Raw genomic sequence first — 70,087 nt, forward strand, 5'->3', positions numbered from 1 at the left:
GGTTCAAATATCGCGTTGATGCACACGTGATGACCCGTGTGATATCGTGTCACTTCCATCCCTATTCTCCTGTTACCAAAAGTGAAACGGTATACGTAGCTAGGGGTTTCACACAATATCATGGCCAGCATTTAGTGTCCCATTTTCTGGCTGTTTTGCTAAAAAGGGTAAGCAAATGGCACACTTGACATGCACGCTACCATTTATAGGAATGTCAATGAGCTTCAATGATAGGGCTTCACTTATAATTTCATTTGTTTTAATCTTCAATATTTAACTTAATTTCGTACCAATTTCACCTTGAATTTCACAAGCAGGCCAACCAAACAAATCTTTATCCAAAAACAGTAAAAATGGTACACTTTTCAAGATTTCAAGAATTGTCTTGTGACATCTCGCCAGAAGAATCGCAAATTAATTCAAGTCCAATACTTTGTCTACTTTCTTTAACTCCCAAAATACAGACCAGACAGGTCAACTACACCACTTTTAACGTGAGTTTACTTTTCGGCATGGTTGTAAAAGCCTAACATTTCCCACTTATTACACGCTGATCAAAGTATATACCTGCTAAGCAGTGTTGGAAATTTGAATTCCCGTTCAAACCGAGGAAGTGTGAAAGGAATACGCATACAAACCAAGGAAAAAATGACAATGGGAGGAATTTCTTCAGTATTAGATGGGGTGTATGAAAAACACAATTAAGATTTCCTCCCTTTTTATGGGTGTAGTGTGGATGTCTCGGTATGTGTGTGAAGTAGGACGCTCTCGCTTTCAATGGGCTTTCATGTACACGTGTGTATGGGGTACTGCTTCACAATTAAGAGAACTGAACAAAAATGCAGGATTCCCAACTTTATAGGAACATTTTGGGAGGGGAAGAGAATTCTCGAACTCTTGCAGATCATATTTTCCTGGCTGATAGCACAGCACATTGAACCACTCAAGTCATTTCACCTTTGTGACCAGCTATTGCAGACAGGGCATTCTATCTGGCAGTAACCCCTTCATTGGGCTTACCCATTTAAAATCCACACTACCACTGTGGAAGATTTTGAAAATATCTTCCACAGGGGAGCATGAATTTCAAATGGAATGAAGACATGCAGTGCCATTTGAAATTCACCTGTGGAAGATTCAGGTTAAATCTTTCTCAAAGGGTGTATGATATACAAATGGAGCAGACTGATGTGTTAATTCCATTTGAAATTCATACTCCCCTGTGACAGATATTTCCAAAATCTTCCACAGGGGTAATGTGGATTTGAAATGGAGTAGCCCATTCAATCTTTTGTTTAGGACATCTTGGGCACAACAGATCAGAGAAAAAGAACAAAAACAACAAGCAATTTGTGAAAATATTACATGAGGCAGCCATAATTTTAATTGCAACCCTTTTACAGAATGCATTCTTTGACTAGTACAGCTTACAATGTATATTCAAGAAATACCTAGCAAGCAGCGACTGTATAGGTCACATACTACTCAAACAATTTCTCAACTTTGAAGCTATATCTTAATGAGTTCTGTACATACACAATATCCGCACATACTTCAAAATATATATCTCCATACCAACAATGATCATTAAAAAGAAAACTAGTTTCACACCATAAATTGAAGATTAAAACAAATGAAATTGAATTCCATTTACACTGTGATTTGATGAGCTGGAGACCAATTTAACCAAGACACTATGTTTTAATGGTTTTATTGCAAATATCACGAAAGAAAATGTTTTGATATCCTAAGACCTATCATGTTTCTCCATTACCTAAATCTGGGAGCCATCTGATTCTTAAACACAACAACTGGTTATTGCCAGACGACGGTGGCCGACATTATTCAATGTGGCAACAGCCAATAGCGTAAACAAAACGGACAATATGACGGCAACACTGCCTGGACGTGACGCCCCAATCCGAGGTGCGTTTTTAGCTCTATTGGCCCCGTTACAGAAAAAAAATGCACAAATATATTTCCCAGTGCAATGTATACATTTTCACATGAAAATAAATAATTTTGGATTCAAAATTAATGTAAAGAAAAAATTTATTATCGCCGGGGGTGGGAATCGATCTGCGTGGCAGGCGAGATACTTACCGTTACACCACGTAATCGTATTGGTTTACATATTATTGATAATTTGCTTAAAAATTGCTAATTCTTTATATAACCAGTTGGCTTTTTGGCTAGTAAAAGGACACAACTTTTCTTTTCTTTCATGATAATATCTTAAACTTGTATGTAATCACAATTTCAAATAATCAATTAAAACTTTGTGTCTTTAGTTACTTGAACACATAGTCGAATTGGAATCCTTTTGATTCATTTGAAGCCCATCTATAGCCTGATTACATAAATTGCACAACTAAAATAGTTAATTTACCGTATTCATTCCAATAAGTGCCCATGCCCCAATAAGTGCCCACCCAGGGTATTTTCAATTTGCTAAAGGGTATCATTAATGTTTAAGTGACAGATAGACTTTGATACAGTGAAATAGCTGGAGGACTGCACATCCTGTGTAAACTTGCAATGCATTTTCAACATCAGAAAAGCTACTAGAATGCGTCATGACCCTTTTATAACATACGTAAATTCGTCTCTAATAAATGCCCCTGTCGAAAAATTAGGTAAACCAGGTAAAAATTTAGCGCCCACCCAAAATGACTTTGTTAAGCGCCCTGGGCGCTTATTGGAATGAATACGGTAGTTGATTTCCAAATATTGGCAAACACCAGATTAACCCATCCCTATGTAACTACGGACTCCCGAAAAATGCAGCACAAATTTTTTGGAACAAAAAAATATCCTGTTTTGCAAAATGAAACAGCTAAATCCTAATCCTTCATTTAGTTCTAACTGGCAATGCAAGTCAAATTGTAGTGTTGGGTAATTTTTTGGAAATAAGGGCCAAAAACATGCATTTTTACTATTTTGGTGTGTTTTTGTATGCTGTGAACAGACTTGTACAAAGACCAATTTCAGGTTATATTTTTGTGTGGAAAATACAGTTTCTAATCTCTTTTATAAGCAATTATCAATATTAACATAGTAATATAAAATTATGAGCAAACTCTTGATTGAGTCTTTTTATTTTTATGATGGCAATTGTAAGAAACTATGAAAAATTGCATATGTTTTTTTGCAATTGCAACAATGTTAAAATCGAACCTTTATTGCCAGTTAGAACTAACTCAAGGATTAAGATTTAGCCATGTTCATAGTTAATAAGTTGTGCAATTTTCTGGAACGAGGACACATTACCCTCGGAAACATACCCACGATATGCTGTGTAGCAGGTGATTTTATTTGGTTTTGATTTGTACTCTTTTTGCAGTTACGCAACTACCGTAGAATTCAGTCTACAAAGAAGCATATATGATATGCCTCATAATTAGTGGGTTTTTTATGATGAAAGGCAGACACTCCTATAAAAGAACAACAACAATAGATTGGGCTTTTAATAATACATATTTGTACAGCCACCTGTATCAGTAATATAGAATTAGAAGCTCAAATGCCAAATGCTTTTGTGGGGGTGCCTTTCATTTTCTTTCAAACCCACCAAAACTCATTTAGAGGCATTATGGTTGTACATGAAATTCTATGGTATAGCAGCGGTGAAAACCAAAGAGATTCGACTCAACTCCTTGATGGTGAAAACTAAGTGGCAAGTTTTCCGTATTACAAAAAAAATCCCATATTTTAATGTTCTTAATTCCTTTCTTTAATTGCCTATTAGTGGTCACAATGTTGCCGTTTTATTCCGTTCTACACCACAATCTCCAAAAAGTAATGACAGTTGCCATATTGGATGTTTAAATCTAGTGTTTCTAAAACCTAAATAGAAGATTCAATCAGATTTCCCTAGAATGAAGTTGTAGAAAATGGAGGAAAAAACCCCACAGAATTTGACATTTAAGAAAACAGAAAACTTGCTACTCTGGTGAAAATGTTTTGGGCCCAGTCTTCCATTTAAGTAACTCCCAGAAGCTGCAAAATGACACAAACTTCAAAACGGTTCAGAACAGTAAAAATCATGAAAACATAATACTGCTAAAATATCCCACTTTACAGCATGACAATTACAAAAACAAAATACATTTGAAATTAAGTGCACACTAAAAATTTAAAAGAAAATACCAGACAAAAATATGGTACTGAGTTAATGTACATTTGTTTGAAATTTACAAATATTTTATAATACAAGTGTTCAATTGACAATGTTTAGCATAAATTTGTATACACACATACATCAAATATTCTTAATTGGGTACCATATTCAGTAATAGTGTTAACTGTGTACAAGTGACATAAAAATATAATTGTTATCTTTAAAGTATCCCCAATTTCTTAAACATGAGTGTGTTGAATAGAATGCGCTACATGTATAATGCTTCAAGCTCCGTGTTGAGGTGTTATTTACAAAAAATTCACTCTCCCAAAACCTTATTGACATAATAATAAAAACTAGTGTCATTGGTTGCATCTTACAAACTTTTAATTTAGGTGGAAAAACATCTGGCTTCTTCACAAGCCCGACTCACTGTAACATCTTTTAAGCTGACCTACAAGAAGGCGTTTCTCAAACACAAGTCTCGCCTTGATAAGACAAAATTAAGGGTCCCGAAAAGGTTGTCTGAAGATATGGGTAGTGAACACCATGCATAGTAAATATTCATGCGAGAAAATTTTATTTTCAGACTCAGCCTGTTTTACAACTTGACCTCAAATGACCTTTGACCTCAGTGTGACCTTGAATACCAACATTACATAGGAATAACCTGATCATATGAGACCATATTTTAACCAAAACTTGTACATACTTGTTGACACGTGGACGGACTAACTGACGAACACCTACTCATGATGCCACAAGGTCTTTTCCTTTGGACGACCTAGAAATGACTTTATTAGGAAAAAAGCATGCCAATTTGATTTTACTCTGATCGGGCCCATAATCAAGTTTAATTTTTGTGTTAAATGGGACAAAAACAGGTACACCCTGCAATTTTGATTGAATTTATGCCTGTTAAATATACAGAGAGGTCATGAGGCCTTTGATTTCAAAATACACAGCAGAAAAATGGCATGCCCTTCTTCAAACAATTACCAACTTAATTCCTAATGCCATAAATGACGAAACCTTCTTGATTACGGGGGGTGGGGGCACAGTGAAGGGGGATTTTGTAAGCTACCATTGAGAATCTTATCATTCATGCTAATATACATATAATTTAAATCAATCAGATGAGGTGGGATCTTTAAATCAATTAATCGGTAACTTGCAGGGGAAATCAAAATCAACAACATGTTGTAAAATAGTGCACTTATGACAAATTATTGGCCAAGCTTTAATAGGTTTCTACAAAACAGCATTCAAAAGTTCACTTATTGACCATACAGGAATCCAACCCAATTAACCAGTATCACAGAGCAGGCACAGACAATGTAAATTATCAACTGGAAGAATTTGTTTTATGGCGATATCATGATTTGGTGTCGGCCCTTGGCTTATGATAACGGAAGCTAAAAGACAATTTTACACATAGTCTTGAGCAAAAGTGAATGTTTTGATATATGTGAAAGTGAACAAATTAACATACACTGTGCATCCTTACAATTCAAGTACATTAAAAATTAAGCAAATAAAAAATATCTTCCACTCTTATGAATGTTAGATGTTTACAACTTTGGTGCATTGCCCAAGATATCAAGTGCATCAACCCATCTTACACAAGTTTTCAGTTGATAGTAATAGTACAGCACTGTGTGCACTCGCAATCTTCTTTCATTCAAGTGTCAAGTAATTCATGTGCTGAGCATACAAATGTCTAATATGCAAATTAGCAACACAGAATTGACCAATCAGCACATGCATATGAATCACAGAATTAAAAACAGAGGACCCAGACTCCCTATACCGCCACATACGGTAGCGTCGTCAGCTATAGGGGGTTTGGGGTATTTGTGTCCTTGCCACGCAGTGCGCAGAAACAAAAACAATTCTACGTCTCATCTGAAGCGTAATAGGTATAATTGTGTGCCGGTTGCATCAAGTGCTTCTTTCAAATACACCCCAAGCAAAACCAAATACTTTTCTCCATGCAGTATGCAGGTATCAAGATGACAGTTGAGTGCGGGTTCTCTGGTCTTAATTCTGTGATATGAATACATAATTAAACCTTTAAGGTACCAGAATATGCCTTCTAATGAGGAACTTTCTGAAAAACACTGAGCATGTACGCTCATCAAAAACACTCAACCAATCAATTTCTTGGCGATTTGAGCTACCATTGGACATTGCGCTGCATCAAGTAAGAGTAACGCAGAGTTACATGATTGGTGTGAACAATGATAACATGTCACATGCTCAACAAACGCATTGTCACCAGTATGTGATTGGTTGCGGTGTTGTTAACAGCACACATCTTTCTGAAATAATGTGATGAGCTGCTGAAAGGTCTCTAGATAACATGAAAGTCCTGGTGTGTATTTGGCAAAGTTTGTTGCATCATAAGTAGCCCTTTCTAAAGTTACAAGTAATCTTAACTCGTTTAAACTTAATGATGTGTCAAAGTTATTATTCCTGTTTATTTACGATACAATTTTGCCTGAAAATACCTTTCCACGCAGAGACTCAACCCCCGCTGATTACGCAATTGATTTATGATTATTCAACTTTTTTGAAATTATATTAAGCAGCTGACTAGGAATAGAAAATAAATACAATCGTTTCCATGCTGGACAGTTGCACAGCCAGTAGCTGCCTTGTAGCATTTTGACCTCTGCATCATTGTTTAAAAGATGTCAAGTATGGAATAGTGGTTCTTGAATCACCCTACAATTAATCTCAAAACAACTAGCCATATTAACGGTAAAACTTAAGTTTTGGATTCTTTGCATATTTGCTCATTCCGAAACCAATATGAGACAGTCGTCATTTTTCACGATTTTCATACATAGCACACGCACAAATCCCAGGCAACTATAAATCAGACCATGCAGTTGGGACCCCACTTTTTTTTTTTTTTTTTATAGTAAATTTTCATGTTTAGAATGATTATCCATAGTATGCAAAATAACCATGCAACAATGTTATTTTGTTAAAATACCAATGGTAACTAGAAACCTCCCACAAATCTCATGCAATGATGGGTCTAATGATACTAAGATTATAATTTAGTTTATGAAACACAATGCACCATTATGATATAATTAAGGACAGTAAGGAAACAGGACCTTAATAGCTTGGTCTTTGCATAGATTAGGAGCTGAGTCAGTCTTAGGGTCAAATTAGTTGACAAATTTCAGACACCTGGGGGGATCTATCCAGGTATTGGAGAAAGGACCGACTGCCAAATACCAAATAACACTGCCAACTATCGTGTATTCTCTAATGAACGCTCCTCCATTCTTTTTGTCAAATTGAGTTGAAAAAAAACCCTCCATCAACTTCCCCTGGGAGCAATTTTCGTGCTATCTTATGAAAGCTAGCTTACCACGGTCCGCACAAGATTGGTGATGGCGTTCGTATCCATTGGCGAAAATTACATCATAAACCCAGAAGTGAACCGGAAGTCATTGATCCTATTTCATAGTTTGTCTTTACAGCATGATTTTTAAGCTTACCTGACAATTTTTTCTGGGAATTACTGCTGTAAAAATGATCTCCAATAAATGCGCCCCTCTTCAGGGGTGTTTATTAGAGGATATACGATAAACTAATTTAGCTTAATTCAGGGATAAGTGGGATAACTTTTTTCACACCCAAGCAGTCGGAGAAAATCTAACACTACTAAGGCAAACAATTTAGTACATCTAGAGTGAAAGCTCATATATGTTGGTAGACATCATGGTTCAGAGTTTTAAACCTTTAATCTCAACACAATTATAGAAAGTACCGGTACCTCAAATATTTGGGTCACAACTTTAACTTCATCAGGAGACTGGCAGCCAAAGTTTGAGATCAGAGAAAAATTTTTGTACCACATATTCTCTGCATGTCCCTGTACACAAATCATCCTAATAAGGTGGGTTCAACTATTAATTCTACTGTTGTTTCTATCAGTACAAAAATATGTTTGGATCATCCTATATTGTACAGAGTCTGGATGCATTTGAATCACAACTGAGAATTATGAAGCTGATAATCACAGCAAATAATACATAGAAATATTCAATAATAGCATTTACTTCATATTTAGACAATTCATGCCTGGAAAAATTCATTAAGAACTTTATCAAGCCCATGCATAATGCTATGGGGAAACCCGACACATGTATGTACTCCTAGTGGTATTCCGGTTGAAATCCATACAACCCCTATGGAAGACATGACCTTAATCTCCCGCACAGGGAGTGTTCAAGTGAATGTCAAATAGGGTTACCTGAATGGGCGACTCCATTTGAAATCTACACCCCCTGTGTGAGCGATCAAGGTCATGTCTTCCATAGAGAGTGTATGCCGAAGCCCATTGGAACTAAAATGCTGTATCTCTGGCATATTTGGCAAAAGCTCAAATTCCAGGATAGACCAATCTTAAATTTGAGCTTTACGGTATTGGTACGTTATCATGCTGAATTATGTGATTTATTTTACCAACCCCCTCAGTCCCTGCCCCAGATCTTACAGTTAAAACACTGCATTATACTCAAGTGATACTCAAAAGCTTTTACAGATGACACTCATATATGAATACTGTACATCTTAGTCCAGCATGCTGACATTTATAAAGCTATGTTAGTACACCAGCATGGTCTTATCACGGCTTAAGCACGTTTCCACAAGTCACACCTAGAGTACACCCTACACTTCAAATCAGCGTTCCTCGCACATTTTTGCTGATGTAGCGCTTGTACTGCGTAAATACATTTATAAGCAGGGTCCTGACTGGCAATTCAACTGGCTTATGAAATATTGGTACTTCGTTCCTTGAAAACGTTGTGTAACATTTTTTCATGTGATAAACGAAATGCGCGTCGTCGATGGCAAGTGCAATGGAACCTTGCTGAGAACTACAGTCCAACTCAACCACGATATATCATCAGGATTTAAGAAATAATTATCTATTGACATCAAACAATGTGACACACAGTTAAAAACCTGATCCTGATAGACCAGCTGCACACAGCAAAAATATCAGGGTCAGAATGTTAAAAAAATACATATGTTAAAAAAAAATACATATGAAATACCCATGTGAGTCGAACCATCTTTGGGCTGTTCAATTTGCTAAATTTTGTAAGCCATAAAGTTGAGAGGAATCCATTATTTAGAAAATGCTGGTAGAATTACTAACTGTGTCTCATAACATATGAATAATAATGATCCAATTCAATTTTGCCAGCAAAATTTTGGATATAAAAATATTATATCTAACACAGTATTATCCATTAAAGCTCACCAGAATTTTGAAATTTACTCTCTTCAAATTAGTAACAGGTAGTATACTATTAGCAAGAATCATATTATGAAAACAACACTCTCTGGTACATATTTTCCCGACAAAGTTGGAAATATATACCGTCATTGGGCGGGAAAACCTCATATGTACTTTTTGCCCTTGACCATGGATGAGCAAACCATTCAATATAAAGTCTACACCTACAAGGCTTTATCCATTTTCAAGGGTCAAAAGTAAATATCCATTTTCAAGGGCCAAAAGTAAATATGAGGTATTTCCTGCATGTACTTTTGGCCCTTGAACATGGATGAAGCAACCTCTTCAATATAACGTCTACACCTACGAGGCTTTATCCATTTTCAAGGGTCAAAAGTAAATATCCATTTTCAAGGGCCAAAAGTAAATATGAGGTGTTTCCTGCATGTACTTTTGGCCCCTGAACATGGATGAAGCAACCTCTTCAATATAAAGTCTACACTAGAGTGGCAAGTTTTTTGTGATTTTCCGTGCGTGGTTTTAAATAATAAATTCTGTGATTTAATTTCAATTCCGGGGTAAGAAGTTACTTGCATTATCTTTTTAGTTGTTTTAAGCCTGATATCTTTGAAGACGGACTTCATTTTCATTATTTCAACCTCACATCTCATTATTTTTCTCAGGTTTTTTTCTTAAATTCTGTGAATTTGTCCGTTTTTCCGTGACACGGAAAACTTGCCACTCTAGTCTACACCTACACGACTTTATCCATGTTCAAGGGCAAAAAGTGCACATGAGGTTTTCTCCCGCCCAGTGACGATACAATTTGCTGTTCATTTTCATACAAATGTGTCAAAATGGAAAACACCAATTTCGTTTCTGTCAGACTGCACCTTATACCAGTACTACATGTATTTAAAACAGCATTGAATATAGTCCACTTTCGTCTGCAATCCTATCCTTTATGTTCTCCTCTCTCTGTAATCCTTCTGTGACCAGCCTTCGTGTATCGGTAATTCATCCTTGGTAAGATAATGAGCAATTGTACGGTTGTCCTTGATGTCGCCGCTGACCAGCACCGATACCATCTGTTTCCATTTCTTGAAGCTTATGCAGGAACTCTGAAATGTTTGGATAAAGAAATATGCAGCAATTCAATGAACATGTACTGATTCGGGTGATAATGTGCTATTCCAGTTAAAATCCATAAACCCTATATGGACGACATGACCTTAAACGCAAACACTGGAGCTACCCATTCCAAGAAACCCATATGAAATTCGAACCCCCTGGAATCCAACTGGAATGGCCCAATTAGCAAGTGACAAAAGTTGTTTCAACTGAACCATGACTAAATATAGGGTACAGATACCACAAATTGGGTACAACTTGCTAGACTTGAGTCTAGTCCTTATTTACTGAGTTTAGGGTTAGGATTTAGGGAAGTCTTGCACCCTTATTTGGTAATCACTCCAAATATAGTCCAGTAGCACAGTGGTAGGCATGATCACATTTTTAACATGTGAGGTCGGGCTTCATTAAGCTTCTTGTGATCCAAGATTCTGTCTTAACTGTGTAATCCAATAGGAAAATGAAGAAAATTTGGATTTTTACCCTCAAAACTCCAACCTGCATGAATTTTAGTAAAACTGCATTTGAATAATATTTGATACTATCATTCAAGTAATGAAAGCCACATTTCATGAAATATTAGCGCATTTTCGTAAAATGGCCCTTCGTGCTCAAAAATTTAGCCATAAAATACATACACACATGTTAAGACATAGGAAGCCATTGATAATAATTTAGATGAATTTATTAAATTTCAAAATTTTATGAACATGCCTAACAGTGGTACAAATAATGATTTATTTCCCAGGAGGATAAGCAAAATTTCCCACAATCTCTTAAGTATTTCTTACATGGGGAAGCAGAATTTTCATTCCAAATCCAACAATTTCCCTGGAATAAGCTTCTTGGATTGCACATTTCCCCATGCCTCAAAGTCTTGATAAAAGATAATGATAATACTATGCCACTTACCTTCTCCAATGTTGAGCAGTCTTTGTCTTTGTGAAGATAATGCTCCTGCCAGAAGAATAGAAGCTCCCTGAAATATATTAAAACGGTAACAGATTATGAAAGGAACAGATCATGAACACTGTGCTATTCCAGATGAAATCCATACACCCCCTATTAGGCCAATCAACCCCCCCCACGAATTGCAACAGAATCCATTTCACATCCGTCCACCTCCCAAAAGCTCACACAAAAACATATCAAAAGTCCTTGAAAATCCAACTAGCGGAACAGTCAACAGTACCTAATTTGCATATCCGTATAACATGATTTCCAACAAATCTGCATCATTTTCACTTTAGTTTGATCCATAGAGGAAAGAGATAAACAGAGAAAGTACCACCAGTCAAAGTCCCCGTGTATTGTATGGTGTAAGTTCTCGCATATTCATGAGGGCCGATTGTTCGATCGTGCCGTGTCTAACAATCACGCCAGCGCTGCGTGCCTTCGCGTATATGCGATAGAGCGTTGCGTGCTTTCGCGATTACGCGATAGACCATGTAAATACGCGGTAATTGCGTAGCAGTCTCGCCTATCGCATTTCACGGAACAATCGGCCCTCATTATCGGATGAGGCGGAGCCTTTGACTGGTGGTACGCGCTCTGTAGTACTCTGTGGTTTGATCAGATCGTAATCAGCGGGAATTGTTAGGCTTGTACCACTACGCCGAAAAGTAGACCCACTTTAAGAGTGCTACAGTTGACCTGCCTGGTCTATATTTTGTGTGTTAAAGAAAGTAAACAAAGTATAGGACTTGATTTAATAATTCACAATGCTTCAGGCCAGATGTCACAAGAAAATTATCAAAATTAAATATATTGATATTAATCCGCGATGTTATAGGCCTGCCAATTACGAGCTGATCAAAGCAATGACATATTAGGGAAGCAAATCTTCCAGCAGCTTACCTAAAGTTGAGCAATAGATATCCAGGCCTGAGTTGCCTCTGTTCTTCCTCCCTCAACTCACTGAGATACTCTGGTAATTCTAGTTTGCTATCAGCAAACATAAGGAAGATGATACTGGTGTTTAGACAACTCACATTCTCCTGTAATGAAAACAAACCACAGAGATTAGACATAAGATGCAGGATACAGAATGGCCTGGTGTATTAAAAACTGGCCAATCAATCTGTCATATTGGATTCTTAATCATGGGGACCAAATTAGCGCCACTCACATTATTACCCGTAACCAATATACAGTAACACGTATGCACCGACTAAACTGCGCCATACACTGAGAGCGTATATTGACCCTTAATGATGACCTTTGCTCATAGACTAATTTCGAGTTGTTTTATAATTGTTTCCAGCCGGGATTGAGCAGGATTTTTTTTTTTTTGAGTTTTCAAAAAATCGGATTGTTCCGATTTTGTGTGACTTTAAACTCAAAAATCGGAACGAATCCGATTAAATCTGAACAGTTGGCAGGCATGAACTCATGGGGGCCAAATTAGCGTAACCCATGTGGGCCAAATTAGTGTAACTCATGGGAGCCAAATTAGTTTAACTCGTGGGGGCCAAATTAGTGTAACTTATGGGGGTCTCATTTATTGGCCTAAGCTCAAACATTAATTAGCATCTTTGAGCTAGAGCGGTATAAACGTTTGGGGATGTAAAGCTTAGTGTGTGTTGTCGTCAAATTAAATTCAAATTCAAAAATTCCCTCCAAGATTACAAAATGGGTCAGTCCATGTCAAAACAGACTGAGTGTACACCCACCCTCTTGGATTATGCTCTCCTTTGGCTCAGGGGTACCTTTCATGGACCCCTAGGTGAGGTCACAAGAAAAAAATTCAAATTCAATTCAGTTTCCGAATGGCGGGCCATCTAAGTTTGGCGACCTTGACCAAAATTGGGAATTTAAGGTGTCCAAATGACAAAGCGCTCTCTTTGAGAGGCATTTTCTTCTTAATTAAATCAGTTGTGACCCTCTTTTTGAATGTGGTCACTCACTGGCTGTGTCTGAAATGCCTAATGCCAAAAAGATTGATTTGAATTTCGTTTGGGATTTCAGAGGGGTCAAAATCAGCACTTCATACTGTTCAATCAAATTATCTTTGATTTTGAAGGACCCATGATAATGCCACAGTGCACTTATAGGTCCTAATTATGTTCAGAATGGATTAACCATGTGCCAATGTCTATGAGCAATTCAAAAAGAGAAATTTCTAGACCCCCTACAGAATTTTAGGCCCCCTAAAGTGGTTCAGCCACAAATGGCGCAAAATCGGCAAATTTTGACACCTAATAACTTTAGGTGTACACCAGATATGAATTTCTAGTCTTTTGCATCTGAAAGAATGTAGTATAATGTTACTAGGAACATAAGATTTGTTTTGTATTTTTGTGTTTTGATACTTTCAAAAGGTCGTTGACCTATGAACATTTTTCGTCATAGCGCCTCCTGAAAGGTCTGACACATAACAAACTATACATTTTTGGAATCCTCATGACCATACGAGTAATTTGATATATTACTTGACATAATTGGGAGCATTCTGAAAATTTGACCCCATAACCTGTACTTTGCATGTGCATCGTTGCCAGGAAGTGCATTTTGACCCCTTAAAAATCCATACAGAGGATTAGAAAGTAGTTTTTTCTTATTACTTGACTCAAGAGCAACTTGAAATATCAGGATAAATAATACAAATGGCTATAAAGTGATCAAAATATAAAAAATATCATACTAAAATTGGCATTTTGTACCGTATCCTGTATGCATGGTATGTTAGGCAAAAATGACTATTTTTGAAAGCGTCAACTTAATACTAAAACACAAAAATACAAAACAAATCTTATGTTCCTAGTAACATTAAACTACATTCTTTCAGATGCAAAAGACTAGAAATTCATATCTGGTGTACACCTAAAGTTATTAGGGGTCAAAATTTGCCGACTTTAAGTGCCATTTGTGGCTGAACCACTTTAGGGGTGGCCTAAAATTCTGTAGGGGTCTAGAAATTTCTCTTTTTTTTTAATTGCTCATAGACATTGGCATATGGTTAATCCATTCTGAACATAATTAGGACCTATAAGTGCACTGTGACATTATCATGGGTCCTTCAAAATCAAGATAATTTGATTGAACAGTACGAAGTGTTGATTTTGACCCCTCTGAAATCCCAACGAAATTCAAATCTATCTTTTTGGCATTAGGTATTTCAGACACAGCCAGTGAGTGACCACATTCAAAAGAGGATCACAACTGATTCAATTAAGAAGAAAGTGCCCCTCAAAGAGAGCACTTTGTCATTTGGACCCCTTAAATTCACAATTTTGGTCGAGGTCGCCAAACTTTGATTGCCCGCCATTCAAAACGAAATGGAATTTGAATTTTTTCTTGTGACCTCACCTAGGGATCCATGAAAGGTACCCCTGAGCCAAAGGAGAGCAAAATCCAAGAGGGTGGGTGTACACTCAATCTGTTTCGACATGGACTGACCCAAATGTCTTACATCAGAGATGCTACTCAGTTTCACTCAAAAAACCTGAATCTGGTGAGAAAAACCTGAAAAAGCACACACAATAACACACATACAGGCCCAATAGCTCCAAAACAGGATGAAAATAAATAAAAACTTGGGGATTTAGACTCACAAAAAACCTGAATTCAGGCTAAAACTTGAAAATTGGCATATCTGTTACATGAAGGAAATAGCAGACACTGTAACAAGAATGATGTTTAATTGAAGAGATTTCATATTTCTAGTCCAATGAAACAGTACTCACTGTGGACGTTTCAAAGTCTATCATCAGCGGTAAACAGAAGATCGTCACAACAACATCAGTGTTGAGAAAGAAGTCTGCTAGACTTCGAAACGTCCACTGTGAGTACTGTTTTATTGGACTAGAAATATGAAATCTCTTCAATTATTTATCAACAACAGTCCTGAGGAAAATGTTCAGTAAAGAATGATGTTGTTTTACCTGTGTGAGGATCTCCACTTGGATAATGCTAATCAGTTTGATGAGGAACTTGAGTCTTTTCTCCTTGTTACTGATGAATTGTAATAGTCTATATACGTTCACTGTATTTGCTGTTAATGCAAGAAAAAATAGAAAATTGAACATTGTTAGAACAGAAGAATACATCTTCTTATGTTTTACCATTTTTTTAACACTTGCTTGAAAGAGGCAGGCTAGAGTCTGAAAACCATGGCCAGGTATACCTGCTACCTGGCTTGATTTGCATCAACATTTTGTAACGATGTGCCCATGCGCAAAGACTTGAAGGTGTCAAGTATTATCAAGCCCAGGTTATACTGTTGTCCATTCACTCAGTCTACTGCAAAAATGTGACGTGCCATGTCAAAATCAGACACTTTTGGGCAGGTTATCAATTTTGAGGTTTTTACATATCTTAAATATAGAGATATTTTGCTCCACAATGTCGTTTTCCCAAATGAAATCAGACATTCCTAAGCGAAGATATTGAGTTCGTAATTTATGGTATTATAAAATTGGAAATTGAGATATCGGCCTTTAAAATATTATTGACAATATTGAGAGTAGGAATTACCAAGAAAAATGTCTCAAAAAATACAAGATGCCAGTTATATTCTGGTTTGAAACTATCAGACAATAGTATAAACATTAATAACATCACAAATTCGTAACAAACCCAAATTGTGAAAAAAATCCCCCCCGGGCAGATTTTTGGCTATTTCTCCATTTGCGATCCTGCCCAAAAGTGTCTGCTTTTGACATGACACGTCACAAATGTCAATTTAATGCCATTCAAGAGTGGGGATTGATTACAGTGGCATCACTCCTTTACGTACCATGTTCACCTTGTGCCATCTAGCTATTTTCAGAACCCAATCCCCATCACTAACAATTGAATACTAGCTATACCGTGGTTCACATCAAGTTCCATAGTGATGTTGATGCTTTTTCGCTGTTGGGCCTCAAGCGTGCGGGCAAACTACCCTTGTACACCCCTACCCGGTCCCCCATACGAAGCGAGATTTACAAAAAATTACACACATTGCAAAGCGAGGATAAAAAAGAAACATGCATAAAGACCGAGGAAATTTGCATTGCACATTAGAACTGAGGAGTATGCTTATATACCCCCCTCGCTACGTCAGAAGCATTATAGCATCCTCGCTTTTGTGCCTCGCTTTGTACCCTCGCTTTTATGCAAATCCTCGATTTGTATGTGTTTTGCTAAATACACAGCCTCACTTTGATGGTGCATTCGAACTTGTGTGTGTGTACGCTCTGTGTGATTAACTTAACGTGTGGTACCTGTGTGTATATGCTCTCCGCGATTAACTTTATGCGCGTAGTTCGCTACCGTTCACAGAGAAATACTTCACTACCGAACTTGAAGCGAACCACAGTATATCCACTCCATACTATATCATTTGGCTATTTCAGTTGAAATTCATACACCCCCAATGGAAGACATGACCTTAATCTTCCACACTGGGAGTGTAAATTTGATTTCAAATGGAATCACCCATTCAGGTAACCCCATTTGAAATTCACTCTTACTGTGTGGAAGATTAATGTCATGTCTTTATGGATTTTACCTGGAATAGCCGACTGACTAAGAATGAGAATAAACGATGAATTTTTGCTTAAATTATCTTCTTCTGAATGACAGACGATAAGCAGGTCCAACATTTTACCTGGATACCAGCTCATATCATATATTCTATATTATGAAGAGCTTGTTTCTAAACCATGTTAAGTCCACAAACACATCGTTTCTGATTTACCTGTGCGATATTGCATGGGGTTGTGATGCTATACGCCGTAGAAGTGACGTCATAATCGGATTAACTACCATAGCAATAGATGAATACAATTTTTGAATAGATCGCTCCGCACTACAAGCAGATTACACTAATCACCTATGTAGGTCAGCACACATAGATTGAATACAATACCGCTATTTTTAAAGATAATAATCTTACAGGTGCAAGTGATCAGTCTTTCTTTGATATCTATGGTTCAATGCATCGGTACCGCGTTAACGTTGTAGTGCAGGGCGGTAGTCAAAATTGTATTCATCTATTGCTATGGTAGTTAATCTGATTAACTACGTCACTTCTACGGCGTATAGGTATAGTAATTTCACTTGGATGCACCATTACAAAGCAAACAGTGGATGGATGCACATTAACAATACTGTGTGAGGCCTTTAGTTCCCAAATGAGAATAATAGTCTGCATATTGTTAAGCAGCATTGTTATGGTAAATAATGGCTTGTTGATGGTACAACTCATTGTTTCTAATGTCAAAATTGTCAAAGTAATTGTGACTGTATCACACAAGTAAATGAGAAACATGTGGTTGTGGACTTAACATGGTTTGGAAACAAGCTCTTCATATATATTTATCAAATGTCCTTATTATTTACATTATCAAACCACAACTGTTGATTTAAACTCACCATATGTTTCTGGTTCATTGTGCTCAAAGTGGTTGAGTGTCAGTATTAAGCACCGCACAAACATGTTGGAGTCTACCATGTTGTCGTTGATCAGATTCAGGAATTTCTCAAACTGGAAAAAAAATGTATAAATACATATAACTGCAATAAAACAACCAAGTTGATTTAGTGCTTTGATAGAAAATCCAACACACCATGTGAAACCATTTAGCGTCATGGATACAGCTCTATTTAGAGGCAGAGCCCCAGTCATGGAATCATTGTCTCGTGATTTAACTACCCATTTCACAAGTAAGTCATGTACTTATCATCCGGGGGGGGGGGGACCCATGCTAGATCCAAGGTTCCTGGAGGTAACCCCTTCTGGGACTAGGATTAAGTAAAAATATACTCCTATCGGAACCATATTTGTATAAAAACATACATTTAGCTCCATGTAGGTACTTTGTCCTCAGAGGGTCTTAGGCTACATGCACAGAGAGAAAAATAACTCATCACACAGCCAATTTATGATACCACCCAATTAACATTTATTTTTTGCGGAATTAGCTGAAACGGTCAAAGCACCACACTGATGCACGAGGACTATCTACAGAGATTACCCATTGATAGGGAACAAAAAGGTGGGAACGGATTCTGCACATATTATTTGATGATTTGGATGGTGGATCCCACTTGGGGCAACACACCTCCAAATATTTTCCGGACACGACCATTGAAACTACCAAAAAAAGACACGGTCCAGACCCTGATCCCCCTGAAAAACATGCCATACCCGGCTGAGCACACGGCTGCAAGATATCTTGCCAGCCCACCCCACATCCGAACGGGACTGCGCACAGACCTGGCCAGCTACCCCCAAACACCACAGGTCTGGGACACGACCCACCAAACCCTCCCCCAGCTACAAAACTGGGTGGGTTGGGCGGGATTTTCAAACGAACCTGACCGCTCCAGCCGAAAAAGTGAATGAGATGGAAAAAAACCGCGAAGTACCAGACGCTCACTAACAAGAGATCTGATTGGTCCGAGCCTGGCAAGGTCGTAAGGCAGCCAATCAAGAAGGGGAATAGCCCCGCCGCAGTTACTACCTCACAAGGGTGACGTTACTGATATGGCTTGAGCTGGGGCAATTACTACAACCTGCCTTACTCCCCCCGAACATCGAGAAAAAACCCAGCCAAAACAAAACCAACAGGAAGACCCCATGGTGACAAAAACGCTTTTGAATAGACAAGCTATTAAAAACCGCACGTATTTGGGCGTTACATTTTCCCAAAGGGGGGCGTTTATTCAAGGTCAATTTTAGAATGATAATTCCCGTTAAAATCATTAGGTAAACTTAAAACTCACGCTAAAATGACAAACTATGAACTAGAAACACTGACTTCTGGTTCACTTCCGGGTTTCCAATCCAGATTTTCGCCAATTATTGACGCTATTACCGACCATGTGGACAACTTGGTAAGCTTACTACACAAGATAGCATGGAAATATCGGCATTTTTGAAACATCTTGATTGAAAAAAGTGGTGGGGGCGTTTATTTGAGGGGGGCGACTATTTGACGAAATACGGTATACAATACTATACAGAGTAGGGTAATCAACCTTCCTGGTGCACATAATACATCACTGAACTCATTGTGTACAATTTATCACGCTGGACATAGTCCGTTTTGGCTTCAAACGATAAGTATGGACATAGACGCCATTGACTTTTCCTTGGATGCCCTCTATTTCCAATATTAAACAAACGCACTTGTGGCAGAGCAAGTATATCCATTGGCATACAAACGTGGATTTCACTAATTTGAGCAAAAATTGATATTATATAGCCAGGTCTCAATATCATCTCGATCAAATAACTGTCCATTTTCTGCCTCTGCTGCATATATCTTACCAATTCATCTGTCTTGACAACGTCTTCAAATCGCTTGTATGCCGTCCGGTTGAATTTCATCAGCTCAGCTAGAAGATCAAAGTTACTCTGTAAGACTTCTTTGGATTTGGTTTCTTCCTGTAATGTGTGCTGTACAATGTGCTGTCAAGTAGAAAGTAAACACCATCAGTCATATAGCAAAAATTACACAAATTTATAGTGCAGTCAAGTTAGCTCAACTGAAAAGACCTTGGACTATGCTGCGAGACGGTGCAGGTTAGAACCACGAGGGCTTAGGGATCAACATCTAGACATTGTGCTTGTGTGTAGCGCACTGTAAATCACTGAGTATATTTGTGTACATCCATATCAAAACGATGCACTTGTCGGCTGCTACATGTGTCTCATTTCACATAATAGCTAGGATTAAATACCAGACTCATCTCCGAAGTGTAGGTCACTTCAAATCATCCAAAGTCACATGGGTTAGGAATACAGAGAACATTCCTTATACTATTTGACTTTGGGATGATTTGAAGTGACCTACACTTGATATGAGTCTGATATATTCCTAGCTATTATGTGAAATGAGACACATGTAGCAGCCGACAAGTGCATCGTTTTGATATGCATGTACACATTTGTTTGTTTTGTTTTACAATAAGTGCCCCTATGGAATTTTTCAAGTGACTAAGGCCAAAAAAAAAGAGAGGTTTGTCTCAAAGCTTGAGCGTGCGTTTGTAAAATCGCGTGAGTTGAAAAAAAAAAAGAAATAAGGAATTTTTTTTTATTTCAAATTTTTTTTTTTTTTTTTCCAGAAAAATTTGGCGAAAAATCAGATCAAAAAAAAAAAAAAATTGCATTTCGCATTTGTTTTCAATTAACTTGTGAGCTTTGAGACGAACCTTTTTTTTTTTGCCTAATCTTTACGTATCCCCTTTTTGATGCACCTGTACAACTAAATTCTGTTAGATGTCCGCATCAAATTATCATTTTACCCCTTCCAATGTAAGCGTAAGATTTTGATATTTGTTGTTTATGTGTGTACATTCCAATATTGATTTTGATTTCATTGTTTTAATAATATCCCTCAAAGTGACTGATGCAGTTTATTTAAGGGGGTACTACACCCCTGCCCAATTTTGTGCCTATTTTTGCATTTTTCTCAAAAATTATAGTGCATTGGGGACAAGTAAGATATGTATATTATAGGGGCAAGGACTACAACTACTGCACTGGAAATTTTATTTCAGCACAGACAACATTTGTGGAGTTAGTCAAAAATGAGGGAAAACCAATATTTGATCAATAAATCAATAACTACTTGCTTTGAGTTGCTGAATTTTGAGTACAGTAGTTGCAGTCCTTGCCCCTATAATATAAATATCTTACTTGTCACCAATGTGCTATAATTTTTGAGAAAAATTCAAAAATAGGCACAAAATTGGCCAGGGGTGTAGTACCCACTTAATAGTGTCCCTCAAAAGTGAATGATGCATTTTAATCAAGTTCGGATAAAAACTGTGTATTATTTGTTGCACAAGAAATTAGACAATGCAGGCCAATGTTGATGATCATCCAATGAACTCACCCCACGTACATTACACGCATAAACATCTCAACAAGGGAAAACATTGTGTAATATTACCTTCCAACACATGTTTAAGTGGCACATGTCCAGCAAGACGGGGTACAGTGTGTTACTATTGGTTCTATTCCAGTTGAAAACACCCCCTATGGAGGACACAACCTTAATCTATCACAAAGGTGGATGTAAATTTCAAATGAAGTCACCCATTCTGTTTGATATTCACACTCCCTGTGGTATTAGATTAAGGCCATATCTTCCTAAGAGGGGTTGCATGGATATGAATTTCAACTTGAAAAGCCCAATTATGAAGAAAATATCTGTTTGCTTAAATACTGACCTCCAGCAGACCTTTCCGTAACAGAAACGTCTGGTCAGCAAACGACGTCTTGCCACGGAGGAAGCTTTCTACTGCTCTTGACAACCAGAACCTGAATGGTGAATCGGAGGGTTCCTTCTTTGTAACTTCTACCAGCTTGGTCAAGATGCCTTTCTGTCCCGTACATAGTAAGGATCTGAAACAATAAGGAAATAATGAAACCCTTCATACAAATTCTTTTAACTTCTGTATACAGATGATTAGCTACTTTGTTGGCAGAATACAACTATAGTTTGTCTCGTCTCAAGTTGAGAGTAATGCTATGTTGGATTTTGCAATGGCAGATTCGAATCTACACACTTATGCGGTTGTGTCGCCGACCTATGCGTGTGTATATGAGATTAGGTTAGTGTGCATAATTCGAATCTACCGCTGTCGCTGTGAAATCCAACATGGTGTTACTCTCAACTTGAGAAGAGACAGACTGTAGTTGGCAGAATGCAACTATCGCTAAGTGCTTTTGTATTTCTCACAATTATTATATATTCTTGCTAAGATCAGAGATGCCAGTCAGTTTCACTCAAAAAACGTGAAAGTGGTGAGAAAAACCTGAAAAAGCGTGTGTATACAGGCCAAAAGCACCAAAACGGGCTGAAAATAAATAAAAACACAGGAATTTGGACTCACAAAAAACCTGAATTCAGGTTAAAACCTGAAAACTGGCATCTCTGTAAGATCCATCTTGGGAATACAAGACGTTCCTTGAAACTTATTTTTAGTATTTCTTTACTAGATATGGCATGAGTGCTACAGGAGTCATAAAAATGTCAAAATTAATTAATATGTAGCGGGAAACTTTGAGAAATGTTTACTTTTGCGGTTCCTTGAAACTTATTTTTAGTATTTCTTTACTAGACATGGCGTGAGTGCTACAGGAGTCATAAAAATGTCAAAATTAATTAATATATAGCGGGAAACTTTGACAAATGTTTACTTTTGCGCTTTAAACAGTTCATTTCAGAACTGTGAATTTAAAAGCCTGCAGCTTTAACCCACAGGCTTTATGAAACCGTTCATGAAACAGCTCAAATATCGGGAGTAGTGGCCTATGCTTTACCTGTCTAGATTCTGGATAGCTTCTGGTATGTCATTACCATTTTGCCGTGCTATTCTGTTCAGATCATTGATTTCATTCCTTGTCATTATCAGATACTTGTTTCTGCAAAAAAAATATATATATATTCCATATTCATAAATCATCACATCTTACTTAAATACAAACCTTAACCCTAACAGAACCAAACATCAAAAAATCTCAATTCACAAAGCATCTGCAAGCGCGGGTATCCCATGTAATAGACCTCTTCAAACAGATTCTTCCCGATTAAATCCCAAGCATGAAATAATTGCATAAAAAGCATAAAAATGTACCTCTTCAGCATCATGTACACATCAGGCATCATAAACACGATGAACTTTCGTACTGTCAATTATGGATGAGAGAGGTACTTTTGTTTATGTTGTTAATACGAAATTTTAAGTGCCAAAAAAATGACGAACATTTTCTCTTTTCTTTCCATTACTGTCATATTGTGAAGTACCAAATAGCTCAAGTGTTAGTAAAATACCTTTGGAAAATATTTCTCGCGATGACCCATGTTGATTTTGTTAAGTTGTATTTTCACTCAAAAGGGTACCGTGATTCATCACATTTGTGATCTTGATTCGAAATGGTCTATTCAATTATGTCATCATGCAAACAGTCATATGGGCATGGAAAGCTTGACCGGCATGGGTAGACCATGCAAGGCAAGGTATGACCATGCGCATGTCTGGCACCCAAAGAGTCCATGGTTCAAACCTGCACCAGAGAAAAGAAGTTTTCTCCTCTTCTTTTTTCTTCCTCCCTTCTTTCCTTCCCCTTGCCAAAATAGGACTGGGGCATTAGGGATAATTGTGCGATTCCATAAAGCCACACTTCATGGGACGGACTGACTGACTGATGTACAACAGGGAAACATGTCTCCAGTGAGTGGAAACATAATAAAAATGGAAAAAGAACAAAGCTGGTGCTGGAAAGTTACATTGGCCTGACAACAACTTAACCTGGAATAAGTGCAAAAGTGCATTTCCTTCATCCGTGTACTGTAAAGGAACAGTCGCCACATCCATTTAACAAATTATCAGCGATACTTATTTTGTACACCCCAATTCATACTTACTCATGATGATCACAGAAGCTGTGCAGCAACTGTAGAAATTGTACTTTGAGTGCTACCTCTGGACTACAATCACAATTCTCATTACGACTGTGCAGGTGTTGTGTGCGTAGATTACATCTCCAGATCACCTTGTCAAATAGGGTGTTGAGACCAGCCATCAACTTAAAGTTGGCTAACAAGCCATGGACCTGAAGGATAACACAAAAATACGACCACATACATTACGGGATAGAACTAAATTAGTTAAATCTTTTTTGATTGACCATCAATGCTTTGACACTCCTTATTATTTATGAAATCAATAAATTAACTATTGCTCCAACACACAGCCCTCGAATTAAGGATCTGAAGGGGCACGGCAACTTTTTTAGGGCAAGTTGATAATTGCCTTGGATTTTCACTGAAAAGGCAAGGCACCACGGCAGTTTGTAATATTTCAAGAGGGCATCATGGCAACTGTTGAAAATTTGAGAAGGGCACCAAGGCAATTTCTCAAAAGTGAAGAAAACACACACAAACATAGATAGATGATTTTATAATGAAGGGGCAGGGCTGGGGCACCTACGGCAACTTCATTAGAGGGCACGGCAAGTGACTGCCTTGGGTAAAGGACATATTTTGAGGGCATTACGGCAGTCGGGATGGGCACCCACAGCAAAATGCATTGGGTGCCGTGGGTTAATTCGAGGGCTGCCAACACACCAGGATTTCCCACCATTTCTTATGTATTTCTTTATCACAAAAAAAAAGCATAATTTCCTTCCAGATTACCAAATTTCTTTGGAATGAGGTTCCTGAATTTGCCAATTTTTCCAGGCCTGATCAAAAATGGTGTTAGGAATCAGAAGTTGGTTAAAGGAGGATGGTAGTAACAAATATCTCCTAATATCTGACATCATTAATGACCATTAGCCACTCACCTTTTGTCTGTGCTTGCCTCCCAATAGTAAACAGAGCACATACAAAACTTCTACTTTATACACTAGTTCATGCATTGTTTTGATTGACTGTGGTATTGGTGACATGGGATCATTCATGGGTAAATGTAAGAAGACGCCATCATCGTTGGCGACCTCTGCTAGTGCGTCAAACGCCATGGAGCTATCCAGCCATGTGACCCAGCCTTCAATTTCATTAAATAAATCCGATAGGTTACTTCCTGTGGCATTTTCTGCAACAAACAAAAATGTACAACTTAATTAATCAGAAAACAAACAAATATTTCCAGTAAAAATCTATATAGAACTAAATTCAATTGACGGAAAAAACTTCTGCAAATTACACTCAATAGAATTCACAAAATAGAATTCACAATTACACTCAATAGAATTCACAAAATAATTATGTCCAAGTTGCTGACAAGAGCATTGATTTAATGTTTGCACACAGTTATTCACCTTTACACACCAGAAAGTGATATAATGGGTTATTCCATGTAAAATCCACACTACCCCTGTGGAAGATCCCTGTGGAAGATTTGGGAACTATCTTCCACAGGGGGAGTGTGAATTTCAAATGGAATTAGCATATTAGTCAACTCTTTTTTTTTTCTTGCCCTCCCCTCTGCAAAGATTCAAGTTGAATCTTTCTCAGAGAGTGTATGAAATCAAAATAGAGCTGCTTAACATGTTCATTTCATTTGAAATTCATACTCCCCTGTGGAAAATATTTCTAACATCTTGCACAGTGGGTGTATGGATTTTAATTGGAATAACCAATGATGGTACTCACCTATTTTTCGGCATGCTATTAATACTAATTTGTTGACAAAGCCTGGTAATTCTACTAAGTATTCTGTAAATATGAATAGAAACAAGAGCAAAAAAAAATTGGTCAGAAGATCATTCCATGTGTCAACATGTGCGATCAAACAAAATGAGTAATTTGTCTGGCAAAATTAAAATTCAATTTTCATTTATTTTGTCACATTCTGAGCTTCATTTGATTGAAAGCCCGTCACAATTGGACTTACGGTTCTTCTTCTTCTCCTCCCTTGGTAAGTGTAACATCAAATGCATAATGACTGGCACACTTGAATAGATGTGGCCATGTTAGCATGAAGTCAAACACTTTATTGGCTATATCTCGAAACCAAATATAAGCGACATATTTGAAACTGCCAATACGACATCTAAAATGATGTTACACTCCACTTGAGATGAGACATATTATAGCAGAGTTACTTGTCCAGGGGCTAGTTCAAGTTTTCCATGAGACCATAAATTGGCACTGTAGGGGCTGGGGCTTATGTCATCACACACCCAAGTCAAGCTCCTGACTGGTCGAGGTGACTCGACTGATAATGAGCCTTGAAATATCAAGTTTAAATCAATTTTGTCCAAAAATTAAGGCTCTCATCACCTTATGGGTAATTATGAACTAAGGTACCCGCTTGAATTTTTGGGACGGAATCAGGGTACCTGTATCATATGGGTGCAGAATTTACCACCGCAAGTCTACATTTATGGTCGGGACAAAATCCGAATTGATAATACTCAATGTCAAAGTTTTTCCAACTTACTGTGGTCAATTCCTGGTAAACAGATTTATTATTTGAATCATAGTCGGACATCTGTGTTAGTCGGGGACCAGGTGGCAGAAACAACTCAAAACCAGTGCATACTTCTAATGCACTACTAAGGACGGGTGGGAACTCAGGTACCAAGGGAAAAAGCCTGACCAAGATTTAGTTTTTAAACTCAGCTACAAGGACACATGCTTACCTTGATTGACCTCACATACAGGTACACCTGACCTCTCTCTACTAGCTTTGTCTTGTGCTGCTAATGTACATGTAGCATGGTCCTCTTTACAGTCTGTGTCTGATACAGCTATGGACAAGACGCGGCAGAAGTTGGCTAGTTGCTCCTCATCAAAGGATGCTACAAGCTCTTTGAGTTTTGCTGTAAGGTATCAATCATAGTTAAATCATGTTAGTTTATTACTTTTATTGTACTTAGTCTCAAGGTACAAACAGGACATCCCAAGCAGGCACATGCAGCCCAAAGAATCTGGGGGCCTAATTTTGCCTAGATGACAGTTGTGAGCCAGGACAGATTGATACAATCGGGGCTAATCTCAATCCGTCCAGAACACCATACATTTTTTAACTGGCTGCAAGCTCCATGTACAGGTATGGCTCACTGTACACAGGACCGATAGCTTCCACAATGAAGTACCGAGCACTTTCATGTTCATTTACCAAATTCTAAATGTACCATGGAGAGAGTAGAAGTTTGAATTTAACCCAAATATAAGTAGACTGATTTTGTCTTCATGGGTTAAGTAAAGACGTGATGGAAGTATAAGAGTTTGAAAGAGCAATTTTTTTTTTTTTAAATGTCTAAACTATGCAAGGCATTAACAGCTGCTATCGGTATGATAGCGCTGATGGGTTGGCGCCAAGATAGTTGTTAAGGGTTGTTTTACAATCAGGGTACACAGATTGTCTCACTGGGGGTGAAAAATGTGGATGGGTCAAAGAGGAAATCTGTAAAATTTTTAGGCGTCAATTATTCAGAGTTTCAAGTTATGCCAGAAACATGTTTTTGATGTACATGATTTTGTATACCCAATTTTTCGGAGAGGACACATTTTGACGGAAACCTGACTTCCAACTTTCAAACATCTGATACATGGAAACTAAGTGTAAGTGGCCTTAGTGTTTATTATGAGTTTGTAGGATATATATTAGTGTTTTTCAAGAAAATATAATTTTAGTCTTGGGTCAATTTTAACTATGGATTACGAGCTTGTATTCGGAGAGGACATTTTTTGACGGAATTTTCAACATAAATTTGAAGAAATGGTACAATTAATGAAACAGTCGCAATCTTACATGGTTCTCAATTTTGAACAATCATGTTTCAAACATTACTTCTGAACAGTCAAAATGTGTTCTTATGTTATTGCTGGCAGTGATATATCATTTGCAAAGTTCACAAAAGTCAAATGAGACGGCTATTTTGTCCCAAAACCATACAGAAATGTATATTTTCATCATTTGCTAAGCATTTCAAACAGTTTCTTTGTGGCTGTAGGTGGAACTAATAGGGGCCAATAATTAGGCATGGCAACTTTTAATCATAAGTTAATCTCATATTTGAAATGGGGCACAATATGGTGCTCAGCCCAAATGTACCCTGATTGTAAAACAACCCTTAACCTCCCGTTTGAAGCTCAGCCGATTCTGGTTAGAGATAATTGGACCAGGTAGAGCATTCCAAAGGTGAGCTGAGGATGGAAGGAATGACCTCTGGTGGCTGACCAGGTTGGATCTTGAGATTTTGACAGCTTGGTCGTGGGATCTTTAGTAGGTGGAATAGAGATGGTTGAACTTGGGACCTCGGAATTCATTGACTGTGTTTATATTGAAGGAGTAGATAACATCATGAAATGAAATATGATATCTGTACTACAAATAGCATTGGGAATTACATCTAATACCTCCCTTCTTGATTTTGACAATATGGTTTACAGTTGTATTATCTGAAATAAATTGATGTATTACACTGTTTCAACAAAACATCTGCTGTCAAGCCTTAAACAGGGCCTAAATTTTGATGAGAATCACAGAATCGATTCTCGTAAGATTAGGTTGCGAGAATCAACTTCTCTCATTGTATCATACACTAAGTGCAGCGACTATGATGAATTTTGATTCTTGCAAACCAAGATGAAACCAAGGCCCTGTTAAAGTTTATGACAGTGTTTGATTCTGCCATTCATGTACTTACGTATAGATTCTAATTTGATCATATTTTTCTTGACTCCTAGGATATCTTCTAACACGGTGGCTGCTTTGAGGAAGCATGACTTCTCTCCCATTAATGTGAACAGGTGCGGGACAAGATCCTCTCTGTCCGATAACGGTAAAGCTACATCGCTTCCAATCTAATGTAAGCAGGAAAAATACAATAATGCATATTATAATCAGGCTATTGAGAGTCCACTCTCCCAGAAAATGATGTTTTGATAGTGCACTGTCGTAATCGGCTTAATTCGTATCATAAGTGTAAACAGGTACAGTCGTAATTAATCGTAATTCAAAAGTCGTAAGTCCAATGACGACTTGTATCATCATTCATTTCAAGTGAATTCGAATAAGTCGTCATTAATTACGACTTTTCGATAATGTAAACGAAACGAATTCGATAATCATGAATGCGAATTTCGAATCAAATTCAGCCGATGTAGTGTAAACACCCACCTAACAAATTAATCTCCTGTCGTAATTCAAAATACAGCTTTTGCCCAATGTAAACGGGGTATTTAATACAGCAAGAAAGAAAGGATGATGATGAAAATACAGTGGTTCTGCATGTTTTGTATATGAAGAGCTTTGTTTCAAAACCCCTTACATCCACTTGCCCAATTTTGAGAACACATCAAAAAATCATCAAAATAATCACTGATATAAGGTGTTTTTCAACAAAAGCAGTTTTTGATGGGATCCTTATCCTACCCAAGCATCCCGCCAAAAACTGCTTTTGTTGCAAACCCCCATATATCAGTGATGATTTTGATGATTTTTTGATGTGTTCTCAAAAATGGGCAAGTGGATGTAAGGTGTTTTGAAACAAAGCTCTTCATATATAGTGAGTGCAGTTTTAAGGCGTTTTATATTGAAGAATCCGCTTATCCAAAGCACACCCAAGTTGTGCGGATTGATGAGGCAGCTCTAACACTACCTTAAAGTTTATGTGAAAGATGCAAAAGCAGAAAAACTCCATTTTAAAACTTTTTGAGCAAAGGCCACCAACATCTGCCCTATAATGCCAGGTAATATTTTGGCATTATATATGCCTATATCTTAAATTGAGAAAAATGGATCTAGGTTTTTGCATCTTAATTTTTCATGTATACTTAATACTTACGCATAAACACATGTTATGTAAAAGTTCTAATATGTGATATGTTACTCTCTTCCTCCATACAGTTTCTGAAAAAAAGGATATAAAGACAAAAAGTAAATACTAAATAAATATCATTAAAAAATATGGAAAAATGTCCAATGTCAAGGAATGGATAATTTATCAGCCAAAGCCTCACCTATATGGCTCTGGTTTTTTTAACATGTATCAAAAGTGTGAACTGAGAGGGTAAAAATGAAATTGACAGAAGACACTTAAAATATGTCATTTCTCAAAGCAGATGACTTGAATTTTATGAAAATACAAAACTTGGAGCTTAATTCTGTTCATTTGGTCTGTAAACTTTGTAGACCCTTTGGCCAAATGAGATTTTTTCATAAAAAAGCAACTTGTTGCCAAAGCTAGATATTGCTTAATGTAATGCCCATTAGTTACAAAATTAGTTGTCATAGGAAAATAATGAGTCCAAGTTACTATTGACCAAATATGGCCATTCTGTGATCTATTTTAGGTAACTTTTCAGGCATATGAAACTGAAAAATGGGCAAAATAGCAGGTTTGGTGGTCAAAAATATGCTCTAAATGTAATCAATTTCATCCACATATATTGCTAATCCATATGTGAACAAGGTAATGATAACCAAGTACTGACATATCAAAATAAGTTTGATAATGCCTTTATAGTAAAAATGTAACTCTAGATACTCGTGGGTTTAGGATGTTACATTATTTTGTTAACATGCATTATTTGCAGGTATCTGGCCCTATTTCTAAGCACATATTAATTCAAAAATGTAAATGATAATCACTGTCAGATGATTAAACCTATCACTTGAAAATCTAATCATCATTAAATGATATTTTCATCTTACTGAAGAAATTTTTTAATTTAGATGTATATACATGTACTGATATGGCATTTATTCATATACATTGTTACCCACATCCTTATTGTAAATGTGCACTGGACATCATAATAAACCAAATTAATTAGCTCCCTGAAGCATTAAGTTGATAATACAAAGGGCTACACCTTTCTTACAATCATAATCAGGCTTTCTTTTACATCTTCCCAACTTAAGAGTGTTTCGGATGTTACATTACGTTAACATGCAATTGCAATCTAATTGAACTTATTGAGGGAAACATTTGGGACATTTCAGTATTTTAGCATAATATCAATCACTTTGAATCAGAAAACCTGTTGAAATTATTCAAATGATTCAAAATATGTACAAATACATGTATAATTAAAGGCAGTGATTCGGATGTTACATGATGTTAACATTTTTACAAAGTTTGATGGTTGGAAGTTGAATTAACAAACATGAGATCATTGCATATACAACAGGTATGTTGCCATGATGGACACTCAGAAATTATTTAATGCAAGGCACAATCATTTATCATTTGCACACATATTAATATGCAAAAACTGATCGTATTAAAACAGCTCATAAGTCTGTGTTAACAAATAATTCCCATGAAACTTGTTCTGTTGTAAGAGTATTTTTCTTAGTGGTTAATTTGTTTCCATTGATAATTTATTGTTTTATCGGACATAATGAAGCTGTATGAAGCATAGTAAGTATTTCTCCTGCTTCGTTTCTGGTATATGTGCATAGTGATTCCAATATAGGCCTAACACATGTACATACTTATATATTTTATGTTAAAATGATCACTTTTTTATGAAAATGCAGCTTTTTTCAATTTTGAAATAAATGATTATGACAAAATTGCTACTTAATTATTTTCAATAAGTTTTAGATATCATCTAATGCTAAAATATTATAAAGTTTATTGAAATTACAACTTCATTTTGGACTTGTTAACAAAAATGGGTAACATCCAAAACACATTTTAAATCAAAGTATTTTGCTAGTGTAATGGAGAAATATTCAGTGTAAGTTGCTTTTCAAATTTAAAATAAATTTCTTAGGACATGTGTATATGTCAGTAATGAAATTAATTTGAAAGGAGTGAACCAAATTAATTCTGTTGCTTTTTATCTTATGTGTTATGCATAGAGACAATAGATATTGTAGAGTTAACAACTTGTAATTTTTTCCACTAGCAAGGTTTACAAAGGTGAAATGGAGTCAGCAATATTAGGAAAATGAGGATGTACACCATATTTACTAGAAATTCACATTCATTTAAGTGTATATTCTAAAATCTTCTTACAATGCCCTGTTATTGGCCTCACTTTCCGTTAACATTTTGCCTTGTAACATCCGAAACAAACTTGACATGTTAACGGTTTGCACACTCAAAGAACAAACCTGGGTATGGTAAAAAATATTTCTACTATGGCCTTCCCATGATTTCCAATCCATTTGACCTTTTTATTTCCCCTCTAATTAAATTTCTTCAACAAAATGTCACTCTTTCTGTCTCGGATGTTACATTTGATTCGGATGTTACCATTGTTAACGGAAATGTTGTGTGGCCAACATTTTACATAAAGTCAAGAGGAAGTGAAATCATTTTTCATTTAGATACTTGTTGTCATGTCTACTTCAACTTAATAATGAAAATTCAGAGCTAGTATTTTTCTTCACATAATTATAAGACAGTAAGTATTCTTTCGGATGTTACAAAACTGTTAACGGAAAATGAGACCCATTTAAGTAATGCTTCACCATAATTTGAAAACATTCAACTGATACAAAATTTGCACTTGCAATTATTTATGTTGCCCTGAGGCAAACATTTAAAGTATTTGTGTATGTTTTACATGATAAAACAATCACTAAGACCATGTTAAAAATAGAGCAAGACTGTTAACGGAAAATGTAACGTCCGAAACATAATTTTCAAGTGCTCAAAATGTTTTCATGTTAGAAATTATTTAGGTAAATCTTGGATTTCTTGGATCTTGTACTAACATGTGTTCATAAAATATTGAACAGAATACTCAGAGCTGATCTGCTTTTATTTTGTAAACAAAACAAATTAGTCACTTTTGTTAGGCTGACAAATTTCCGTTAACAATTGGACATTTGGTCTTGTCACAAGTAAAGAAAGAAAACTGTGACAAATTTTGTTAAGCTATGGGAGATTAGCCTAGGTCTACACTACATAAAAATATAAAAAGTTATCCGGAAATAGGTCATGTGTTTCTGCTGGGGTCTCCCAAAGTGTCATTTAGCCTTTTGATACATGTTAAAAAAACCAGAGCCATATACTTCTCACTGACCATGGAATTTGTGCTCAAACTTGTTTCATTTGAATGATTACAGGTAAAATGAATCCAGTTGATAGTTATGCAAAGTACCTCCTCCCAATCCTTGGAAATGTGGGTACAGTTGTAAGCTGGGATTGCATTGATATTAACTGGTTGGTGCACCCCAGGGTGGGGGACATGTAGCATTTTGTAACATTGCATAATTTCCTGAACTTGCAAACCTGGGGTATTGACACCATCAACAACATGATAGTGGGGCATGTAATGTTTACAGCGGTCCCAAGGGGTCGGGGAATATACTTAAATGTAACTAATCAGAAAATTACAAGCCCCCATCTATTGAGCGCTTTTTAAAACATGAAATTGCACCCAAGTCTGGCGCTTAATCAACTGAACTAATGGGGTTGAGACACAAAGGATACAGGTTTACTTGTTCGTATATAACTATGTGTATCAATGATTTGCTCAAATCCTTTATGGGGCACTTCATGTTTGCATGTTTCAAAAGCGCTTGATAGTAAGCGCTTGATAGTAAGCGCATTAAAAAACAAGTATTCCCCTGGATAGGGGGCGAGGGAGGTACTTGAATATATTTGCTTTTTCTTAAATTCAGTGATATCAATTGTAAATCTTATTAATCCTAACTAGTGTTGATCTTAGATCCTGAACTTCCTGAATCTCTTGAATTTGAAAGGTGTGCTCTTAGTATTGGAGTGGTCTTATTTTCAATCTAGGTCTTGGATGGTCAGTGATGTCTTTGTTTACAGGTGTGAGGCAGAGTCTCCATCACTGGTTACAATGATAATCAAAATAACACATGATAAGGTGACAAGTGATATCATACCAAACAGTTGGATGGCAGCTGTCCTTGTTCTTTGCCCAGCAGTATGTGCATGCAGCATGTTTTGTCAAGGGCCTGTGCAGTTAAAAACTTGCACCAAATACAGTTACTGCCAGCATTGTTTCAAAAGAAATTGATCGCATGCTTTACAAAATGACATATAAACAAGAATATTTTGCAGAGAATTGGGCTATTACAGCTGGTATCCATATACACCCATATATGGAAGACAGGACCCACACAGGGGGTGTAGATTTCAAATGGAGTCACCCATTCAGGTAACCCCATTTGAAATTCACACTCCCTGTGTGGAAGATGTATCATGTCTACCATAGGGGGTGTATGGATTTCAACTGGAATAGCCCATTGACGTTACTAACCTGTTTTGATTTTGTCATTTGACTGGCCAGACGAATCCGATGTCTTGTTTAACGGATGATAGATGGGTAATAACAGAAAATCTACTAAAATCTGAAAAAAAAAAAAATAACAAATAAATTTTTTTAGAATATAGACCTTTTCACCAGTGGCATAGATTTCTTTTGAAAGTGGGAGATGGGGTCGAAATCTTTGTGAAGTACCGGTATAGTGAATCCAGCACCTATTGGCGACAGAATAAGTTTGATATAAATGCGGACGAAACATGGAAAAATTGTGAAATATGGTGCAAAAGTGGAACAAATTCACATGAATGGTGCAAAAATGGGCACTTCGTAGGCTGAAATGGCCAAATATGAGGTTAGTTTGGTCAGAAACCCACATATGCCAAATATGAGGTTAGTTTGGTCAGAAACCCACATACAGGTGTCAACATTGCGGGGATGATGGACCATCCCTCCTTATCAAAATATTTTGGGATTCATACCTCCATCCCCCTGGGATCTACGCCTATGCTTCCCATAACAGAAATATTTGGAACTTAGTTCACACAGATGTCTGGTGTGGTAAACCATACACTGGTGAGAGCATGTTTGATGAGTGTGTGGTGTGATATGATTTTTTGCACCAATCATATAACTGTGTTGCTCATTACCTAGGCCCCGGCAAAAAACACAATTTTTTTGAAGCAAAAAACAAGATCCAAAATTTTGAAACGCGAGATTTTCCCCGAAAAATGGCACAAGAAGCTTTAAAAACGCCTGGCCCTCTATTGATCAGATTAGGTCAGTTTAGATTGTCATGTAATTTGTAAACAACTCACTGAACTGCCGGCCCGGCGTGAGTCGAAGAAAAAGTGACAACAATTTGACAATGAATTACGTTTTATAGTCAAAATATTCCACTAATTCGATAAACATAATGATATTTGACCTAAACTTGAACTCATTTGAAATCAAAGGTCAGTTTTTATTGAGTAAAGGATGGCTTTTACACTCATCCATGTGCTTGCAATGCTGTTGAATTCTGCACTTTCGCGAAGTTGGAACTGCATTTTATTGAATTCGGCGAACTTTTATGGCATAAAGCAACATTTTTATAGCAAGTGCACTGCTTGGAAACTTTTTGAAAAAGCGAGGTAGTTGTTAGTAGCGAGAATCGCGGCGTGAAAAGCGAGATTGCGTTTTTTTTTTTTCTTTATCATTACCTGATGTAGCCTATTGGATGTGGTGTCTACTCTGTGGTCAAAAACACGTTCAAATTGCCAGAAATTGATCGGTTGTATACGTTTCTTATGGTCGGCATTGGTCGCACATGAATGAGTTTTGTTTTTTGTAAAAGTCATCAACATAAAAAGATATTAACTCACCTCAACACCATCAAAAAGATAGAAGACTTCAGCATGAATGATTCTACTTTCCCTTTCTCTGCCGCTGCCATCAGGATATTCTTGTTGACTGTCTGAATTTAGCAAATCTATCATCTCCTGGATAAACAGCAATTTAAGGAATACAGAAATTGTAAAAATAATGGGTACATATCAGTATCATATCTGTAGCATTCCCTTGGCTATTTCCCCTTCCAAGAAAATAATGATTTTAATTGAAACCAGGGAATGCTTTACAGGGAAGAGTTGGGGTCAGTAATTCTTCGCTGCCTGGGCAAGAGTGACTAGAGGTCATACTATAGGTAATGCATACAAAGATCAAGGGAGCTGGTTTCCATTTTTACATGATTTATACAAAATCATTTTTCTTTTCAGTTGGGACACCAAATTATCTAGGGAAGCAATTGGGGATTCTAAGAAAGAATCTATGAAAATATACTTGTCCAAGTATGTCTTCCAAATCATTGATTATATCCTTCCCCAGATGTAATAGTTCAGTGGCAATGTCCAAACAGTGCCATGAGCCTTTAAACTTTAATTCTAAGGCTGACTTTATACCAGCTTCATAAATCAGGGGGCACTGAGTCTGAGTCCAGGGTTATAGCTAGCTAAATCTTAGTGCCGGGTGAAATTTATATGAAATGGTAAAAAAATTGAAATTTTGATAAGAATTGCAAATTTTTGTACTGATTGTTCATTCATTTGAAACATTTGAGACTGGAGTGCCAGGTAATTGGGCTCAAAATTAACTTGAGTGCCGGGTGGAAATTAAGAGTGCCGGGCGGGTCTGCCCGCCACCGCTACAACCCTGTCTCAGTCTCAACTCAAAAGGACTGAAAACAGCTAGCAAAAAGCTGTTATTTGGGAAGATCATATACTTTTTACAGCTCTAGCAACTGCACGAGCGTACAGAAAGAAGCTGAAAATTAAAACCAGAAAACCTGAACCCCCTGATAAATAAATGAGAGCCTAGAAGTGTTTGACAGTCCGAGTCTGGGTCAGTCCATCTCAAATCACCTAATGGGTTGGCTGGTCACCCTCTCAGATTTTGTTTAAAATCATTTATATCATAGCCCTATGTGCCAAATGAAAACATTTCAAACGGTAGGTCTCTACTCCTTATCCTTTCCGAGAACCGGCCTATTGAAAATTGGGTCAGACCCCCCCTTTTGGGGCACGATTGTCGCGACATTAATTTTCTTCCGAGTTTAGACATCCATATCTTCCCCTAGGGGTAAGCTACAGGGCTACAAATTGGTATCTAGGGTGTCTTTGAACCAAATAACCAGATTCTGGACTCATAAACAATGTATTTCACCCGCATTTGCTGATATAGACATATAAAAATGCATGTTCGTGTTGACGCACATGACAAATTCCTGTTTTTGACTCCCCCTCCTCTTCATCCTAGATGTCAGACATCATCTATTTTGCCTTTATTAGGCAATATAGGTTCAGATGTGACCCCCTATAGCAGGGTAGACCACTCATTGGCTTAATAAAAATTTCACAGGGGCTCAAATATGACTCCTCAGCCAAAAGACCCCCCGTTCGCGACCCCATTTGACCGTGTGGGAAATAATCCACCATAACCAAACTCACACAAATTTAAAATACTTGCATGATGTTCCTCTGTACCAAAAATCTTAGTGGTGTCAAGCCATCTTCATGGTTAAATTAGTGTTTGAATCTCTCATTGAAATACACAGTAAATTGATGAACTTTGCATTCTGGGAATTAGAACATTACTGTGTATTTCAATGCGATCTCCAAACAGTCATTTAACCATGAAGATGGCTTGACACCACTAAGATTTTTGGTACAGAGGAACATCATGCAAGTATTTTGAATTTGTGTGAGTTTGATTATGGTGGCTCATTTCCCACATAATAAAATTTGGGTTGGTATTTAGGACAATTTTGTGTGTATTTCAATGGGAAGTGGACAAATTGCGTCAAAAAACATCAAATATTCAACGAGCCATAACTCCGAAACGACAAGGAGTTGAGACCTACCGTTTGAAATGTGTTCATTTGACCCATCAGGTCTATGATATAAGTGATTTTAAAGAAAATCTGAGAGGGTGACCAGCCAACCTTTTCTGAAAATTAGGTGATTTGATATGGAATGACTCGTCTGTCTTCCTTATGAACCGTTCTAGATGAAATGGTTCTGTGGCCAGATTGTACTATCTTAGGAAGAATTTGAGGTTTGTAGAGAAGACAGAATAGAACAACTCGCAATTTATTAGTTTACACTTATCTATGTTTGCTTTGCTGTTATCTTACATGTTACTAAATTATGGCATTAACTCCTGGGTTGCATTTGGAATGCACGCTTACCTTAACATCTTTCATGCATAAGTTATAATCGGCAGGTGTCATTTTGCCAGACTTGATGGCTTCTAACCTGCTACTTAGTCTCTTCACTAACACGGGCACTTGTTTGCCATTGAATTGTAGACCGAGTCGATTGTCACAGTCCTGTAGCAGTTCATCAGGAAGCTACGAAGAAAACATCAATGATTTATCATGTTAACAACTGTTATAACAAAAACAATTACAAGGCACTGAAAAGCATGATTAGTGATCCCCAAAAAGGAGTAATTTTAAATATTAAATTTGTTTAGGAATGGCTTAAAAATGCAAAAGTCAACAAATTTGTCATAAGGCACCCCCCCCCCAATGGCAGCAGCTCTGATTGCATGTTTTATTCCCTAGGTGGCAGCTGAATACAAAAAGCAGGCACCAAGCACCTAAATCCTTAATGCATTTGACTATGGCCATGTGTTTTGAACTCGCCACCCTTAGCGTTACATCACAAATATTATGAATTTTTACACCAATCAAGTTTCAAATTAGAATATCTCCACAACTATCAACCCTAAACTAGCAAAAGTATACATTTTTTTTTTTTGAATAGGCAAAAGCAATTTAAATATACACATTTCAACTCATTGTACAGGGTGACCTTGAAGTTATACAGGGGTGGAATAAAAAAAAATCCAAATAAAAAATGGGTCACTTAATGCATTGCTTATTACTAACTTGCAGTTATAAACTGAAAGTAAAAAACATTGATTTGGTTAGATGTTAGGGGGAGCCTGCTGACTTTGGAAGAAAAAAATCACAGCTGTTTGGTAATCTCGGAATACAGGGTGTCCCAAAATATGTTCAAATTTTTTACAATTCAACATATTTTGAACTGAAACATTTTACCCTAACCCATACAAAAAAGGAAGTCCATATTTAGATTCCTCATCAAATTTCCTCTCAGAAAATGTAAACTTTGACTATGATAGGATAAGTAATTAAACATTTAGGGCAACTTTTAGATTTTGAAGACATCCGCATTGCTTACTACAGTGTTTACTATGAAAACAGGTAGTTTTGCACATAAAAGTTTGCATTTCATAGACTAAACCAATCATAAAGAGTTCAAAATGATTAAAAACAATTAGCAGAATAAATAATCTTTCAAAAGAGCTCTTAACCATGTCTGTAGCCCATATGGATGCAAAGATATGATCAGTTGATTCAACGCGCACACACAAAATCTTTATTTCCCATAGACTTTGCACATACCGCCACGGTGCCACCGCCTCATCCGCCACCGCCTCATCCCCCACCTCGGTCATTCTGAACTCAAACAACTCTAACTCCACTATCTTAGCTGATAAACAATTCTCCTTTGGAGGTCTGTTAGGGCACACATTTAGCTACAACATGACACCAAACACACTTCAATACCTTTTGTTTAAGCAGAGATATAACAATTTGAACGAGTCTCGATTTGGAAAAGCGTAACAAAACCACCATTTTTGGGTGGCGAGTTCAAAACGCGTGGCCCTATATAGCCTACATCATACACATGTATTTTAAAACTACCCCATTATACATGTGTAGAGATAGTCATTGTGACGTCAACACGTAGAGATAGTCATTGTGACGTCAACACCACCATCTTGTGGGTACAGAGTGCCTTGCTGCTAAGATCGCCGCGTTGACGCTTGACTGAAGAGGTGCGTCACGTGCTGTGACTTCCACGTAATCGGGGCGTAATGTCAAACGCATGACATGCACTGATGCAGAACAGCAGGCTGACGGCCTCTATTTGACTCCTAACGCATCACAAAAACAAATTTCAGCAATTTGCATGCTCTTTTTTGGTCACGCATGACCCTAGTCCGAATAATCAGACCCAGAACAAAATATTAATTTCTGACATGATCGTGTTCTAGGTCTGAACTGTTTCCATTTGAAATCTTGATGCCAAATTGGACAAAAGAAGCACATGGTCCTACTTCACAGTTTTTTAATCCCCTATTCATGTTGCGTGAATCACTCTATTGTGGACCATCCTTTTGGACAAGCGGAACAGTTTTGACAGGCCTTTTGTCTACCTCTCTGTTTGTAAACAAACGTGGAGGTCGAAATTGTCCTCCTCGGCGAATACAAAAGGCAGCGTAATTCGCGTAATAGTACGGCACTAGCATGACCCCACACTCTGGCAAAGTTAATTCATCTGGTGCCTTCACTTGAGAAAATGAATCACAGAAAGTGGCGAAAAACTTTCAAAAGGCGAAAACAGGGGTCGAAATATAAAATTCAACACTCTATCATATGATATTGCCATTGGCACAGTGTCGACAGGGTCTAAATAAATACTTTTTCCCTGAAATGAATCATGTCCTAATATTCTGTTGGTGAGCGACTGGCGATTGGTATTTCACAAATAAGAGACCTCGCCTTTCCGAATGCAAGAAAAGGAGTCCTATCTGATTGGCTAGAAACCTACTGCTAGATCGCTCAATGACGAGTGTACAAACTCATGTATTCAATTCCATTTCAATCAATATTAGGCCCCGGCAAAAAACACAATTTTTTGAAGTAAAAAAACGAGATCCAAAATTTTGAAAAGCAAGATTTTCCCTGAAAAATGGCACAAGAAGCTTTAAAAACGCTCGAAAATACAAAATGCAAAAACAAAACAAAAAATCCAAAATGCCCTCTGTTGTTCAGATTAGGTCAGTTTAGATTGCCATGAATGTAAACAAGACTCACTGAACTGCCGGCGTGAGTCGAAGAAAAAGTGACGAAAATTTGACCTTGAATTATGTTTTATAGCCAAAATATTCCAGTAATTCGATAAAAAATATAATGATATTTGAACTCATTTGAAATGAAATTGAGTAAAGCATGACTTTTCCACTCGTCCATGTGCTTGCAATGCTGCTGAATTCTGCACTTTGGCGAAGTTGGACGAACTTTTATGGCATAAAGCAACATTTTTACAGTAAGTGCACTGCTTGGAAACTTTCTTAAAAAGCGAGATAGTTGGTTAATAGCGAGAATCGCGGCAAATCGCGTGAAAATCGAGATCATGTTTTTTGCGGGCCTTAAGGGGTACTACACCTTGGCCAATTTTGTGTTTATTTTTGCATTTTTTCAAACATAGCGTATTGGTGACAAGTAAGATATGTATATTATAGGGGCAAGGACTACAACTACTGCACTGAAAATTCAGCATTTCAAGGCAAATAGTTATTGATTTATTGATCAAATACTGGTTTTCCCTCATTTTTTGACTGTAACTCCACAACTGTTGTCTGTTCTGAAGTAAAATTTCTAGTGCAGTAGTTGTAGTCCTTGCCCCTATAATATAGATATCTTACTTGCCACCAATGCGCTATAATTTTTTTGAGAAAAATGCAAAAACAGGCACAAAATTTGGCAGGGGTGTAGTACTCCCTTATTCAATATTCTATTATTGACGCAGATAAAGAAAGTTTTATAGCTATTCACTGTGCTGTATTGTAGGCCTATAGATTTGTGATCATATTCTATTATATAGCCAGTGTACAGCACCGTGGTCTTAGCTGAATGGGCTTTCATTTCGTTCTTTTCATAAATAATATTCTCAAACAGTTTAATATCACAATTTTTACGGTCGATTTAAAATCTTTTACGCTGGAAATGCAGTAAAATATGTCTACACCAAACAGCTATCCCCGCTTATTAGTGTATTGCATTTCAGTTAGTGTATTGGAAACAAATCCTGCGTTTTACCTGACAACAAATCAAATTTTCTTGTAATAGCAACACCAGTCACCATATGAGGCACTGAGCATGCACAGATTGCATGTAAACGTGTATGAGTGGAAATGCTGCGGTATCTCATATTAGGGATGACCAATGAACCATCAACCTGATTAGAACGCTCCCATAGACATGCAGGGAGCTCAACTGTGCACTGCTTGCACAGACATTTCTAAATTGATCTCATTCTTTTATTTTTCAATATTTTTCTGTAAAAATTGAGAAAGTGAATGCCAATTATATTTTGTAACTATCTTGCAAATTACAGCAACACAACTGATTTCATTTTCCTGTAAGTGCGAGTCAAAATTGGTCCATCGCCACAGTGCGTTTAATCGCCAGTGGCTGAGTTCAGCACTGCTCAAGAATGGCACAAAATATTCATGTCAATAATTTCAGGTGAAAAACGTGGCCTAATGAGCTGTAATTTGGCAGAGTTGCCAGTAATACCTCTATCATACCCTCTGTAAAACGGAACAAAAATTGAACAATTAGATCTCCAGCTTCCTTTGGAATTTCCATACTCCTTTGAATCATGCTAAGAAGACACCTTTCTGAACATAAATGTGAAGTTTCGTGCTCATTCGATGTATTTTTCACCTGATTTCAACCCTAAACGCTTTTCTTATATTTAGGCCTATACCACGTACACCTTGCTGCTGGCTATACCTTGTTTAGAACTTTCAAAAGAAGTACCTGAATGTGCAACCATAACTGTTTCAAAATAGCCCGCGAAAGTCATGCAGGTGACTCCGAGGTCATGCATTGAATTGGTTTGAATGAAGAATACTACGGGAACCAGCACCTTTTGTTAGAAGTCACACATGAGCATGATGAGTAAAGTGTATAACGTCTATTGTTGTGAATGAGTCAATGACCTTCACTGACACTTAAGATTGTGTTTGCATACACCTACTAATTGGTCATATTAAACCCAATAACATTGAAATTTTTGGTTGTGAAAAAAAAAGTTCACCTGAACTTAGTGCAATTTTGATTTTGTGCCATATCGGCCATCTTGGATGATTTTTGGCAAATGTTCTCTAAATGCATGATTTCAATGCCTCGGTTTGAAAAAAAAAATAATTTATGCCATTGACTAAGTGCCATTTCATAAGAAACACCTTTGATACTTTCACAATATGCTTGTTTCACGTTTGCATATATGTTAAAATAAAGAAATATATAAAGGTAAATATATGCTTATGCCAATTTTGCTCCCAATTGCTATTTTTGGACCTTGTCATTTTATTTTGTTCCAATGACCGGTCAGAATGGGAAACTTTGAAAATTCATAATTCGAAAAGTTTTTGACCGATTTTGACCATTTAACCACCAAAATACTTCTGTTGATGAGTTCTATCCAGAAAAAATCTTTTGTAGCAATAGGGGCAACATGAAATTTTGATGGTTATCCCTACTCATATTCTGTCGGTCGGACATCCGGGCTATCTCTAGTCTCGGGCCCAAACTGCATGTGGCTCACGGTTTGTTGCGTACAACAGAAACCGGCTGTGAAGGAGGCTACATAGCGATGTTGCTGGAGTGGCATTCAATTTCGGAAAAAACGACACTCGACCATGTCCATGGAATTTAATTTTAAGTTTGTCAGTATATAAACAGTAAATCAAGTAAGTTTCTTTCACTCTGAAGACTTAGAGACGGTTGTTTGATTCCACTGACTATTTGCGATCTAAATTTACATAACACCAATGACAGAAATCATCAACAAAAATCGAATCACGGACTTGTTTTCACTCGAACATCATCAACCGGAAGTGACGTGAAATGGACCGACAGAATAGTGTAATTGATATGCTTAGCCTGAGTCGCTTGGCCTATCTCGAACAAAATCGCCATGCGTAGCTTTTGAAGAAAGAGTGGACTCGCCGTACTATCACGGCAATTTTTGACACAAAGATATTGGATGATGACGCTGTGCATGCTGTGTGGCATTTGCAGATTCATGAATGATGACCATGAATGGCAATGATGTCACATGATTCAGCATTTAATTTACAACTTACATAATATTTCTACATCATTAAAAAAGCTTATTCAGGCGACCTTATGTCGAATAACCGTCGAGGACTCGCGAAGGCCTACGTGTATTTTGAAAGGTAAGCTTATTACTCAATCATGCAATAGCATACTCATCTACTTACCTGTGTTGACCTATTGAATGGCCTTAGAATTCCTAATTGGGCGTTTCGCACTCGATTGAAAACATTCTTTCCTTGAGTGGCTGCCATAATCGTGATGTAAATTTTGTTCAAACTGATGGTTAGGAACTAAACAAAGTTTTGATTACAGCTAAATTTAGAAGTTAAATTTCTCTCAGTGCTGATAATTTTAACATCTTTTACGTGATTCTTTCCGTGTTTTCCGAGAATACTATGACGATGAAACAAAGATGGAGGAATATGGTGGCGCGCCATACAGGTCAAGATTGACCAATCAGAGTGTGTTTATCTCGCTAATCGGTCAAAGGTCGTAAAAACAATTTGACCTATCCTCAACGAAGAGGGCAAATGACTATAATGACAAGTGCATGGCAGAGTGTTGACTTGACGAACTTCAACCCACGTAAACAAGTACCGACAAGTTTTCTTTTGTCTGAAAGTTTGGACATTAAAATTAACACCTCTATGAAAAGTGTATTGTGTTTTATCCACCGGAAATAATGGATGACAGTCGATAAAATAAAGTCATAAAATGAAGATGTTTGCAAATCTAGCATTAAAAATAAACATCTTTGTTTCCTGATCCTATCACGGATCCTTTTGTAGTAAAATATTTAGTAAAAGCGACCGGCCACCCCGGGCCGGCCACATAAAACGTTTAAAGGCCCATTCAGTGATTTGCTCATCCGGACGATCGTAAAAATCATCAAAATTCAGATTTTGGTACCTTTGTAATTGGCATAGATGTGCTAACATAGCCTGCTAGTGGTTCGGTCGAAAGCCGTGTATTTTAGACAAAATAAAGCATTTGCATGATTCTGGACTTTTGATACTGACAGTACAAAAAGTCCGACTCGAGATCGAAAGAAGCTCACTCTCCACGTACCAACACGCGTTGCGTATTGTTTCTACTACTTATTACATCAGTAGCTACTATTTTAAACAAAATACACAATTTTAACTGTTTTTCATATTTGAATTGACCGTTAGTTTGCCTCGGTGACCTTTAACATGTTTAATTGCTTATTTTGTTTTCTACTACAAAAATTAAGCGTCTGTTTTAAATCAATTTAGACTCTACTTCCCCGTGTTAGAAACACTGGACTAGGAAGTTTTTCCAGTCGATTGGTGGGGAGTATATAAAAACGGGGACCCCGAAAACGGGGACCCCAAAACGGGGACCCCGAAAACGGGGACCCCTAAAATCACCCCATAAAGCTACTGACAAATTTCAAGGGGGACCCCGTTTTTCAACTTTGAGGTCCCCGTTTTACAGATTGACCCAGGGTAATCTGTAAAACAGGGACCCCAAAACGGGGACCCCTATTTTTCACTCTATTTTAGGACTGATGAGTCTCCAAATCTCGACAAAATATTCACCATGGATATACTAATATTACAAATGTAATTTATGAAAGTAGTAAGCACTTCTTATATAATTGTCCAATATACACAATTTTGGGGTCCCCGTTTTTAGGGTCCCCGTTTTACAGATTGACCTAGGGTAATCTGTAAAACGGGGTCCCCCAAAACGGGGACCCCTTAAATCACCCCATAAAGCTTCTGACAAATTTTAGGGGTCCCCGTTTTTTGGGGTCCCCGTTTTACAGATTGACCCAGGGTAATCTGTAAAACGGGGACCCCAAAAACGGGGACCCCTATTTTTTTCACTCTATTTTAGGACTGATGAGTCTCCAAATCTCGACAAATTATTCACCATGGATATACTAATATTACAAATGTAATTTATGAAAGTAGTAAGCACTTCTTATATAATTGTCCAATATACACAATTTTGGGGTCCCCGTTTTTAGGGTCCCCGTTTTACAGATTGACCTAGGGTAATCTGTAAAACGGGGACCCCAAAAACGGGGACCCTTAAAATCACCCATAAAGCTTCTGACAAATTTTTAGGGGTCCCCGTTTTTGGGGTCCCCGTTTTACAGATTGACCCAGGGTAATCTGTAAAACAGGGACCCCAAACGGGGACCCCTATTTTTTTCACTCTATTTTAGGACTGATGAGTCTCCAAATCTCGACAAAATATTCACCATGGATATACACATATTACAAATGTAATTTATGAAAGTAGTAAGCACTTCTTATATAATTGTCCAATATACACAATTTTGGGGTCCCCGTTTTTAGGGTCCCCGTTTTACAGATTGACCTAGGGTAATCTGTAAAACGGGGACCCCAAAAGGGGACCCTTAAAATCACCCCATAAAGCTTCTGACAAATTTTTAGGGTCCCCGTTTTTTAGGTCCCCGTTTTACAGATTGACCCAGGGTAATCTGTAAAACGGGGACCCCAAAAACGGGGACCCCTATTTTTCACTCTTTTTAGGACTGATGAGTCTCCAAATCTCGACAAAATATTCACCATGGATATACTAATATTACAAATGTAATTTATGAAAGTAGTAAGCACTTCTTATATAATTGTCCAATATACACAATTTTGGGGTCCCCGTTTTTTAGGGTCCCCGTTTTACAGATTGACCTAGGGTAATCTGTAAAACGGGGACCCCAAAACGGGGACCCCTTAAATCACCCCCCATAAAGCTTCTGACAAATTTTAGGGGTCCCCGTTTTTGGGTCCCCGTTTTACAGATTGACCCAGGGTAATCTGTAAAACGGGGACCCCAAAACGGGGACCCTATTTTTTCACTCTATTTTAGGACTGATGAGTCTCCAAATCTCGACAAAATATTCACCATGGATATACACATATATACTAATACTACAAATGTGAGTTGGGGATCGGAAGACCCTGGCGGCCGACACATCCACGTGGCCACACCCACAATTAATTCACACAAGGCCCGTGACCTCACCACGTACATATTGCACCACTTTGAATTAGATCTACGTCATGATTAGATCAATTTTGATTTATTAAAGTAGTAAGGACTTCATATATTTTTGTCCAACATACAAAACTTTGGGGTCCCCGTTATTAGGGTCCCCGTTTTACAGATCGACCTAGGGTAATCTGTAAAACGGGGACCCCAAAACGGGGACCCTTAAAATCACCCCATAAAGCTTTTGACAAATTTCTAGGGGTCCCCGTTTTTGGGGTCCCCGTTTTACAGATTGACCCAGGGTAATCTGTAAAACGGGGACCCCTGGAAAACGGGGACCCTATTTTTCTCTCTATTTTAGGACTGATGAGTCTCCAAATGTCGCCATTATATTCACCATGGATATACTAATATTACAAATGTGAGTTGGGGATCGGAAGACCCTGGCGCTCCACACATCCACGTGGCCACACCCACAATTAATTCACACAATGCCCGTGACCTCACCACGTACATATTGCACCACTTTGAATTAGATCTACGTCATGATTAGATCAATTTTGATTTATTAAAGTAGTAAGGACTTCATATATTTTTGTCCAACATACAAAACTTTGGGGTCCCCGTTTTTAGGGTCCCCGTTTTACAGATCGACCTAGGGTAATCTGTAAAACGGGGACCCCAAAAAACGGGGACCCTTAAATCACCCCATAAAGCTTTTGACAAATTTTAGGGGTCCCCGTTTTTGGGGTCCCCGTTTTACAGATTGACCCAGGGTAATCTGTAAACGGGGACCCCAAAACGGGGACCCCTGTTTTTCTCTCTATTTTAGGACTGATGAGTCTCCAAATGTCGCCAATATATTCACCATGGATATACTAATACTACAAATGTGAGTTGGGGATCGGAAGACCCTGGCGGCCGACACATCCACGTGGCCACACCCACAATTAATTCACACAAGGCCCGTGACCTCACCACGTACATATTGCACCACTTTGAATTAGATCTACGTCATGATTAGATCAATTTTGATTTATTAAAGTAGTAAGGACTTCATATATTTTTGTCCAACATACAAAACTTTGGGGTCCCCGTTTTAGGGTCCCCGTTTTACAGATCGACCTAGGGTAATCTGTAAAACGGGGACCCCAAAAAGGGGACCCCTTAAAATTTGTCAGTAGCTTTATGGGGTGATTTTAAGGGGTCCCCGTTTTTAGGGTCCCCGTTTTACAGATCGACCTAGGGTAATCTGTAAAACGGGGACCCCTGAAACGGGGACCCCTTAAATCACCCTATAAAGCTTCTGACAAATTTCTAGGGGTCCCCGTTTTTGGGGTCCCCGTTTTACAGATCGACCTAGGGTAATCTGTAAAACGGGGACCCCTTAAAATCACCCCATAAAGCTTCTGACAAATTTCTAGGGGTCCCCGTTTTTGGGGTCCCCGTTTTACAGATATAGTACCGAACCCTCCCCAAACCCTTACGGTCTTTTAGTATGCTCTATTTAAGAAATATTTATTCCATGGTGTCATTTCAGCACTTTATAGGAGTCAAAGGACCATGCATGTAGGGCATACCTTCGACAAGGGTGTGTACAGTGACGGGGTCTTCTAATGAGTATGTTGTACTCCTCAGAAAAAGGTGATGAAGAGGTGATCTAGCGAGTATCAAAGCCGTGAGAACACATCATCACTTTAAAATTAATTAATGAATTCCCGAATGAATTACATTCACAATGTACGCGGACATTGCTTACAGTCTAGGTTAGTAGAAGGAAAGCCCGCCTTACGAAAGGTGCACCACTGAAGATCATGGCCAGTATACGAAAGAGTTTAAAACAAACAAAGTTAGTTCACAGTTTCTAGGAGCTTGTAAGAAATGATTCCACAAATCAACAACACAATCAATTCTTATGCATTGTACATTCTCGATGTAGGCCTAAATGTATCTAATTGTGGACTAGAAATTTTCGATAAAACCAGCAACGCCAACCGGGCAACGCCTATGAATGTTTCTTTCTTAGGGAGTGTTCATAAATACTTTTGTAGGGGGGCTGGAAAATATGTAGTGGGTCATAAAATTTTAGGAGTTCTGAATGGGGGGGGGTAAACAAGTTTTGGGTGTATGAACAGGGGGGGGGGTAGTTTTTGGGCACGTAGAGGGCCAAGGGGGTGTAAAATCTTAAGCAACATTAGTCCTGAAGCAAAAAAAGACCAAATAGCCTGAAATTTTTTCTGAACGCTACGCGCGCAAATGTTCCGATAAAACCATAACAAAAGTACATTCCAGATAAGGGTATTTGATCAGGCATGTCAGGTGCTTTATTTTGATAAGTCATATAAAGTATGAAGTGTTAACAATTGTCTTGTTGTCTATAACTTAATTTTGAGCTTTGTGTCAGTTCCTTCTGGTCTGCTCTTTATTAAATCTCTAAAAAGCTGCAATATCTTTGCTCTAATTCTTTAGTGTTGACAATTTTTACAATAATGTTTCATGCAGTACAGATTATTAATTTATTATCACTATTCTATTTCTCTTTCTTAAATTTTATATTCATAGATGTAAATTTCAACAGGTGGATCCTTCTCTTCAGAATTCCCGCAATTTTGTTAAACTTAACAACATTGAGTACAAAATTGCTGAGAAAATGGCAATCTTGGCAAGCACTTTTCTTTTCTTTCGACAGTAATTTGATTGCCTCTTATATTATGTATAGCCTATATCATGGCTAGATTGTGTAAGTGTGTGAGTATAATATGAATCGTTTTTCTTGTTTGTCTTCTGTCTTTTTGTATGTTTTGTATGAGTGAGAGTGATCGTTGTCTTCGTCAATAGTCTTTGTCTCGTCTCTCTTTGTACCTGTTGCTCAAAAAGATTTTATGATTATATGTAATTGTTCATGATTGTTGGGAACTGATGCCTCATTATGTATGTTTTTTCTCCTTCCATCAGTTCCAAGCACAGGGAATAAAAAAAAATATTATCACTAATATATACATGTACAACTAAATCATGTTGCATTACAATTATAGACTGAGGAAGCTTGGAGAACAGGGGTAGGCCTACACGTTTCCGCCCCCTACTTTTTCCAATGGGGACATCCCCTAAAAATCATATTAGGATAAAAAAAAAAAGCAATAATTGCCCTATGCAACTTTTTAGCACATCGAAAAGCATTGTGTTCTGGGCCCAAATAGGTCAAAATTGCACAAATTTGCGCTTCATGATCATGCGAACTTGAAATAAAAAAAAAAAAACACCATTTCGGCAGTAGTATAGCCACTGGGCATGGGGGAAAGCACGGTGGCGTAACTAGGGTCGGTAGCGCTCGGGGCAAAAACAAAATTGGCGCCCCTACCCCCTTGAGAATTTCAGTTAATTCTTGAAAGAATTTGGACAAATAAGGCCTACCGCTAATTAATTTGGGTTACTAGAAGTTGAATATCGGTCTTAAAGTGTTCTTTCAATTGATTTTGTGTTGAAAATTTTGGCTTTCATCACTTGGAGGGGCGCAGAATCGATGCTGGCCCTGGCTGAATTGGTCAATTTGGCGCCCCCTAGCGGTAGCGCCCGGGGCATGTTGCTCCAGCCCCTCCCCACCAAAGTATTTATGAACACTCCTTATTAAGCACCAGCTAGCATTCACTACAACAGCATACGCCATAGGCCAAGTGTTTTTAAAATGCGTAAAAAACAACTTGATTTTAATGCTAATTTATTGCCCATGATGAGGAAGTCTGATTACCTTTTTGAAATAACCCAATGGGCGGGTTTTCAATGAAATATTTTTGGTGTAAAATCTGAAGCTTCCTATGTATAAAAGAATATATGAATATTAACTGCACATCATATATAACGATTCGTGATACCCAATTGTGGTACAGTTGATGTCGTTCAGATTCAGATTATTTTTTTATTATTTTATATACGCCAACATTTTTTGTTGAATTTTAGTGAAAATAAAGATTGAAAAGATGACGAAAATTCTATTAAAAAATTACATTAGACCCCGCCAAAGATTACTGTTTCATATCTAATCTAATCTAATCTAATCTTTTCCTGAAATAAACTTGTAACAACCAGAAGTAATTAAGAAATAATTAAGAAATAGCACTCACTGCTGTGTGTAGGTAAGCACAAAAGTGGTCAAATTCTTATGTATATGCCTATTGTGATTGTGCAAGCGTGACCTTGTGTGCAGATACACTAAGGGCGAATTTCTCGACGGGTGGCTTAGCAATTGGCTTGTCTAGCCTCAAGGCTTAAGAGGTCGTAAGACCAGGCTTAACTGAAAACCTATTTCCCGAAGCACGGCTACCATAGCCTCGAGGCTTCGTTAGCAATGGTTAGCCCGTGGGCCAGGCTTGTAGGATTAGCCCCAGGCTTCAGTAAAATTTGCATTTCTCGAAATCAGTCTTCTGTAGCCGTAGTCTACGCAAGCCTGTTAGACCAGGCTTACAGCGGCTTTTCTTGGCCCTGCCCCAGAGCAGGTCTTAGGCCTTGGTCTATTTCAATTTACAAATTATTTAAATTGTAACGAAAAGTTTATCTTTCATATTTTTGACGGTCTTTCAATTACCATGAGTAAGCAGTCGCGTAACTGGGGGAGCGGAGGAGCTCTTGCACCCCCAATGAAAAGGTAAATTAGGCCTACTTCTGAGAGTTATTAATTAAGCTCATATTTGGTCATTTTAACCTTAAAAACTCAATTTATAAGGTTAAATAAATTGCATTTATCCCACTTTTGTACCATTGGTCCATATGTCACCAGCTTTAATAGCTAAAATATGGCATTTGTACCATATTTTTTTTCAAGAAATCTACACCAATGTTCCGGGGACACATTCCAAGCAGATCCCATAACTCCTCAGACCCACTTCACCCTTACAAACCCAAACAGCATGAACGATGCCTGCCCCTCATTTATTATGTTTGCCCCGCTTTCCCCACCCCACTCCAAATGAAAATGTCTAGTTACGCCACTGTGGGTAAGTAAGGGAGCGATCGTTATTTATGGCAGGGGGGGATGGGTAAATTTGTGGTCTTGAGGGGGGAACCTGACATTTTTAGTTGAACCAGGAGGGGGGATTGTTAAATTTTAAATGGAGAAAATTGGGAAAACAAGGGGGAACGCGAAAATTTTTTTAACAACGAATATAATTAAAAAAATTCTTTCATCATCATCATGATCATCATGATCATCATGATAATCATCATCATCATCATCATCATCATCATCATCATTATCATCATCATCATCATCATCATCATCATCATCATCATCATCATCATCATCATCATCATCATCATCATCATCATGAAGACCTATATGATACCACCTGTCCCTATCCAAGCCTTAATAGTTTGATACTCGTACTTTTCATAAGTAGGCCTATTACAATATTATTTTGGAGTGCCTATATTATACCAGGTTGGACATCAATTTAATACAATAGAAGATGAATGACAAAATTGGTAAAGATATAGTAAATATTTGACACGAAACAATAATGCATGCAGTATTAAAACTGAATTTACGGATAAGATGCATATAATATTGCTATATCTTCTACTTAAATAATTATAAATATTGTACCAACAGATAACTTCATGTGAGATCTGAGAAGACTACTGATATCAGCAGTAGATATCACGTTGGTTGCTTTCCTTTTAGGGAATCACAGATTCCTTTCCATAGGCTTACAGTTTTACCCTTTTGGGATGCAAAGAAAAAAAAATCACGAGTATAAAGCATAGACGTATCATTCATACAAGTTGGACTCATAAAAAGTCAAGTGGAAATAAAATAATACATAAAAGACACAAAACAGACACAATATTCTTGCATCAAGTTGTGTATACGGTATAAGCCCAAGCACAAGACCGCGGGTCCAGGCTAGTCTTTGCGCCGGGAACATTGCGATAATGAGACGGCAACCTTGTTAGTACGGTAAACCGTGAGGACCACAGCTTATGTACATCTACCTCCAACAGCCTATACAATTAAGTCGCTGGTTGAAAGGGACGAGGTTGTCAAGCGTTAAGCCTAAGACAAGGTTGAATTTGCGTTGAAGAAATCCGGCTAGAGTTAAGACACTGCAATTTCAGCTTTTCCATCTATATCTATTATGAAGAAATCTATATTTTTGCTATCATGAAACCCTAGAATCGACATTGAAACTTAAATGTCATTTAAAAGATTCATAATGACAACATTTAACATAATAAATCCCCGGAATAAATCTGATGAAATATAATGTAGGCCTATAATACTATACATGTTAACTATAGAAATCAAAGTGTATTACATGCTTTGTCTATTGGTCCATTGTTAAATATCTCTGAACAAGCATCTTGGAAAATGGACTGATCTGGTAAAAAATGGTCTCAAAAATTTTTGGAAAGAGCTATCCACTTTGTTTTTTCAGCACTTACTGCCAATCCCATGTTCATTAATATGTAAAAGTGTTTAAAAAACAACAGTGCCAAAATACTGTTACTGCAGGGCAATTTAAGCAGAAACTTGGCTTGTAATCACTGTTGAAGTCAACCTTGAGTAGTGGACTGATCATGGAAATCATCTCACTCTGAACTCCTGGTGCATTTTTTGTCATCCTAGAGATGTTTATTTTGAACTTTATCATTTGTTCATTTCATATGATAGCGTTTTGGCCGATTTTTTCACACTTTTCACATCCAGGCGTGCGTTTAACAAACTTTCACTCACTCTCATAGGAAACCATTATACATAACATTACTCAACAACAAAAACTTGATTCACAAAAAATAGATCCTTACACAACTTAATCGATGCCTCAGCGACATTGCTTAGAGTCTCGGCTTTTCTGTGATACCCTATTTGTTGGAATTATCTTCAAATTCTCTTAGAAAATTTAAAATAGGTGAGGCTGCATGAGCTCCCGGAGGGGCCACTTACATTATGTGATGGACACCATGCTCATGACAGTATGGACTCTCGAAACGCACCCTAAACGAGTATTACTCAGCGCGTGCAAAACATACCCTAAACAAGTATTTTGCCATTTTTTTAACTCTATAAAGTAAAAATTCATGTTCATACTTTTGTTTAATATAAGTAGTTTGATGTTCCTTAATGTTTTACCCTACGATTTGTTCTGATAGAAGCCAAACATAGCCTATTTCACCCTTTTTTTATTTTGCCATTAAACTTTGGTACCCTAAAAAAGCCAAGTATTTTGCATGGAAAAGTATACCCTTTTTTCCCGATTTTGGCAATTCTGGCACCCTTTGCACTGTACGCGCGTACATCGCCCGTTCGTGAAAAACTACCCTACGCGTTTTTGTACACGAGCATGGTGTCCACCTTGTAATGGCAGTGCCCCCCGGGCATGAGCTCGGTTGTTACGCATTACAGGCCCATATGAGCGCTTCGTTAAGAAATTAAGTGCTAATTAAACAGCTAATTAAGAATTTTGTTTTTGTTTTTTTGCCTGAAATATATACCTTAATATCTTATATTAATAAATAGAAACAATTAGATCGATGTTAATAATAGTTTAGACTGAATTCTACCAATTAAAAGATCAGTGGTGGGTACATAATGCAATTGGTAGGTCTAATGTTGCTTATGACCTTATAAAACAGCGAACCTGAGACCATAATACCTAAATATGACCTCCGGATAATAATGGTGATGATAATGAGGAGGAGGAGTGACAGACAGGCCTACAGGAAAAGGAGGGGGATGATGATCATCATCATGATGATGGCGACGATGATGACATGGATATAATTATTGGCCTATAAATATAAATGTTAGTTCTTCCGCTTGTTTTTGAGATTTTTATTTAGCCCAGCCAATCATGGTTACAAGGGGGGGGGGGGATAATGATGGTGATGATGATGATGATGATGAGGATGATGATGATGATGAAGATGATGATAGGGCGGTTTCACGAAAGGTCATTAGTTCAATCTGCAAACATTTTGCTCAAAATTAATTTGATTACGCGATTGCCTGTTGCAACATGGTTTGATTACACCACACAGTGATTACACCATAAGATTACACACGTCTTGGTGAATATTTCTACATCTCCCTTTCAAGTTTGCCGCGTGTGTCATGTCTGCATGTTTGTTTACATTTTTGAGCAACTTTATGAATGAAACAAATTTCCAGGCGCAGACCGCGACCGTGCAGCTCAACATGAGCAAGATTGCATGTTACTGTGGTGAGGGTCACGGGCCTTGTGTGAATTAAAAATAGGGGTCCCCGTTTTCAGGGTCCCCGTTTACAGATTACCCTGGGTCAATCTGTAAAACGGGGACCCCAAAAACGGGGACCCCTAGAAATTTGTCAGAAGCTTTATGGTGTGATTTTAAGGGGTCCCCGTTTTTGGGGTCCCCGTTTTACAGATTACCCTAGGTCGATCTGTAAAACGGGGACCCTAAAAACGGGGACCCCAAAGTTTTATATGTTGGACAAAAATATATGAAGTCCTTACTACTTTCATAAATAAAAATTGATCTGTCATGACGTAGATCTAATTCAAAGTGGTGTAATGTGGTGAGGTCACGGGCCTTGTGTGAATTAATTGTGGGTGTGGCCACATAGATGTGTGTGTGCGCCAATGTCTTCCGATCCCCAACTCACATTTGTAATATTAGTATATCCATGGTGAATATATTGGCGACATTTGGAGACTCATCAGTCCTAAAATAGAGAGAAAAAACAGGGGTCCCCGTTTTCGGGGTCGCCGGTTTACAGCGTACCCTGGGTCCATCTGTAAAACGGGGACCCCAAAACGGGGACCCCTAGAAATTTGTCAAAAGCTTTATGGGTGATTTTAAGGGGTCCCCGTTTTTGGGGTCCCCGTTTTACAGATTACCCTAGGTCGATCTGTAAAACGGGGACCCTAAAAACGGGGACCCCAAAGTTTTGTATGTTGGACAAAAATATATGAAGTCCTTACTACTTTAATAAATTAAAATTGATCTAATCATGACGTAGATCGAATTCGAAGTGGTGCAATATGTACGTGGTGAGGTCACGGGCATTGTGTGAATTAATTGTGGGTGTGGCCACGTGGATGTGTGGGGCGCCAGGGTCTTCCGATCCCCAACTCACATTTGTAATATTAGTATATCCATGGTGAATATAATGGCGACATTTGGAGACTCATCAGTCCTAAAATAGAGAGAAAAAATAGGGTCCCCAGCTAGGGTCCCCGTTTTACAGATTACCCTGGGTCAATCTGTAAAACGGGACCCCAAAAAAGGGGACCCCTAGAAATTTGTCAAAAGCTTTATGGGTGATTTTAAGGGTCCCCGTTTTGGGGTCCCCGTTTTACAGATTACCCTAGGTCGATCTGTAAAACGGGGACCCTAAAACGGGGACCCCAAAGTTTTGTATGTTGGACAAAAATATATGAAATCCTTACTACTGTAATAAATCAAAATTGATCTAATCATGACGTAGATCTAATTTAAAGTGGTGCAATATGTACGTGGTGAGGTCACGGGCCTTGTGTGAATTAATTGTGGGTGTGGCCACGTGGATGTGTGGAGCGCCAGGGTCTTCCGATCCCCAACTCACATTTGTAATATTAGTATATCCATGGTGAATATAATGGCGACATTTGGAGACTCATCAGTCCTAAAATAGAGAGAAAAATAGGGGTCCCCAGTTTTCCAGGTCCCCGTTTTACAGATTACCCTGGGTCAATCTGTAAAACGGGGACCCCAAAAACGGGGACCCCTAGAAATTTTTCAGAAGCTTTATAGGGTGATTTTAAGGGGTCCCCAGTTTTCAGGGTCCCCGTTTTACAGATTACCCTAGGTCGATCTGTAAAACGGGGACCCTAAAACGGGGACCCCAAAGTTTTGTATGTTGGACAAAAATATATGAAGTCCTTACTACTTTCATAAATCAAAATTGATTTAATCATGACGTAGATCTAATTCAAAGTGGTGAAATATGTGGTGAGGTCACGGGCCTTGTGTGAATTAATTGTGGGTGTGGCCACGGGGATGTGTGGGGCGCCAGGGTCTTCCGATCCCCAACTCACATTTGTAATATTAGTATATCCATGGTGAATATATTGGCGACATTTGGAAACTCATCAGTCCTAAAATAGAGAGAAAAAACAGGGGTCCCCGTTTTCAAGGGGTCCCCGTTTTACAGATTACCCTGGGTCAATCTGTAAAACGGGGACCCCAAAAACGGGGACCCCTAGAAATTTGTCAGAAGCTTTATGGGGTGATTTAAGGGTCCCCGTTTTTGGGGGTCCCCGTTTTACAGATTACCCAAGGTCGATCTGTAAAACGGGGACCCTAAAAACGGGGACCCCAAAGTTTTGTATGTTGGACAAAAATATATGAAATCCTTACTACTGTAATAAATCAAAATTGATCTAATCATGACGTAGATCTAATTTAAAGTGGTGCAATATGTACGTGGTGAGGTCACGGGCCTTGTGTGAATTAATTGTGGGTGTGGCCACGTGGATGTGTGGAGCGCCAGGGTCTTCCGATCCCCAACTCACATTTGTAATATTAGTATATCCATGGTGAATATAATGGCGACATTTGGAGACTCATCAGTCCTAAAATAGAGAGAAAAAATTAGGGTCCCCGTTTTCCAGGGTCCCCGTTTTACAGATTACCCTGGGTCAATCTGTAAAACGGGGACCCCAAAACGGGGACCCCTAGAAATTTGTCAGAAGCTTTATAGGGTGATTTTAAGGGGTCCCCGTTTTCAGGGTCCCCGTTTTACAGATTACCCTAGGTCGATCTGTAAAACGGGGACCCTAAAACGGGGACCCCAAAGTTTTGTATGTTGGACAAAAATATATGAAGTCCTTACTACTTTCATAAATCAAAATTGATTTAATCATGACGTAGATCTAATTCAAAGTGGTGAAATATGTGGTGAGGTCACGGGCCTTGTGTGAATTAATTGTGGGTGTGGCCACGGGGATGTGTGGGGCGCCGGGGTCTTCCGATCCCCAACTCACATTTGTAATATTAGTATATCCATGGTGAATATATTGGCGACATTTGGAAACTCATCAGTCCTAAAATAGAGAGAAAAAACAGGGTCCCCGTTTTCCAGGGTCCCCGTTTTACAGATTACCCTGGGTCAATCTGTAAAACGGGGACCCCAAAAACGGGGACCCCTAGAAATTTGTCAAAAGCTTTATGGGGTGATTTTAAGGGGTCCCCGTTTTTGGGGTCCCCGTTTTACAGATTACCCAAGGTCGATCTGTAAAACGGTCCCCCCAAAACGGGGACCCCAAAGTTTTGTATGTTGGACAAAAATATATGAAATCCTTACTACTGTAATAAATCAAAATTGATCTAATCATGACGTAGATCTAATTTAAAGTGGTGCAATATGTACGTGGTGAGGTCACGGGCCTTGTGTGAATTAATTGTGGGTGTGGTCACGTGGATGTGTGGTGCGCCAGGGTCTTCCGATCCCCAACTCACATTTGTAATATTAGTATATCCATGGTGAATATAATGGCGACATTTGGAGACTCATCAGTCCTAAAATAGAGAGAAAAATAGGGGTCCCCGTTTTCGGGGGCCCCGCTTTACAGATTACCCTGGGTCAATCTGTAAAACGGGGACCCCAAAACGGGGACCCCTAGAAATTTGTCAAAAGCTTTATGGGGTGATTTTAAGGGGTCCCCGTTTTTGGGGTCCCCGTTTTACAGATTACCCTAGGTCGATCTGTAAAACGGGGACCCTAAAACGGGGACCCCAAAGTTTTGTATGTTGGACAAAAATATATGAAGTCCTTACTACTTCAATAAATCAAAATTGATCTAATCATGACGTAGATCTAATTCAAAGTGGTGCAATATGTACGTGGTGAGGTCACGGGCCTTGTGTGAATTAATTGTGGGTGTGGCCACGTGGATGTGTCGGCCGCCAGGGTCTTCCGATCCCCAACTCACATTTGTAGTATTAGTATATCCATGGTGAATATATTGGCGACATTTGGAGACTCATCAGTCCTAAAATAGAGAGAAAAAACAGGGATCCCCGTTTTCGGAGTCCCCTTTTTACAGCTTACCCTGGGTCAATCTGTAAAACGGGGACCCCAAAAACGGGGACCCCTAGAAATTTGTCAAAAGCTTTATGGGGTGATTTTAGGGGTCCCCGTTTTTGGGGTCCCCGTTTTACAGATTACCCTAGGTCGATCTGTAAAACGGGGACCCTAAAACGGGGACCCCAAAATTGTGTATATTGGACAATTATATAAGAAGTGCTTACTACTTTCAAATTACATTTGTAATATTAGTATATCCATGGTGAATATTTTGTCGAGATTTGGAGACTCATCAGTCCTAAAATAGAGTGAAAAAATAGGGGTCCCCGTTTTTGGGGTCCCCGTTTTACAGATTACCCTGGGTCAATCTGTAAAACGGGGACCCCAAAACGGGGACCCCTAAAATTTGTCAGAAGCTTTATGGGTGATTTTAGGGGTCCCCGTTTTTAGGTCCCCGTTTTACAGATTACCCTAGGTCAATCTGTAAAACGGGGACCCTAAAACGGGGACCCCAAAATTGTGTATATTGGACAATTATATAAGAAGTGCTTACTACTTTCATAAATTACATTTGTAATATTAGTATATCCATGGTGAATATTTTGTCGAGATTTGGAGACTCATCAGTCCTAAAATAGAGTGAAAAAATAGGGGTCCCCGTTTTTGGGGTCCCCGTTTTACAGATTACCCTGGGTCAATCTGTAAAACGGGGACCCCAAAAACGGGGACCCCTAAAATTTGTCAGAAGCTTTATGGGGTGATTTTAGGGGTCCCCGTTTTTGGGGTCCCCGTTTTACAGATTACCCTAGGTCAATCTGTAAAACGGGGACCCTAAAACTGGGGACCCCAAAATTGTGTATATTGGACAATTATATAAGAAGTGCTTACTACTTTCATAAATTACATTTGTGATATTAGTATATCCATGGTGAATATTTTGTCGAGATTTGGAGACTCATCAGTCCTAAAATAGAGTGAAAAAATAGGGGTCCCCGTTTTGGGGTCCCCGTTTTACAGATTACCCTGGGTCAATCTGTAAAACGGGGACCCCAAAACGGGGACCCCTAAAATTTGTCAGAAGCTTTATGGGGTGATTTTAGGGGTCCCCCGTTTTTGGGGTCCCCGTTTTACAGATTACCCTAGGTCAATCTGTAAAACGGGGACCCTAACAACGGGGACCCCAAAATTTTGAATATTGGACAATTATATAAGAAGTGCTTACTACTTTCATAAATTACATTTGTAATATTAGTATATCCATGGTGAATAATTTGTCGAGATTTGGAGACTCATCAGTCCTAAAAAAGAGTGAAAAAATAGGGGTCCCCGTTTTTGGGGTCCCCGTTTTACAGATTACCCTCGGTCAATCTGTAAAACGGGGACCCCAAAAACGGGGACCCCTAAAAATTTGTCAGAAGCTTTATGGGGTGATTTTAGGGGTCCCCCGTTTTTGGGTCCCCGTTTTACAGATTACCCTAGGTCAATCTGTAAAACGGGGACCCTAAAAACGGGGACCCCAAAATTGTGTATATTGGACAATTATATAAGAAGTGCTTACTACTTTCATAAATTACATTTGTAATATGTGTATATCCATGGTGAATATTTTGTCGAGATTTGGAGACTCATCAGTCCTAAAATAGAGTGAAAAATAGGGGTCCCCGTTTTGGGGTCCCCGTTTTACAGATTACCCTGGGTCAATCTGTAAAACGGGGACCCCAAAAACGGGGACCCCTAAAATTTGTCAGAAGCTTTATGGGGTGATTTTAGGGGTCCCCGTTTTTAGGGTCCCCGTTTTACAGATTACCCTAGGTCAATCTGTAAAACGGGGACCCTAAAAACGGGGACCCCAAAATTGTGTATATTGGACAATTATATAAGAAGTGCTTACTACTTTCATAAATTACATTTGTAATATTAGTATATCCATGGTGAATATTTTGTCGAGATTTGGGACTCATCAGTCCTAAAATAGAGTGAAAAATAGGGGTCCCCGTTTTTGGGGTCCCCGTTTTACAGATTACCCTGGGTCAATCTGTAAAACGGGGACCCCAAAAACGGGGACCCCTAAAATTTGTCAGAAGCTTTATGGGGTGATTTTAGGGGTCCCCGTTTTTGGGGTCCCCGTTTTACAGATTACCCTAGGTCAATCTGTAAAACGGGGACCCTAAAAACGGGGACCCCAAAATTGTGTATATTGGACAATTATATAAGAAGTGCTTACTACTTTCATAAATTACATTTGTAATATTAGTATATCCATGGTGAATATTTTGTCGAGATTTGGAGACTCATCAGTCCTAAAAAAGAGTGAAAAAATAGGGGTCCCCGTTTTTGGGGTCCCCGTTTTAAAGATTACCCTGGGTCAATCTGTAAAACGGGGACCCCAAAAACGGGGACCCCCTAAAAATTTGTCAGAAGCTTTATGGGGTGATTTTAAGGGGTCCCCGTTTTTGGGGTCCCCGTTTTACAGATTACCCTAGGTCAATCTGTAAAACGGGGACCCTAAAACAAGGGACCCCAAAATTGTATATTGGACAATTATATAAGAAGTGCTTACTACTTTCATAAATTACATTTGTAATATGTGTATATCCATGGTGAATATTTTTTCGAGATTTGGAGACTCATCAGTCCTAAAATAGAGTGAAAAAATAGGGGTCCCCGTTTTGGGGTCCCCGTTTTACAGATTACCCTGGGTCAATCTGTAAAACGGGGACCCCAAAAACGGGGACCCCTAAAATTTGTCAGAAGCTTTATGGGTGATTTTAGGGGTCCCTCAGCGTTTTGGGGTCCCCGTTTTACAGATTACCCTAGGTCAATCTGTAAAACGGGGACCCTAAAACGGGGACCCCAAAAATGTGTATATTGGACAATTATATAAGAAGTGCTTACTACTTTCATAAATTACATTTGTAATATTAGTATATCCATGGTGAATAATTTGTCGAGATTTGGAGACTCATCAGTCCTAAAATAGAGTGAAAAAATAGGGGTCCCCGTTTTTGGGGTCCCCGTTTTACAGATTACCCTGGGTCAATCTGTAAAACGGGGACCCCAAAACGGGGACCCCTAAAAATTGTCAGAAGCTTTATGGGGTGATTTTAAAGGGGTCCCCGTTTTTGGGGTCCCCGTTTTACAGATTACCCTAGGTCAATCTGTAAAACGGGGACCCTAAAAACGGGACCCCAAAATTGTGTATATTGGACAATTATATAAGAAGTGCTTACTACTTTCATAAATTACATTTGTAATATTAGTATATCCATGGTGAATATTTTGTCGAGATTTGGAGACTCATCAGTCCTAAAATAGAGTGAAAAAATCCTTGGGTCCCCGTTTTTGGGGTCCCCGTTTTACAGATTACCCTGGGTCAATCTGTAAAACGGGGACCCCAAAAACGGGGACCCCTAAAATTTGTCAGAAGCTTTATGGGGTGATTTTAGGGGTCCTCAGCTTTTGGGGTCCCTGTTTTACAGATTACCCTAGGTCAATCTGTAAAACGGGGACCCTAAAAACGGGGACCCCAAAATATATATTGGACAATTATATAAGAAGTGCTTACTACTTTCATAAATTACATTTGTAATATTAGTATATCCATGGTGAATATTTTGTCGAGATTTGGAGACTCATCAGTCCTAAAAAGAGTGAAAAATAGGGGTCCCCGTTTTTGGGGTCCCCGTTTTACAGATTACCCTGGGTCAATCTGTAAAACGGGGACCCCAAAAAAGGGGACCCCTAAAAATTTGTCAGAAGCTTTATGGGGTGATTTTAGGGGTCCCCGTTTTTGGGGTCCCCGTTTTTACAGATTACCCTAGGTCAATCTGTAAAACGGGACCCTAAAACGGGGACCCCAAAATTGTGTATATTGGACAATTATATAAGAAGTGCTTACTACTTTCATAAATTACATTTGTAATATGTGTATATCCATGGTGAATATTTTGTCGAGATTTGGAGACTCATCAGTCCTAAAATAGAGTGAAAAAATAGGGGTCCCCGTTTTTGGGGTCCCCGTTTTACAGATTACCCTGGGTCAATCTGTAAAACGGGGACCCCAAAAACGGGGACCCCAAAATTTGTCAGAAGCTTTATGGGGTGATTTTAAGGGTCCCCGTTTTTGGGGTCCCCGTTTTACAGATTACCCTAGGTCAATCTGTAAAACGGGGACCCTAAAACGGGGACCCCAAAATTGTGTATATTGGACAATTATATAAGAAGTGCTTACTACTTTCATAAATTACATTTGTAATATTAGTATATCCATGGTGAATATTTTGTCGAGATTTGGAGACTCATCAGTCCTAAAAAGAAGTGAAAAATAGGGGTCCCCCGTTTTTGGGGTCCCCGTTTTACAGATTACCCTGGGTCAATCTGTAAAACGGGACCCCAAAAACGGGGACCCCTAAAATTTGTCAGAAGCTTTATGGGGTGATTTTAGGGGTCCCCGTTTTGGGGTCCCCGTTTTACAGATTACCCTAGGTCAATCTGTAAAACGGGGACCCTAAAAACGGGGACCCCAAAATTGTGTATATTGGACAATTATATAAGAAGTGCTTACTACTTTCATAAATTACATTTGTAATATTAGTATATCCATGGTGAATATTTTGTCGAGATTTGGAGACTCATCAGTCCTAAAATAGAGTGAAAAAATAGGGGTCCCCGTTTTTGGGGTCCCCGTTTTACAGATTACCCTGGGTCAATCTGTAAAACGGGGACCCCAAAAACGGGGACCCCTAAAATTTGTCAGAAGCTTTATGGGTGATTTTAGGGGTCCCCAGTTTTGGGGTCCCCGTTTTACAGATTACCCTAGGTCAATCTGTAAAACGGGGACCCTAAAACGGGGACCCCAAAATTGTGTATATTGGACAATTATATAAGAAGTGCTTACTACTTTCATAAATTACATTTGTAATATTAGTATATCCATGGTGAATAATTTGTCGAGATTTGGAGACTCATCAGTCCTAAAATAGAGTGAAAAAATAGGGGTCCCCGTTTTTGGGGACCCCGTTTTACAGATTACCCTGGGTCAAGCTGTAAAACGGGGACCCCAAAACGGGGACCCCTAAAATTTGTCAGAAGCTTTATGGGTGATTTTAGGGGTCCCCGTTTTGGGGTCCCCGTTTTACAGATTACCCTAGGTCAATCTGTAAAACGGGGACCCTAAAAACGGGGACCCCAAAATTGTGTATATTGGACAATTATATAAGAAGTGCTTACTACTTTCATAAATTACATTTGTAATATTAGTATATCCATGGTGAATATTTTGTCGAGATTTGGAGACTCATCAGTCCTAAAATAGAGTGAAAAATAGGGGTCCCCGTTTTGGGGTCCCCGTTTTACAGATTACCCTGGGTCAATCTGTAAAACGGGGACCCCAAAGTTGAAAAACGGGACCCCTAGAAATTTGTCAGTAGCTTTATGGGGTGATTTTAGGGGGTCCCCGTTTTCGGGGTCCCCGTTTTTGGGGTCCCCGTTTTCGGGGTCCCCGTTTTATATACTCCCGATTGGTGGCGCACTGTACGAAAATCTCGATTTTCTCGAGTCGATCTGAGTTGAAGTAGAAAACCTTTCTAAAACTTCGGTTTTTTGACTAATTTGTCGATGTATTCAGGGGAAAAGTGGTTTAATGAAATTCTGTAGACTTATTCTTTATTTCTAAGCAACTCTGACAAATTTCCATTTTTTTCCATGTTCCTGTGAAATCACTGAAAGGGCCTTTAACTTAAGTTTTTATCACTTTTAAATGTGAATGCTGATACCCCTCCCCCCCAGCCAGCAAAAACAAAAAACAAACAAAAAACAAACATAAACAAACAAACAAAAACCAGAAAAAAAAATCAGTTTTTACTTTTAAATCACGGTGACTTATGCTGTATAAACCCCCGGATAAAACAAATAGGCCTATCCGCCGAGCCAGCGAAAAAAAACAAAACCAAAAAAACAAAACAATAAAACAATAAAAAAAAAGAAAAAAAAAGCACATTCCGGTAAAGTGCTGCTTCATGTCATCTGGATAAAGATAATACGCACAGTTGCTGTCATTGGTATTTTTGTAAACCCCAATGGGTCACAGTTACAATGCAAAATGATTCATCCATGTGTCTCTTCAGCTGAATAACCAGTTATGGGATATCGGGCCTTTGAGGCTACTGTCTGGGCCCCCGTACAGGAAAAAGTTGCTGTCATTGGTATTTTTGTAAACCCCAATGGGTAATAGTCACAATGCAAAAACTCATCCATGTGTCTCTTTAGCTGATAGCTGCTGATATGGGGCATCTGTCTGGGCCCACAGGAAAAAGTTGCTGTCATTGGTATTTTTGTGCACCCCAATGTATAATAAGTTCAATGCGAAAAGATTCATCCATGTGTCTCTTCAGCTGAATAACACCATATGGGCGGGCCCCTTTGGGGCTACTGTCTGGGCCCCCGTACAGGCCCAAATTGCTGTCATTGCTATAGGCATGGAAAGTATCCTCCTGGGAGTGATTTATCCATGTGTCTCTTGAGCTGAATAAATGCTTTTTTTGGCCCCAAATTTTGTTACCCCCAGGCTAAACGTACAGGCTGTGACCCGGCAGCAATATGGAATATTGCATCTTGGCCCTATACTAACATAACCAGGCCATCAAACCTTTTGTGTCTTCTCAGCTGAATAAATCTTCTGGGCTATAGTCTACATCGCTTTCAGATGCCAGCTTTTACGTGTGACAAGGTTTTTCAGTTTTATTTTGTTTCTCAGGGGGGGGGGGGGCACTTCAATTTGAAATGGATATAGGTGTAGGGCTGGCACTTTCGCACTATAAGGGCATTCGGTGAGAGCAAAATGTAAAAAATATGGGGTCATTGGGTGAGAACATGACCTTTTTTTTAAATGGAATCTTTGGGTGAGAACCGAAACAGCGCCACAGAAACCTCGAAAATCGAATTTCTAGTTCTAAATGGCTTCAAATTTCTTTGTTTTTTCAAAATAAGTAACAAAATCAGTGATAAATGAAAGTTGTTGTTAAAATTGAACTTATAAGGGTCTTTGGGTGACAGATCAAATGGAAAAATAGAGGGTCTTCGGGTGACAGAGCATGTGTTCGTAAAAAAATATGGGTCTTTGGGTGACAGCGATGTTGAAAAAGGGTGTCTTAACAGCCCTATACATACGCGTCACCTCCAAAGTTGGAGTGCCCCCCCCCCCCCGGGGTTTCTCATAGGCCTACTCAAAGAGCTTTTAAATAGTCGCAATAGATTATATAATCTTTTGTTCGTTTGATGCCGATTAGAAGTTGCGACAGGCTATTCATAAAAGTGGTACCATTGTTTCGAACAAAGGGCAGTGATGGGTTCCGCCATTAAATTGGTCACTGATCCGGCATCATATTAACGCTTTACCCAACAGGCGAGTATAAATAAGTGACCACAATACAGTCATGTGTAAGGGCAGTCATGTGTAAAGCGGTACCATTGTACTCACGTATCCCAAATGTGCGCTTGTGCGGGTCTGAAGTCTATAATGGAGGCTTTAGTTGTCGATATAATCTTTTTTATCACCCAGACACCTGACTTTAGACGCTTCATTTAAAGATTTTTTTTTTTCACAAATGTCCATTTATCTTTTATTTTAAGAAGGAGATTGGCATAGAAATAGCGGCGGTGGAAGGGGGTGGGGGGGTAAGATTCGCCCATGTGAGAAGTCTTGAGAGGGGATATGAGAGAGGAAAAGGGGAGGAGGGATATGGAGAATGAGGGGGCCTACAGGAAGGGAGAAAAAGGACAAATGAAGAGAAAGAAATAAGTTTATAAAATAATAGAAAGATAAGGACATATTTATATTGGAATGACAGGGAGAGTGAGAGAGGACAAAAAGAAAAGAAAGAGGGGGAAGAAGGCAAGAGAGAAAAGGATAGTGAGGGAGTGATAAAGTTAGTGTAGGCCTTGGAAAGAATAAATACAGAGAAAGAAAATAAATGTAATAATAATTATTATAAAACTTAACACATAACAGCACTAAGCAGCCATTCGATGACATAAATGCCGTTGTGCGTTACGTAATTAATGAGCCCAGTCAGGTGTATTTGCCAAGCACAAGTCACCCAATTTCGAAAACTGGACGTTGAATGTACACTCTCATGAATATTGATCGGCAACATTTTTCAATATGTCAGCGCTCTAATCGGAAACACTATAGAACACTAGACCCTGCAGAGCGTTGGGCCTACTGGTTTTGCTATCTTATGGGCGGCCGTGAGGGCCAAAAGGGTCTCAAAACCACACAAGGGTCTCAAAAGTACGATAAGGTCTCAAAAACACAGAAAGCTCTCAGAAATAAACACACAACAAGGTCTCAAAAGTACAATAAGGTCTCAAAAACACAGAAAGGTCTCAGAAATAAACACACAACATGGTCTCAAAAGTACAATAAGGTCTCAAAAACACAGAAAGCTCTCAGAAATAAACACACAACAAGGTCTCAAAAGTACAATAAGGTCTCAAAAACACAGAAAGGTCTCAGAAATAAACACACAACATGGTCTCAAAAGTACAATAAGGTCTCAAAAACACAGAAAGGTCTCAGAAACAAACTCACAACAAGGTCTCAAGAGTACAATAAGGTCTCAAAAAAAGAGAAAGGTCTCAAATACAGAGAAAGGTCTTAAAAACAGAGAAAGGTCTCAAAAACAGAGAAAGGTCTCAAAAACAGGGAAAGGTCTCAAAAACATGGAAAGGTCTCAAAAACAGAGAAAGGTCTCAAAAACAGAGAAAGTCTCAAAAACAGAGAAAGGTCTCAAAAACAGAAAAGGTCTCAAAAACAGAAATGTCTCAAAAATAGAGAAAGGTCTCAAAAACTGAGAAAGGTCTCAAAAACAGAGAATGGTCTCAAATACAGAGAAAGGTCACAAAAACAGAAAAAGGTCTCAATAACATGGAAAGGTCTAAAAAACAGAGAAAGGTCTCAAAAACAGGGAAAGGTCTCAAAAACATGGAAAGGTCTCAAAAACAGAGAAAGGTCTCAAAAACAGGGAAAGGTCTCAAATACAGAGAAAGGTCTCAAAAACAGGGAAAGGTCTCAAATACAGAGAAAGTTCTCAAACACAGAATGGTCTCAAAAACAGAGAAAGGTCTCAAAAACAGAGAAAGGTCTCAGAGACATATACTTTGACTTTGTACTACCTGATTTGAGACCTAGACGTGTTTTTGAGACATGAATGTGTTTTGACACCACCCTTTTGGCACTCACGGCCGCCCATACTATCTACTGAAGACAGTGCGTATAGATTTCTTTTTGACATGGGGGGGGGTTGGAAAAAATTCTTGAAGTATAGTGAATCCAGCAGCAGCACCTTGGCGACAGAATAAGTTTATAGTACAAATATGCGCGAAGCGCGCGAAAATTTTTGCTATTTTGAAGCTAAACTGATGAAATATGGTGCAAAAGTGGAATATATGGGCGCGAAGCGCGCAAAAAATTTGCACTTTTGGGGCTACAATGGGCACTGAATTATGAGGTTAATTTGGTCAGAAACCCATATTCAGGCGTCAACATTGGGAGGGGGGATGATTGTATGGACCATCCCCCTGGCAAAATATTGGGGCGAATTATCCCCCCCCCCGCGCGATCTACGCCTATGACTAGACCATAGATAGACTGAAGATAGATCGCATGTCCCGAGTGATTACGTCAAAAACAAACACGCGGGCATAACTACACAATACCCACCACACCATGGGCACAGCCCTGAGCTGCTTCAAAGGGAATAGCCCCCTCAATTTGATATTTTCTTGTATTTTGACAAATAATCCCCTATAGTCACATCATAATTTCTTTTACATTTTGGTTCTTGGACAAATGTCTTCAACGAAGCGCCATCTATCTAGTAGTTGGACAAATAATCCCCTACAGTCACGACATGGCTTTTGGGATTTTGGTATTTGGACAAATAATTTCAGACAGAGAGGGTGTGTTGGTTGAAAACAGCCCGACGGTGTTGGTCGGTGTAGACGCAGTGTCTTCAACGAAGCGCCATCTATCTAGTAGTTGGACAAATAATCCCCTACAGTCACGACATGGCTTTTTGGATTCTGGTATTTGGACAAATAATTTCAGACAGAGAGGGCGTGTTGGTTGAAAACAGCCCGACGGTGTTGGTCGGCGTAGACTCAGTTGAAAACTCTTTATTTGAGTACGTCCAAGGTTCCACACCATGGGCCATTAACCAAGTGCGTCCATGTCCAAATAGGATATGCACGCAATTCTTGGTTTTATGTTGGCGCAGTCGGCGCAGACGTAGTTCTGAATTCGATAGAGGGCTTAGGCCCCTATAGGTCTTGGTTTTATGTTGGCGCAGTCGGCGTAGACGTAGTTCTGAATTCGATATGGGGCTTTGAAAACAGCATGCTTCTTAACAGGACATAGACACACTTGCGTGTAGGTCTTGGTTTTATGTTGGCGCAGTCGGCGCAGACGTAGTTCTCAATTCGATAGAGGGCTTATAGGTCTTGGTTTTATGTTGGCGCAGTCGGCGTAGACGTTCTGAATTCGATATGGGGCTTTGAAAACAGCATGCTTCTTAACAGGACATAGACACACTTGCGTAAACACAATGCACGACTAAACATAATGTATGAGGGAATGCCTCGTTCTAACAAGAAAGCCCGACTGCGCGTTGGGACGAGAGACCTTATTTTTGTAGTATATTTAGAATCAATCGTATCAAATTTTTACTTGAGTTGTAAAAACCATAAAAAGAGTCTCAATCAGTCTCATTAATTTTTATGTATTTTGCTGTTTGTTGGTATAAGAAAATATGTAATAGTAAGCATGGTAAGTGCAATGCATCGCAACAAGACCAAAGTCATATAATTTGGATTCTATTATTTTTTAGAATGTAGTTCAGCCATCAATTCGCGGGAGAATTTTCCCAATTTTAACGTGATAAAATGGACTTTACAATCCATACCCGATGACCCCCCTTTTTTTTTTTTTTAGTTGCGGCTACCCAATGAACCCCTTTCTTTGGTTGCGGCTACCCATAACCCCTTTTTTTCTATAATAGCATCATCTAAATGCAACTAAACAATGCAGAAACTGTCCAATTTTGCTTCATTTTTTCACAATTATGCCGAAAGTTTCAAAATTTTGCTACATTTTGTCACAATTTTCTACCCGATGACCCTTTCTTTAAATCTTATACTCGATGACCCCCTTTTTTATTTTGTTTGGTGGAGGAAAGGGCATTTTATTTTTTAGAGCAGAATCGTGAATACCCATAATTATAGTTATTCTAGCATACACTATGTCTGCACAAAAGAGGAGAAATCTTTTATTTGTTATACTGACATATAGGACCCCTTATTTATCTCAAAACATTCCTAAAGTGTTTCTAGTTTATTAGCAAGGCTA

The 70,087-nt window shown here is 38.4% G+C and overlaps 1 protein-coding gene across 1 annotated transcript; it reads right to left on the reverse strand.

The window, feature by feature from the left end:
• Nucleotides 1–3,292: 3,292 nt before the first annotated feature.
• Nucleotides 3,293–44,087, reverse strand: LOC140135636 (short transient receptor potential channel 4-associated protein-like). The gene is made up of 18 exons (XM_072157209.1): nt 43,820–44,087; nt 37,899–38,060; nt 35,539–35,655; nt 34,172–34,262; nt 29,764–29,828; nt 28,624–28,780; nt 26,611–26,790; nt 25,619–25,681; nt 24,808–25,058; nt 23,888–24,075; nt 22,783–22,884; nt 21,687–21,861; nt 19,780–19,920; nt 17,880–17,991; nt 15,404–15,513; nt 12,378–12,517; nt 11,433–11,499; nt 3,293–10,510 (listed from the first exon to the last, which is right to left on the reverse strand). The coding sequence occupies exons 1-18, from the start codon at nt 43,904–43,906 to the stop codon at nt 10,352–10,354; spliced, it is 2,367 nt and encodes a 788-aa protein (XP_072013310.1). The 5' UTR covers nt 43,907–44,087; the 3' UTR covers nt 3,293–10,351.
• Nucleotides 44,088–70,087: the final 26,000 nt, after the last annotated feature.

The sequence above is a fragment of the Amphiura filiformis genome, chromosome 16 (genome assembly GCF_039555335.1).
Source record: "Amphiura filiformis chromosome 16, Afil_fr2py, whole genome shotgun sequence".
NCBI classification, from domain to species: domain Eukaryota; kingdom Metazoa; phylum Echinodermata; class Ophiuroidea; order Amphilepidida; family Amphiuridae; genus Amphiura; species Amphiura filiformis.

Coding starts and splice junctions, on each gene's coding strand:
- LOC140135636 (XM_072157209.1), bottom strand. CDS start 43,906: ATGGCAGCCACTCAAGGAAAGAATGTTTTCAATCGAGTGCGAAACGCC. Junction 38,061..43,819: donor CATTCAATAGGTCAACACAG/GTAAGTAGATGA, acceptor TTTTCTTCGTAG/CTTCCTGATGAACTGCTACA. Junction 29,829..34,171: donor AAATGACAAAATCAAAACAG/GTTAGTAACGTC, acceptor CCTTTTTTTCAG/AAACTGTATGGAGGAAGAGA.